This window comes from Suncus etruscus, chromosome 8, assembly GCF_024139225.1.
Source record: "Suncus etruscus isolate mSunEtr1 chromosome 8, mSunEtr1.pri.cur, whole genome shotgun sequence".
Classification (NCBI taxonomy): Eukaryota; Metazoa; Chordata; class Mammalia; order Eulipotyphla; family Soricidae; genus Suncus; species Suncus etruscus.
In genome coordinates, this window is record NC_064855.1 from 42,415,910 (window position 1) to 42,476,857 (window position 60,948).

At 42.4% G+C, this 60,948-nt stretch overlaps 2 protein-coding genes and 1 non-coding gene across 3 annotated transcripts; 2 read left to right on the plus strand and 1 right to left on the minus strand.

The window, feature by feature from the left end:
- The first annotated feature begins 15,310 nt into the window (after nucleotides 1-15,310).
- On the plus strand, nucleotides 15,311-15,443 carry LOC126016473 (small nucleolar RNA SNORA22). The gene has a single exon (XR_007498271.1). It is a non-coding gene; the product is annotated as a small nucleolar RNA SNORA22 (small nucleolar RNA).
- A 25,287-nt stretch (nucleotides 15,444-40,730) lies between these two features.
- GTF3A (general transcription factor IIIA) lies at nucleotides 40,731-50,549 on the plus strand. Its single transcript, XM_049778457.1, has 9 exons — nucleotides 40,731-41,168; nucleotides 43,106-43,206; nucleotides 44,758-44,854; nucleotides 47,162-47,250; nucleotides 47,671-47,744; nucleotides 48,789-48,869; nucleotides 49,307-49,536; nucleotides 50,017-50,076; nucleotides 50,284-50,549. The coding sequence occupies exons 1-9, from the start codon at nucleotides 40,731-40,733 to the stop codon at nucleotides 50,449-50,451; spliced, it is 1,338 nt and encodes a 445-aa protein (XP_049634414.1). The 3' UTR covers nucleotides 50,452-50,549.
- Nucleotides 50,496-59,937, minus strand: MTIF3 (mitochondrial translational initiation factor 3). The gene is made up of 4 exons (XM_049778309.1): nucleotides 59,905-59,937; nucleotides 54,728-55,191; nucleotides 52,252-52,409; nucleotides 50,496-50,752 (listed from the first exon to the last, which is right to left on the minus strand). The coding sequence occupies exons 2-4, from the start codon at nucleotides 55,188-55,190 to the stop codon at nucleotides 50,534-50,536; spliced, it is 840 nt and encodes a 279-aa protein (XP_049634266.1). The 5' UTR covers nucleotide 55,191; nucleotides 59,905-59,937; the 3' UTR covers nucleotides 50,496-50,533.
- Nucleotides 59,938-60,948: the final 1,011 nt, after the last annotated feature.

Consider the following 60,948-nt stretch of genomic DNA (forward strand, 5'->3'; position numbering starts at 1 on the left):
ATAGTGACCATACAGGTTTTTCATAAAGTTCCTTCCTGCGCTTTGCTAATTCTTCTTGATGGTTTCTTATCCTCTCTCTCACTATTCCTGACTTATTGGTGTAAAAACAGCATTCTTCTTGCAGGGCTATACAGAGTTCTTTCTTTTCGGCTACAATAAGGTCAATCCTCTTCTATTTTGTAGGACAACTCAGGCTAGAGAGTCGTGCATATCTTGTAGGTCCCGTATGGATTTATATATCTGTTCTATATCTGAAATACGCTTTTCGGATAACTTGTTATAGTGATCCAATGGAATCCCTAACCCTGATGCTCCCATTCCCAACCCCCCAACTGCACCCAGGCCTACCAAGAGCGGTAGGAACATGACAGCTCTGCGAGTTCAGTGCCCTCCTAAGAAGTCCATGCTTGGGAGAGGGATGGACTCTGTCCCTGGGACAATATCAATGTTGGGTAAAAGGAGAGCAGGTGCACAAATGCCTGTTCCATTTTATGATAATACAGAATAGGCCAGATTTCCTCCACACACCCATACCTGCCATGGAGGAAGGCACCCTAAGTTTGAGGGTACTCCCGACACATTTGAACATTTTGTTGCTTCTATTTGTCCCAAATCTACTTTTAGTGAATTATTTCGAGCATAACAAACAGAGGAATTAAAGCCATATGGAATTACTTTAAAAGGTTTAACATAAGTACAATTCTGGAGGTCACTCACGTTAACTTTTAATACTGGTATGGCTAGCGGTCAATTGTTGCTCATTTTCATATACAACCAACAGTCTGCTGCCAAGAACGGGTTAGTTTGGTTTAAAAGTTTATGGGTGGTTTCTAAGATACCTTGTATGTTTGGGTCCAATTCTTCAGCCGGCACCCTAGCCCGAAGGGACAGATGTTTGGACCATTTGGGCATTAGGGCTTGGATCTCTTTTTCAGCCCATTTGATGGCCTCCCTTTTCCTTTCCTGGTCTGTGGGTCCTCCTCCATAGGAAACGTGTAGTGGGGCTTTGAGGGGCCAGATACCATATCCCCAATGTTAGCTTGACAGTTCGCAGCCCCATATGGGGTTTTGAAAACTTCAGGTCCCCAGTCCCCTCCTGTGCTTCCGCTGTAAGTGGCAGTTAGTTTGGCTACTAAGTAGGTTCGGTCATTTTTGATACACTCTTGGTAAGATGTATAACATCTTGCGTGCACCTGAGTCAGTTCCACGCACCCAGTGGGACAAGTTCCTCCAGAAGAAAGAGGTAGAATTTGGGGTTTTTGCTTACATATCCATCATTGTTTTACTTCTCTAGTGGAGGAGGAAGAACGAAGTTGGAGGTAGGCGGTCTTTGCTCCACAATTGACTGCCTGTATGGAGCGGTGCCCAGGCTCAAGCTGATATCCACCTTGACAGTCACATGGATTTCCATGCAGAGCTTTCAGTAACCTTTGCTGGTCTATCGGTTAGTTGAATCCTCCCAGGGTCAGGGGTGGCCAGAAAGCAACAGCAGCAGAAGGCTGCAGGCGCTTGAGTCAGATTTTGAGGGGATTTTCTGTTCGCTCCACCTTCCAATCATCGTCATGGGCTAGTTCTGCAGGGGCTGGTTTTAGGTGTGAGGCGTGTATCCACGATTCGGTGTCTTGCCAGGACTAGGTCCCTAGGCTTATAGGGATGTGGTACCGCCAGTTCCCCTGGTTTTTATGCTTTTTGGAGATCCTTACATATATATTTTTGCAGCATCGTAACAGCGACCAAGCGGGCAGCCCGTGGGGAGGAGGAAAAAGAAAATGAATCATGAGTTTCAGCAATAGTTCCAACCAGGGGTGGGGCCCCATAGAATATTTCAAAAGGAGTTAAATTACATAGAGCGGGAAGGGGGGTGTTTCTGGCTCGAGAAAGGGCTGAAGGCAGAAGGGAAATCCAGTCACCCACGCCAGTCTCTAGAGATAATTTAGTTAAAGTCTCCTTAATTGTTCTATTCATATGCTCTACCTGCCCTGAACTTTGGGGATGATATGCACAATGCAATTTCCAATGGATCCCCAGGGCCCTGGCCAATCCCTGACTTACCTGGGCCACAAAAGTGGGTCCATTATCGGACCCAATTATCTGAGGAAGCCCTAACCTGGGAAAAATGTCATCCAAGATTTTCTTAGCCACTACCTGCGCAGTTTCAGTCTTACATTTTCATCCTGAAAATGTGTCTACAAAAACTAAAAAATATTTCAGTCCATACTTAGCAGGTTTGACTTCTGTGAAGTCTATTTCCCAGTGCTGTCCAGGTCAGGTTCCTCGTAGCCTTTTTTCTGCCTCTATTTTGCTGGGGTAGGCTTTACCATTTGACATGGCCGGCAAGATTTTAAAAATTTCTCTGCCATTTCCCACATTCTTCTGAGCACGTGACTTTCGGCCAATGGTCTCACTCATCTATGGGTTTTAAGAAAAATGAAAGACATTCTTGCAATAATAAGTCGGTGGAGGACCTTTACGTACTCTAACATTGCTGAGTCCGAAGTTTCATTATCCTCCTCCACTTCCTTGAGCGCTAGTAACTTTTCTTCTTTGGTGTCAGTGGTTGTTCCTTTTTCCAATCTCCACTCCAGACAGGGTGAGGGTGGCCTATAATCATCGAAGACCCTTTCCAGCGTTCTGTAGTCACTGAGTGGTTTTGGGTAGCCATCCTCAAGTGACTGTACAGGCAAGAGGTTGGGTAAGGGCTCTTCTGGGTGGCTGGTGGCACCCTTTGGTTCCCCGCTGCCACTGCTCCCTCTCCTGTTTGATGTCCTGGGTAGTAAATGATTGCAGTTCTTTTGGCAGATGGAGGGTGGATAGCAACTGCAAAATTTCTTCTTTATTCTTAATCTCTTTACCTGCTGAGGTTAACAACCCTCGCCTTTGAGAAATGGCACCGTGAACATGGGCGGTTCCAAAGGCGTATCTGCTGTCCTATAAATAGTGGCTTTCTTTTCTTTTGCCCCTTCCAAAGCCTTTGCCAGGGCAATTAACTCTGCTAACTGGGCGGAGGTGCCCTGCTAAAGTCATTGGGACCAGATTATTCCATGGTCGCTTACCACGGCCACTCCGTCCCTTCTTTCCCCATCTTTTAGGAACCTACTGCCACCCGTGTACCAGACCACATTGGAATATTTTAATGGCTGGTCCTGGAGGTCCTTTCTTAGACCACTTTCTTCCGCCAGTATATCTTGGCATTGTGTGACACATGTTCAGCAGATTCTTCTGGCAGCAGAGTTGCCAGGTTAAGAGTGGAAGGCAGTCCAATAGTGATTCTTTATTGGTCCAGTAAAATGCTTTGATAATGGGTGACATGGTCATTTGAGAGCCACTGGTCTGGGGGCTGCCATATGATGCTTTCTAGTCTATGTGGGGCCATGATAGTCAGTTTTTCCCCCAAAGAAATTTTGACCACGTCCTTGACCAGCAGAGCTGCAGCGGCTATTGCCCTAAGGCATTAAGGCCAGCTGCTGGCCACCGAGTCCAATTTCTTTTTTTTCCCATGACTTTAATGGTATTATCTTTTATATTTTATATAAACACATTGATTACATACATGATTGTGTTTGGGTTTCAGTCATGTAAAGAACACCACCCATCACCAGTGCAACGTTCCCATCACCAATGTCCCAAATCTCCCTCCTCCACACCCAACCCCTTCCTGTACTCTAGACAGGTTTTCCATTTCCCTCATACATTCTCATTATTAGGACAGTTCAAAATGTAGTTATTTCTCTAACTAAACTTATCACTATTTGTACTGAGCTTCCTGAGGTGAGCTGTAACTTCCAGCTCTTTTCTCTTCTGTGCCTGAAAATTATTATTGCAAGAATGTCTTTCATTTTTCTTAAAACCCATAGATGAGTGAGACCATTCTGCGTTTTTCTCTCTCTCTGACTTACTTTACTCAGCATAACAGATTCTGTGTACATACATGTATTGGAAAATTCATGACTTCATCTCTCCTGACAGCTGCATAATATTCTACTTTGTATAAGTACCACAGCTTCTTTAGCCATTCGTCTGTTGAAGGGCATCTTGGTTGTTTCCAGAGTCTTGCTATGGTAAATAGTGCTGCAATGAATATAGGTGTAAGGAAGGGGTTTTGTATTGTATTTTTGTGTTCCTAGGGTATATTCCTAGGACTTGTATAGCTGGATCATATGGGAGTTCGATTTCCAGTTTTTGGAGGAAATCCATATCGCTTTCCATAAAGGTTGAACTAGGCGGCATTCCCACCAGCAGTGGATAAGAGTTCCTTTCTCCCACATCCCCACCAACACTGTTTATTCTCATTCTTTGTGATGTGTGCCATTCTCTGTGGTGTGAGATGTTAACTCATAGTTGTTTTGATTTCCATCTCCCTGATGATTAGTAATGTGGAGCATTTTTTCATGTGTCTTTTGGTCATTTGCATTTCTTCTTTGTCAAAGTGTCTGTCCATTTCTTCTCCCCATTTTTTGATGGGATTAGATGTTTTTTCTTGTAAATTTCTGTCAGTGCCTTGTATATTTTGGAGATTAGCCCCTTGTCTGATGGGTATTGGGTGAATAGTTTCTCCCACTCAGTGGGTGGCTCTTGTATCCTGGGCGCTATTTCCTTTGAGGCGCAGAAGCTTCTCAGCTTAATATATTCCCATCTGTTAATCTATGTTTTCACTTGCTTGGAGAGTGCAGTTTCCTCCTTAAAGATGCCTGTAGTCTCAATGTCCTGGAGTGTTTTGCCCATGTGTTGTTCTATATATCTTATGGTTTCGGTCTGATATCAAGGTCTTTCATTCATTTGGATTTTACCTTCATATATGATGTTAGTTGGGGGTCTAAGTTCAATTTTTTGTGAGTGGCTAGCCAGTTGTGCCAACACCACTTGTTGAAGAGGCTTTCTTTGCTCCATTTAGAATTTCTTGCTCCTTTATCAAAAATTAGGTAATTGTATGCCTGGGGAACATTTACTGAGTATTCAAGCCTATTCCACTGCTCTGAGGGCCTATCTTTATTCCAATACCATGCTTTTTTGATAACTATTGCTTTGTACTAAAGTTTAAAGTTGGGGAAAGTAATTCCTCCCATATTCTTTTTTCCAATGATTGCTTTAGCTATTCTAGGGTGTTTATTGTTCCAAACGAATTTCAAAAGTGCCTGATCCACTTCTTTGAAGAATGTCATGGGTATCTTTAGAGGGATCGCATTAAATCTGTATAATGCCTTGGGGAGTAATGCCATTTTGATTATGTTAATCCTGCCAACTCATGAGGAGGGTATGTGTTTCCATTTCCGGGTGTCCTCTCTTATTTCTTGGAGCAGAGTTTTATAGTTTTCTTTGTATAGGTCCTTCACATTCTTAGTCAAGTTGATTCCAAGATATTTGAGTTTGTGTGGCACTATTGTGAATGGGGTTGTTTTCTTAATGTCCATTTCTCCTTATTACTATTGGTGTATAGAAAAGCCATTAATTTTTGTGTGTTAATTTTGTAGCCTGCCACCTTGCTATATGAGTCTATTGTTTCTAGAAGCTTTTTGGTAGAGTCTTTAGGGTTTTCTAAGTAGAGTATCATTTCATCTGCAAACAGTGAGAGCTTGACTTCTTCCTTTCCTATCTGGATTCCCTTGATATATTTTTCTTGCTTAATCGCTATAGCAAGTACTTCCTGTGCTATGTTGAATAGGAGTGGTGAGAGAGGACAGCCTCGTCTTGTGCCAGAATTTAGATGAAGGTTTTTAGTTTTTCTCCATTGAGGATAATATTTGCCACTGCCTTGTGGTAGATGGCCTTAACTATATTGAGAAAAGTTCCTTCCATTCCCATCTTGCTGAGAGTTTTGATCAAGAATGGGTGTTGGACCTTATCAAATGCTTTCTCTGCATCTATTGATATGATCATGTGATTTTTATTTTTCTAGTTGTTGATGTTGTGTATTATGTTGATAGATTTATGGATGTTAAACCATCCTTGCATTTCTGGGATGAAACCTACTTGATCATAGTGGATAATCTTCTTAATGAGGCATTGAATCCTATTTGCCATGATTTTGTTGAGAATCTTTGCATCTGCATTCATAAGCGATATTGGTCTGTAATTTTCTTTTTTCATAGCATCTCTGTCTGGTTTAGGTATCAAGATGATGTTGGCTTCATAAAAGCTATTTGGAAGTGTTTCCATTTGTTCAATTTCATGAAAGAGCCTTGCCAGGATTGGTAGTAGTTCCTCTTGAAAAGTTTGAAAGAATTCATTAGTGTATCCATCTGGGCCTGGGCTCTTGTTTTTGGTCAGACATTTGATGACCGTTTTAATTTCAACAATAGTGATGGGGGTGTTTATATATGTTACATCCTCTTCCCTCAACCGTGGAAGATTATAAGAGTCCAAGAATTTATCCATTTCTTCCAGGTTCTCATTTTTAGTGGCGTAGAGTTTCTCAAAGTAGTTTCTGATTACCCTTTGAATCTCTGCCATATCAGTAGTGATCTCTCCTTTTTCATTCCTAATACGAGTTATCAAGTTTCTCTCTCTCTTTCTTTGTTAATTTTGCCAGTGGTCTATCAATCTTGTTTATTTTTTCAAAGAACCAACTTCTGCTTTCGTTGATCTTTCGGATTTTTTGGGGGGGAGGGGGTTTCCACTTTGTTGATTTCTGCTCTCAGCTTTGTTATTTCCTTCTGTCTTCCTATTTTTGGGTCCTTTTGTTGAGCACTTCTAGTTCTATTAGCTGTGTCATTAAGCTACTCAGGTAAGCCCCTTCTTCCTTCCTGATGTGTGCTTGCAAAGCTATAAATTTTCCTCTCAGTACTGCTTTTGCTGTGTCCGATAAGTTCTGATAGTTTGTGTCTTTATTGTCATTTGTTTCCAGGAACTTTTTGATTTTCTCCTTGATTTCATCTTGGACCCACTGTTTATTCAGTATAAGGCTGTTTAACTTCCAGGTGTTAAAGTTTTTCTTCTAGAGAGGTCTTACTGAAAATGGCCACTGAAAAGCCACGTCGTGCTATAGATGATACTGTGTGGAAAACAGTCAGAATTACAAGACTGTCTCCTCAACCCAAGAAACAAAAGAGTCTCAAGCCTTCACCCCTGGTGGCCTTGCAGAGACTTTGGGGATCCAGATTCAGTCAGTCACTGAAGCATGCTCAGAAGATAGGACCAAGACGACTTCACTTTTCTCCTCACTAAATCACCACACACACTAGTTCCCATACATTCAGCTGCATGATTAGAGGCAATGTGACAGGTACGAGAAAGTGTGCAGTCCTGACACATATGTGCAGCTCTGGCAACCACAATCATGCTGCTTGTGCAATCCCTTCTCGGTCTCTTCTTATACAGATGCTCCTTATTTAATGACCTACCCATTTAGCGACCACTCGCACTTACGACCATCTCTTTTCCATTATTTTATTTTATTTTAAATATTCTTATTCCATATTGTCCACTCTACAGTACAGTACTGTGGTTTTGGGTGCTTGAATGTACCTACTTTATTAACTTTATGTCCTGTAATCCATTGCAGGACTGCGTGTAAATGACACAACCTATGCAAATTAAAACAAGTGGAAGTTTTTTTTAAAAAAAAAGTTTTTCTTCTGTGTTCCTTTGGAATTCACAAATAATTTCAGAGCTTTGTGGTCAGCCAAGGTAGCCTGCAAAATTTCTATTCTCTTGATATTATGGAGGTATGTTTTATGTGCCAGCATGTAGTCTATCCTGGAGAATGTCCCATGTACATTGGAGAAGAATGTGTATCCAGGTTTCTGGGGGATGGAGTGTCCTATATATATCCTCTTCCTCAGGTCTAGTATATTCTTGTTGGATTTCAGTCTGGTTGACCTATCTAGTGTTGACAAATCCATGTTGAGGTCCCCCACAATTATTGAGTTGTTATTGATATTATTTTTCAGATTTGTCAATAATTGTATTCAATATTTTGCTGGACCCTCATTTGGTGCATATATGTTTAGGAGAGTGATTTCTTCCTGCTCTACATACCCCTTGATTAATATAAAATGTCCATCTTTGTCCCTTACAACCTTCCTGAGTATAAAGTTTGCATTATATGATATTAGTATGGCCACTCCAGCTTTTTTTATGGGTGTTGTTTACTTGGATACTTTTTCTCCAGCCTTTTATTTGAGTCTATGTTTGTTCTGACTATTCAGGTGTGTTTCTTGTAGGCAGCAGAAGGTTGGATTGAGTTTTTTGATCCATTTATCTACTCTGTGTCTCTTAACTGGTGCATTTAGTCCATTGACATTGAGAGAAAGAATTGTCCTGGGATTTAATGCTATTTTTATATCAAAATTTGGTTTGTCTTTTGGTTAGTCTTGTCTTAAATTAGGTCTTTCAGTTTTTCTCTTAAGACTGCTTTTGAGTCTGTAACGTTTCTGAGCTGTTTTTTGTCTGTGAAATCATGTATTCTTCCATCAAACCGGAAAGTGAGTTTTGCTGGGTACAGTATTCTAGGTGAAGCATTCATTTTATTCAGTCTTGTCACAATATCCCACCACTGCTTTATGGCCTTGAGTGACAGGTCTGCTGCAAATCTCAAGGATGCTCCCTTGAATGTAATTTCCCTTTTTGATCTTGCTGTTTTCAGAATTCTATCTCTATCTGTGGGATTCATCATTGTGACTAGGATTTGTCTTAGTGTATTTTTTCTGAGGTCTCTTTTGGTTGGTACTCTTCGAGCATGCTGGATTTGATCACATATATTCTTTAGCTCTGGAAGTTTCTCTTTAATGATGTTCTTGACAGTTGATTCTTCCTGGAAATTTTCTTCCTGGGTCTCTGGGACTCCAATGATTCTTAAATTGTTTCTGTTGAGCTTCTCATAGACTTCTCTTTTCATCTGTTCCCATTCTTTGACTAATTTTTCCATTGTCTGTTCATTTGCTTTAAGTTTTTTTCTATCTCTCCCGCTGTATGGAATTGTTATTTATCTCATCTTCCACAGCACCAAGTCTATTCTCAGCTTCTGATACCCTGTCCCAGAGCGTATCCATTTTGTCATTCACTTCATTTACTGAGTTTTTCAGGCCTGTTAGTTGACATGTTATTTCAGTTTGGAGTTTTGTGATTTCTGTCTTCATATTTTCTTGGTTCTTATTAGTGTTCTGTTCAACTCGATCCAATGTTTCTTTGAGTTCTTTGAGCATCTTCCATATTGCTTGTCTAAATTCCTTATATGAGAGGTTGATTAGTTAGTTGGTCATTATCTGGTCATCAGAATTGTCATCTTCATTCTCTATGTCTGATGCTGGCCTGCGTTGTTTCCTCATTGTCACACTTATATTGTGGGTCTTTCTACGTGTTGTGGTGGTATTCATTGGCTAAATAATGTAGGCAGCCACACTCCTCTGGCTCCACCCTTTTTGGATGGGTCGACTTGCCTCCAAGGGAAGGGAGTCCTCCGTGGATGAAACCTCACACAGGATCAAATCTTAGGCCCGAGCACGCAGCAGAGAAGACAGTCGGAAGAGAAATGCTGGGCTTCAGTGATCCAGCACAGTTCTTAGTGTGACTTTTTTCTTCTTGTTGCGATGGTGTTCTTTCCTTAAAAAGAGCCCACGGCCACGTAGTGAAGCGGAGCTCCAGTTTTCACATTATGGAGCAGTTCCTTAGCTTTCCCGCCCTAGAATGGGTCTCTGGGAGAGCGAGTTTTCTGGAGCGCCTCTTATCGGCTCACTCCCAAGAAGGTTCATGTGACAGGACAGTAGACAGACACACACAGGTACCCACACATCCACATTTTTCACAGTTGAGCCCTACTGGGGCAGGTCCTGAGTCCAATTTCTTTGACAGGTAGGCAACGGGTCTTTTCCATGGCCCCAAGGTTTAGGTCAAAACGCCTCTTGCCACCCCACCTCTTTCTTCCAAGTAGAGAGTAAAAGGCTTACTTGTGTCTGGTAGGTTTAGCGCTGGGACAGACAACAGAGCGGTTTTGATTGAATCAAAGGCCTGCTGGCATTCAGGAGTCCATTTGAACTTCACATCCCCTTTGGTGCGCAGTTGGCGCTGTGTTGTGGGTGGTGGGATTGTGCGACCACCTTCATCACCTTCCATCAGCCACCATTTGTCATCTCGTAGAGTGTATCCTAGGAAAGTCACCTTTCGTTTGCACAGCTGAGCCTTTTTAGCTGATGCCTGGTACCCTAGCCTGGCCAGTTTCTTCAGCAAGTCCTGGGTAGCCTGTTTACAGTCACTATTAGTTTTCCCTGCGATGATGAGTTCATTGACATACTGCAACAACAACGTGACCTGTGGATGCTGTTCCCGGAAAGCACCTAAATCCTGGTGTAGGGCTTCATCGAAGATGGTGGGCAAGTTTTTGAATCCTTGTGGGAGGCCGTGTACCAGGTTAATTGACCCGATATGCCTGCTTCCGGGTCTGTCCATTCTAAAGTGAATAGGGTCTGGCTGGCCGGGTGCAGAGGCAAACAGAAAAAAGCATCTTTTAAGTCTAACACCATATTCCATACCCTATCCGGGCTGAGGGTGCTCACGTGGTTGTAGGGATTTGGCACTGTGGGGTGGATATCCTCTACCCAAGCATTCACCACCCTTAAATCCTGTACTGGCCAATAGTCCCCTGGGCCAGGTTTCTTAACAGGAAGGAGAGGGGTGTTCCACGGTGACCGGCACTTTACCAGAACTCCTTGTTCAAAAAGCTTTTGTATGTGGGGAGCAATTCCGCATCTGGCTTCTTGGCTCATGGGGTACTGTCTTACTCTGACAGGAATGGCGGTAGCTTTTAGTTCGACTACCATGGGAGCTTGCAGCACTGCCAATCCCAGCCCCGCAGTTTCAGCCCATGCTCCTGGTTCTAGTTTTAACCACCAATACAAATTTGCTTCAGCTTGTTTTGACTTTTGTTAAATAATCTGTATTCATCCTCAGCTTTTATTGTTAGGATGGTGGTCCCTAGTGGTTGAACGTTAAGGTTAAGGAAAGTTATTTCCCGACCGGTTTCTTCAAAGGTGAATCGGACCCTAAGTTTGGTTAATAAGGGGGATGGGGCAGTTTGGGATGACCAGGAAGGAATGTTTAATCTCTCCCCTTCCCAGGTCCATTGTTCAGGCGGTAGTTCTGGTCCTGTAACTGCTTCCATTTGCTCCCTGTACTAACGATCGCTTGTTTGACAATGGCTCTAGTGGTTTCTTCAGGACTGAATATATGGCTCCTGTATCAAGCTCAAAGTCCACAGGATTCCCCTCCACCTTAAACTTAGCTCTGAGCTCCCGAAGAGGTTTGGAGCCCCAACCCCCCTATTCAGAATCTAATGCCAGAGTCTTTGCGGCCTGTGGTGATCTAGAAGGCTGAGGGCACTCTTGTGCCCAGTATCATCTCTGTTTGCGTCAGGCGCACTGGTCCTTGTCCAGCAGCTGGTGTTTTCGTGGCCCCAGGTTTCTACCTCCAGATCCTGCTTTCTCCCTATTTACTGCTACAGCCAGGACTCTTGCTAACTACTTGTTCCTCCTTCTATTCCTATGTTCTTCTTTTCTGTCCCTTTCCTCTCTCTCCTTATCTTCTGCTATTTTCCTTTTTTTTTCTCTATTCCTCTTTCCATTCTCTTCTTTCCTTTTCTAGTCTTTCCTCTCTCTCTTCCTTTGTCTCTCTCTTTCCAAATATCTTTTCTGCTTCTTTTAATAAATCTTGCAAAGTTTTTCCCTGAATGTCTTCCAACCTTTGGAGCTTCTTTCTAATATCTGCCACTGACTGTCCTACAAAAACCATAATAACTGAGGCCTGACGGGTCTCAGAAGTAAGATCTTTTTGTTTTGTTTTTGTTTTTGGGCTACACCTGGTGGTGCTCAGGGGTTACTCCTGGCTGTCTGCTCAGAAATAGCTCCTGGCAGGCACAGGGCATCATATGGGACACCGGGATTCGAACCAACCACCTTTGGTCCTGGATCGGCTGCTTGCAAGGCAAACGCCGCTGTGCTATCTCTTCGGGCCCAGGAGTGTACCTTCTGTAAGCTTCCATTAGCCTTTCTTAAAAAAAACAGCTGGCAGTTCTTCTGGTCCCTGAATTATTTCCTTTACCTTGGCCAAATTGGTGGACTTTCTAGCCACCTCTCGGAGACCTCTCATCAGAGTCTGGCAATAGGTGGACAGAACACCCTTACCTTCATAGGTGTTTGGGTCCCAGTCCGGCCTTCAAAGGGGAAAGGTGTTGGGGACTGACTTGTTTGAGGCCATTTTGCTATTCTTTCTGCCATAATCCAGCCTTTCACCTAAAGGCTAAATGCAGTCTTGCTGTAAGTTCTTGGGCCAAAGAGAAAGGAAAATGCAGCTGCAAAGTATAATTAATCTTTTAGCCCGGAGGAGAGCAACACAGCCCAGTACCATTCCCAGAAAAGAGGCCTTACTCCCTTAACCATATCCCTGAGTTTACAAGACATTCATTATTGTGTATATGCTACATTGTCTGTTCAAGATCACTGAGGCAAGCACATCTTGCACCACCTCCTGATAGTCAAGCAATTAGGAATGCAGCTAGAAGGTCACAAGATGTTTCCATGGATACTGCAAGAAGTATTGCCCACTTGCCTTATTTGGAATAATGAAGTAATTTTCATGCCAAAAGTGTGATTGACATCACCCTTGTACTGCCCCCCTTCTCCTTCTCTATATAAGAAGGAGCTGTAGCCAAATAAAGTTGCCCTTGAGCAGTGAGACATTGCCTTGGGTCTTTATTATTAACCTCTCTCAGATTTTTACAGGTGTGGTTGTTCTTCTACCTAGCAAAATAGGAGTGCGGTTGTCTGAGAAGTCTTCCCAGCTAATTCCTGCTGGCCGTGCCCCCCTGGGGGGCTTCAGGACCCCGCATTTTGGCGCCCAACGCTGGGCTCGAAGACCACCGCCACACTCCGAACGACTACGGGTCGGCGAGTCCGGAGCTGTTTCGTAAATCGCAGGATATACCCCATCCGGGTAGGCGTTGAAACGAGTTAGCCTTAATCAAATATTTAAACTGCAGTTTTTTCAGTCGTTCTGATCACCGCCCCTGATTGGCTCTTGGGGCTTCGCCCGTTGGCTTCACTTCCATGGGTGTTTCATTGAGTACTGAACTTAAATTCATTATTGATATTCAGTCTGAGTTGAAAGCCAGACATGTAGAGGTTACCAAAAAGAATATTTGTAATTTTCTTATGTTTATTCATAATGTATGTCATTGGTTTATTATTACCTGTCCAGAAATTGTTGCGTCCACTTGGGACAAAGTAGGACATGAAATGAGTGATTATTTTGTAAATAATGATGATTCACAGAAGGAAAAAATTATGTTCCAATATTGGAGCCTGTTAAGAGATATCATTGTAACTAAAAATGCCGGAACCGCCAAAGACATCATCCATGCCGTTGAATCTCATGTACAACCAGTCTCCCGTGAGTGTTCCAGGACTCCCTCTCGTTCTAATTCTGTCTCTCATCTCCCTTCTCCCTCTGAGACCCCTACAGAAGAGGCCGCTGCACCCTCTGTGCAAAATCCTAAACAGCCCTTCACTTCCCTAGCCTCAGCTCCGTCCCTGTTCCACCAAAACCTTTACTCCCCTCACCACCCTCCCCTCCTTAGCCAGCAATTGCAACAATACAAAGCCTTTAATTGGAAAAGCCTCAAAGAGCCATTTCAAGCCGTAACCTCCTATGGCCCCCAAGCCCCTTACACGCTCTCCTGCTTAGAATCTAAAAGCTGAACTCTTTGTCTCTTGAGAAGTTAACTTTTTTTTTTCATTGCAAAGCCCCTGCAAATAGACAGGAATCCTAATCTCTAAGCTCTTATAGCTGGCCTCGCCTCTTTTCATACCTTAAAGGTACAGCACACACTTTCCAGGTCCCAGCTTGCCAACATGGCTCTTGCTGCCCTCCGTGCCTGGAAGTCGCTCCCCAAAGCCAGCATTCCAGCAGCTCCCCCACACCGGCAACAAACTGTTGCTGCTTTCTCCCTCCCCCCCCCCCTTTTTCTGACTTGAGTTCCCAACTCACCACAATTACATCCATGGTCTCTCACCTCTCTAACAAACTTGATAATGCTCTTGGCTCAAAAACCAGCGCTACCTTTCCTGTCTTTCTCCCTAATGGAGAAAGTCTTCCCACCCCCCCCCTCCCCGCCTGCTCAGCAGCCTCCGCCGCCCCAGGAGAAAAAATTCTAAATGCCCTGAACGCTCAGTCCCTAACCATGGCAATTTCCCTCCTCTCACCGCTCCCCCTCTTAAAGCTATAGAAATGAAATTACTTGGCCAAATTAAAAATCTTAAACAAATCTTAAGCCTTCAAAAACAGGCTGCTTCTCTTAATTCACAGGTTTCTGCCTTTCAGGCGTTCCCCCCCCCTCCTAAATCTATAGTTGTCTGTCCTCTGCCCACTGAATTCCACGGCCAGGCCCCCCCCTCTTGAGAATTCAAAGGAACAAACTAATAAAAGTCAGGCTAAGTGCCATAAAACAGAAACTGCTGCAGTGCCTACAAAAAATTCTAAGGGCACAGTAAGCAGGATAATTACAAAGTATCATCTGCTAAGCCATAAAACCTTGTGATATCTACACTTTGCTGTTAAAACTTCTGAGCCTAATGTACCCTTTACTTTGCTCAAACCAATCCTCAGCCTCCTTCAGCCTCTTTCCTGCCAGCCTTGGAAAATAGCCAGCTCAAACCCTGCCACTCCCACTTTAAGCCTTCCAATTCACCTTGAAATACCCAATCTTTGTTATTCAAAATAAATCTGAAAAGTGGCATCTCTTGCATATTCTCAAATCAATTAATAAAACCATGATCCCCATAGTGCTTTTGCAACCCAGACTCCCCTCTTCGGTTGCCATTCCCTCTAATTCCAATAAATTAGTAATTAATCTTAAAAGATTGCTTTTTTTTCCCTATATATCATTACACCCTGCTAACTGTAAATAATTTGCCTCTAACCTTCCTGCTGTTAACTGTGCTAGCCCCTCCCCAAGTTATCAGTGAAAAACTCTGCTTCACCTTGTCAGCCCTACACTTCGTCAAATATGTGTTATTAGGTTTAGTGCATTAAGTAGTGTAAAGTAATTATTAAAACATTAAAAAGCAACAGAAAGATAAAGGCAATAAATTTTTTTTTCATGCCTCTCAGAAAATTTTAAAGCAAGGTCATAATTCTGTCACTTTACAGATAACAAAATATTGGTAAAAAAAAAAAACTTCTTTGTGTTTTAAAATCCAAACGAACACAAAAGTGTTAAATTTAAGTCTTATATTTCTATTAAAAGTTTTATTTTAATTTTTAAAGTATTTACCAAATTATGTGAAAAATAATGTAGTTAGCCTTTTTAAACAATATAGTTAATTTAATGCACAGTAAACACCTAAGTGTGCTTTATAATACCCTTAGTTTTAACTTTGTGCTACAGCAATGGTTGTTCTTTATTTCTGCATTAAAAAAAAAACTATTATTTTAAGTGCATTCAAAATATCAGCACATTATAAAAATCTGTATATTTGTGTCGCAGTGAAAAAATAATATAAATCAAAAAATATATTATATATAATTTTATAAGAATATATAAAAGTAACTAAACTTTATAAGCAAATTAACTAGTATTAAATACAATTTTGGTCTTAAGTTCTAGGTGTGTAAATGCATCAAATGTCTTTAACTATATTTTGTAATAATCTAAGCATTTAGTTAATTTAGTATATAATATTTTTTACAAATTATTCACTTAAAGTCTTCAAAGTAAAAAACAGTTGTTTGTATTTTTAAAATCAGTTTTTTTATACCTTTAATAATCATAGTTCATGCTATTGTGTTTAATCATAAAAATTTTAACACTTTATTGCAGCTGTCTTACTGTTCTACTGCAAAACCAATTTAAAGAAAACCTATTCATTTACAGCAAATGATTTCATACTTCAGAGTGAAGACTCCTTCTACAGTGCTCATTAACCATTTTACTTAAAAAATTTTTACTGCTTATTAACCATTTTACTTAATGTTTTAAACTTCAAATTAAAATTGTTTTAAAAATGTTTTGTGTTAAATCTAAACCTTAAAATTTATTTTCAGCAAAGTTCCACTCCATCTACATTAAGTACTTCTCAAAACTAAAAGTTTTTCTACAAAAATTTTTTTTTCTTCTCACAAACATGCTAGCTAAATATTTAAAAGTGCTTGTCAATTTTTTATAAATAAGTCTTAAATCAATCCTTTTGTCTGTTTATGTGTCTGTTGTGATGAATGAAAGTGGCCACAAGTGTAAAATGTTGTGTTTAGTGTTGTTTTGTTTTGTCTGTTTATTTGTTATCTCTACATTTTATAATAATACAATTTTTAAAGCCTTATCCATTTTTCAAATTTCAATTAATTTTTTAAACCTGGTTCAGTCTGGTCAGTTCACAAACTGGCATCTTGCAACTAAAAATCATGTGTTAAAAATTATGTATTAAGCTAGCTTTGTCCTTCTAAGAACATGGCGGAAAGTGTGAGGGATGGCAAACCCCAAATTTCTCAATGGCCATCGGGGATAACTTTTCCCTGGAGAATTTCTGGACTTTGCAGTCACCCGGCTTTCCTGTTATGTGTAAGTTCAGGCCTATAGAATATGTATTTATAGCTAAAAAATAGCATCTAGCTTTAAAATAATAACTAAAAAGTTTAACAAAAATCATTTATGTTCAGTTTAAAAGTTTTTGATAAATTGGCGATTGTTAATTATAAAAATTTTTTAAATGCTGAAGTCTAACAAAAAATTTCCGCAGCCTTCCACAGTCCTGTCTTCATCCACTTCAAAAAAGCCTGTCACCCCTCCTGCCAGCCGCCTTTCCTGCAAACCTGTTTCTGACGAACTCCACCTTTAACAATGCTGAATTAAGCACTCTGCCTAGCTGCCTTAAATGCCCACCATTGCAACCAACAACCTCCATTGCAAACAAGTCACGGTCGTAAAACTTTGCTTACTCGAACCATATATGTGCCCGCCTGTTCAACAATCACACATTTGCAATCAAACCTTTATTGTTAACAACTCTTCCATCTTCATTGAAGCCCCCAACTCCACTTATTTTGTTTGTTCCACTGGATTTTCTCCCCATATTGTTACTGAAATGTTTCTTGCTTATCATGATTATTATGTTTTAGCTTTGTTAATGCCTAAAATAACCATCAAACCTGTTGGTCCGGTTTCCACCTTGAACCTCATCCTGCAAATGGTCAATGCCTCTGCCCGAGCGCCCTCCAACACCAGCTATGAACACTGTTGAATCTGCAATTCACCGGTTTCGCCGTTTTATGAAAGCATCACAACGTTTGAACCTCCTATCTACACCACTGACTCTGAACTTCTTCTCTGGAAAGTTCAGCCTCAGCGTCATTAACTCACTGTTGTGCAGGTTGTGAGCTACGAACTCTGCCTTCTGGCCCATCCTCCTCCTCTCAAGTTATTTTAAATCTTATAAATGCCTCTGCTCTAGCCCTCACAAACCCATATTATGAACACTGTTAGCTTAGCTTCTCTCCTCAACCCCTATGATACTGTTAGTTCCCTTGCTGATGTAGTTCTTCAAAATCGTCGTACTTTATATTTTGCCCTTATGTAAGAGGGGGGAGTCTGTGTAGCCCTTAAGGAACAATGTTGTATTTTCAAAGATAAACCTGGATTAGTTAGGAATAGCGTTCAACACATTGGTGACGGTATAAATGACTTCCAAAAACATTTCGATGAAAAACAAGGTTGGTAACAGGGTTGGTTTTTCTCTTCTCCTTGGATACATACATTACTGTCCACTATTTTGGGCCCTCTTATTAGCCTCATGCTGCTCCTTTCCTTTGACCCATGGGCTTTCCGCAAACTTACTGCCCTTGTTAAAAACCAGGTAGATGAGATGGCAAAAACCTCTGTTCAAGTTCACTACCAACGTCTAACCCCACGTGACTCCTGTGAAAACTTGGCTTTAGTCACCAAGCCGCCTTTCCAGCCACTAAGTTTCCAGGAGATAAAGCGCATAGCTAACAAACGGAGCTCGCTCCGGTACTTGTGCTCTCGGCTGTGGAGATACCTACGACGGGATTAGCAAGGTCCCAGTTAGGACACGGCCCTAAAAGGCTACAACACATAATTCGGATCTCTGTGCACACCCACGGCGCTTGTAGCCACCTTTTAAATGCGGCTTTGGCCGTGTCCGACCTGGTCAAACCTTGTAGCCTAAGACACGGTTCTTCCACCCGCTCACGACTTTCCTTCTTTTATTAGAAGAGAAAGGGGGAGATGTTGGGGACTGACTTGTTTGAGGCCATTTTGCTATTCTTTCTGCCATAATCCAGCCTTTCACCTAAAGGCTAAATGCAGTCTTGCTGTAAGTTCTTGGGCCAAAGAGAAAGGAAAATGCAGCTGCAAAGTATAATTAATCTTTTAGCCCGGAGGAGAGCAACACAGCCCAGTACCATTCCCAGAAAAGAGGCCTTACTCCCTTAACCATATCCCTGAGTTTACAAGACATTCATTATTGTGTATATGCTACATTGTCTGTTCAAGATCACTGAGGCAAGCACATCTTGCACCACCTCCTGATAGTCAAGCAATTAGGAATGCAGCTAGAAGGTCACAAGATGTTTCCATGGATACTGCAAGAAGTATTGCCCACTTGCCTTATTTGGAATAATGAAGTAATTTTCATGCCAAAAGTGTGATTGACATCACCCTTGTACTGCCCCCTTCTCCTTCTCTATATAAGAAGGAGCTGTAGCCAAATAAAGTTGCCCTTGAGCAGTGAGACATTGCCTTGGGTCTTTATTATTAACCTCTCTCAGATTTTTACAGGTGTGGTTGTTCTTCTACCTAGCAAAATAGGAGTGCGGTTGTCTGAGAAGTCTTCCCAGCTAATTCCTGCTGGCCGTGCCCCCCTGGGGGGCTTCAGGACCCCGCAGAAAGGCATTGTCAATGACGTCAGGGCTGGTGGTGATGAGGCCATCTCTGCCGATCATGTTCTTTTGTGCCGCTGCTAGGATTCTATCCTGCTCCTCAGTTGTAAAGAGTGTCCTCAACAAATGTTGGCAGTTGTCCCATGTCAGCTGGTGGGTGTTCATCAGAGAATCTAAAAGGTTAACCAGCCTAGTGGGGTCTTTAGAGAAAGAAGGGTGGTTTAACTTTCAATTATACAACTCAGAAGATGAAAAAGGCCAATACTGTAAAGTGTGCATATTTCCCCCCTTCCGTCCTCTATCTGTGGACCTACTGGCCTTAATGGCATAATAGATACAGCCTGGAGATCAGGGATCTGATCCCTTTGCTGGCTCTGAGTTCCTGCAGCCAGCCGTTTGTCCCTCCCCCAAGTAGGAATCTGGAGGTGAAGTCGGCATAGGAGGCAAAGAAGGCCTGGACCCAATGGGGTAGGGCGGTGGGGCAGGGGGAGCCACAGAAGGAGCAACAGGGGGGGCCACTGGAGCTGGAGAAGCAGGGGGGGGCAGTTGGGGTACGGGCAGGGGGCCTGTAGGGGGAAGGTCAAAGAGAAAGAGATCAGTCATATCTGGATAAATGCGAGATGACTTCGGTTGTGCCTTTGGGGCATTTTCTTCTTTCGTCTTCATAGGGAATATACTGGGTTCCAGAGGCAGCAGTAAAGAGAGTAATTCAGGATTAGCAGTGGGGCCAGAGTCCATGAGGGGCAGAAACGGTCGAACCCAGTCAGGAGGATTTTCACAGAGTTCCTCCCAAGTAAGAATATTAGGTTCTTGATTGGGATGCCCCTGGGGCTCAGTACGATAAACAACACTTTTGACCTTTCGCACCAGGGCAAGATGAAAAGATCCCGCTGGTTGCCAGCCCACCTGGAACGAAGGCCATTCAGATGAACAAAAAGTTTGCCATTTGCCCTTCTTGATCACAAAAGATCACTTTTTAGCTTTATTTTTTGATTTCCGTCCAATGCTCTAGGGTCAAGTTAAGCTGATTCTGACCCATGTTATCTAGGGGTTTGGAATTCCCTACCACAATGGCTGATACAGCAAATCACCAAAAGAAAAAGTATTCCAAGACCAAAAGCAATATGTAGGATAAGAAGACCAACAAAAGTATCAAACACTTCTTCTATTAGAGAGGTGCAGTTAGATGTACAGCTCAAGCTAACCATGGAAGAAAAAGAAGTAGGTTAAAAGGAGAATGTCTGACAAAAGATAAGGAGTCTTTCCGTGCTTGCTTAAACCAAGGTGTTCCTATTAGATGCTCAGTTTTTCTCCTGCGGGGGATTTTTGAGAGAAGGGTTAATAGAATCAAAAGCACAAAAATTTGCAACTTAGTATACCAACAATAAATCCAAGACAATTATAACAGCAACACAACCAATTGTACTCCACGAATCACAGGCAAACAAAGTTTCCCAGCAATCCAGGAACGTCTTCTTTTGCTTCCAACCATCTCCTGGGGTGCCTCCAGGGTCGTGACCTTATAGCTATTGAGCCCGTCAGCTCGCTCTACTCAGAACCTCATCAAACCCTTAAACCCTTAAACTTAAATCCTCAGTCACAGAGTTTGCTTTTCACTCATAAAAATACCACAGCACAAAATTAAAGTTAGACTACGCAGGCACAAAGAGAAATAGAGAAACATCCATCCACCTTAGAACTCACCAGCCTGCCTGTTCACGGCTCTGCTCCTGGCAGGATGAGGACTCCTGGCTGGCTCACCAGAATGAAAGGTCCAGACGTCCTAATCTAGCTGCCCGATGCAGAGAAATGAAAAGACTGACGCCCCAGCAAATGCTCTAGCAAGTTCTGTATTTCTGGCCGGTCAGGGTCTAGTGCATGCCCATAACAAGACAGAGACAAAAGACCCAGAACCTTTGTCCAGTCTGTTTATATACTTTTCAGGCAAAAGCAAAATCACTCTTAGTCAGTGATTGTTAAAAGTCAAGGCAAGCTTTGAAGAGAAACAGGCAGTAAAGGGGGGAAATACAGTCCACACCAGGGGCTGTAAGATAAGAAAAATGCATGATTTAAACATACCTGTGACATTTAGATAAAGGGGATTGCCGTGCAGGGGCTGTGAAACATACCTGCGCAGGGGTCCCGCCGAGATAAAGGGAATTGCACACGCAGGGGCTGTAAAACTTACCTGCCCAGGGGTTCCCGCCGAGATAAAGGGAATTGCCTGCGCAGGAGCTGTAAAATGCGGGAAGTTAAAAACTACATCTGGGCCCTAGCTCATCAAAAAAAGACAACTTAAGTAAATCCTTAAAAGAATAAAAAGGGCCCAGAGAGATAGCACAGAGGCGTTTGCCTTGCAAGCAGCCGATTCAGGACCAAAGGTGGTTAGTTCGAATCCCAGTGTCCCATATGGTCCCCCGTGCCTGCCAGGAGCTATTTCTGAGCAGACAGCCAGGAGTAACCCTTGAGCACCGCTGGGTGTGGCCCAAAAACAAACAAAAAAAAAAGAATTAAAAAAAAACAACTTCGTTCATCATTAACTCATACTAGGTTTCATCCATTTTAATTTTTCAAGACCTCTGTACCTAGAGGTCTCGGTATCTGCACGAGTCAAGGAGTTGAACTTATTATTATGTCTTTCTTTGTGGATCTAGAAGTTCTGTTCCCTCAGTGTCATTTTAATCCATCTTCTGTGGTTGGCTGTCCTGGTCTTTGCGCTGATCCTAAGAAGGGGCCTGGGATAGCGTCTTCCGTTAATTTTCCAGAGGTCTTCTTCCATTGCAATAGTCTCAGACAGACCTCTGGGACTAGGGATCATAGTTGTTATGCAGGTCAACAGCTACATATTTTATAAAAGAGACTTTGAGTCCAACAACCAATATTCTATTTTACACCAAGTATAGAGAAAATCAGAGAATGGATAAAAATAGTGGCATATTTCAGATAAGACATCGTATCACAACCTTGCCTTTCCTGGATTGAAACCTCCAGTATCCTTATCAAACCTGAACATGACTTAGTGGGAGAAGACCCTGGAAAAAATATGAGGGATATGAGTGAGCCCCTGGGAGAGGTGGACTAACCATAACACCAAGATTCTTTCCATGGCCTACACAACAGGAGCAAAAGGGAGAGTTTGATCAGCAAAAAGGTGGCATTAAAACCTCATCAATTAAGGCCAACAAGGAAGGCTTTCTCTTTCAAGAATTAAAACACATCTGTCATCTAACAACCTTTTCATTATAGCAGTTTTGGCAATAAGCCAAAGAGTCTTTTGACAAGAAGCTGCTTGGAAAACAAGCAAAGAGTTTATTTGAATATACGCAAATACTCTTAGTGTTAAAGCTATGTAGCCTGTAGGTGACTGCTTCAGCTAGAGGCCCTGTGTTCTTGCTTCTTTGAACCCTCTGGGAAAATGAATATCGTATGTGAATGCAAACACAGTAACTGATGAAAAGATGTACAGAAGGATTTGTAGAGGTCTGGAGCCCACTTTAAATTTTTTAAGGCCTCTTAGACCAAAAAGAATTGATCTTGGGTGGGGGTAGGAGATGGGAGTTGATGAAGTATGAGAGCACTGGTAGAAGGAGTTGATACTGTATTTCAATCAAAAAAAAAAAAAAAGAAGAAGGAGTTGATACTGGTGGTGGGGTTGGTGTTGAAATATGATATGCCTGAAACTCAACTATCTATAACTTTGTACATCACAGTTTGTTAATTAAATAAAAATTATTTTTAAAAAACACCCAACAACATAAAAATTAATCTTGTGATGTTCAATCTGTTCTTAAATAGCAATTATGAACAGAGTGTACTTATTTCACTGAATTTTTCCTGTGTAGTGTCTTTAGAAGAACACACTTTAGTGTTTGGAATTCCAGGATGGCTTCTAAATACATCATTAAGTTTTAAAATTTTTCTTTTTTCCCCAAGCAGCTCTCAAGGAAGGTTTCTTCTAAGTATAGTCTCTAGTCTGTGAGACTTCCTCACAACAGCTTATAGTGGGGCTGGGGCAGGTCTTTTTAGAGTATTCTCAGGTGGAAGGACTATAAGCACCCTGCTTAACTGTGTCATTCCCTCTTACATTCATAAAAGTGTGGAAGTGAGAGAAACTTTTTTTTTTGTTGCTTTTGTGACACATCAGCAATGTTAAGGGCTTAGTCCTGGAACTGTACTCAGGAATTACTTCTTGTAGGCTCAGGAGAACATAGGGGATGCAAGACAAATGCTTTATCCATTATTTTATCTCTCCAACCCTGAGAAACAAAACATTTTTATATATAACACGATGTCACATATAAAATGTCAAAAATATATATACACACTGAGTTTGAGGCCACATCCAACTATATTCAGGGCTTAGTCCTGAGCCCGAACTCAGAGATCATGCCTTGTGTTGCTCAGAGTTGAGATCAAACCCAAGTTGACTGCATGAGAAACAAGTGCCTTACCTGCTGTACTATCTGTCCAATCTCAGGTCTTGCTATATTTTTAAGTAAAATATGAAGACCTGCTATTGAGAGTGAAATACTATGAAAAAGATAAAAGAAAGAATGAAAAAAGAAAGCAAAATTCATATTTGACTAATTCATATTTGAACTAACATAGTTACACAGAATTAAATAGAACTTTTATCATCTGGTATATACTATAAATAATTTGTTCCAATCCTTGCACATTTTTTGATATTGGAATGTGTCTTTTATAATCTTCTGCAATTAACATTTTTGGTTGAGTTTTTGAGGGAAAGAAAATGGAGCACAATTAAAGCTAACACTGTTTCCCAAGATAACCCAGGGCAGATTTTTATGACTGCTCTAGGCCTTTAGTCAGTGGCTGGCACTCTCTTCCTAATTCTCAAACAGCTTCCAGCATTTCCTCTTTATGGCAGGGGCTGGGCTTCTGGTGGGGCCACAAGCTTGGACCTGCTAGGCCCATCCTGTGGCCTCAGTACTATCCCCCAGAGGGGTAGGGGGTCAAGGGGCCAACCAGCAGCTGTGACAGAGGTGAGGGGCTGACATCGAAGGGGTGATTCCATGTTTAGATGCTGGTCAGGTTATAAATGGAGTGAAGTTGCAATAGGAAACATAGTCATGGATCTAAGAAAGTAACTCTCCTGAGTCCGGAGTGATAGTGCAGTGGTAGGGCGTTTGACTTTCACGCAGCTGATCCAGGATGAACCTCAGTTTGATCCCCGGCGTCCAATATGGTCCCCCAAGACAGGAGCGATTTCTGAGTTCATAGCCAGGAGTAACTCCTGAGCATCACTGGGTGTGACCCAAAAACAACAACAACAAAAAAAAAAAAAAAAAAACAAAAAAAAAGAAAGAATGAAACTCTCCTTTCTTAATTTACAGTTGCCTGCACTGAAGTATATCCTGAGACTGCTGGTTCAGACTCAAGAATTTACAAAAGCTTCTAAGTCAGTTATACAGTAGAGTCATTATTGGGACAGGAGAGATGATGGTAAAGGAAGGGGCAAGCTGCTTGCCTTACGTGAGGACAACCTGATTTGAGCCTGGGTACCACATGGTAACCCCCTTCCCAGAAGTACCAGGAGTGATCTCCAAGTGTAACTCCACCCTGCTTTGCTGTGTGTGGCCCAAATTCCCCCAAATTAAACAGTCATTATTGACAATTAAATTGTATCTAAGGCAATCATACTAAAAAGAACACTTCATAAAATTTTTTGTTACTAGTTTGCTCTTTCATGTGCTCTTGAGATTGTTTCTTACTGTATATCATTATGTGTACTGTATCTACATATTATGTAATACTATACAGGTATATTAGTAGGAAGCTCCATGTTCAGTTGAAGGTACTTCAATAGGCTGCAATTGGCTATGGTGAGAGTACTTTCACCAACCAGGGTCCTCAAACTTTTTAAACAGGGGGCCACTTCACTGTTCTTCAGACTGTTGGAGGGCCAGATTATAGTAAAAACAAAAATGATGAACAAATTTCTATGCACACTGCATATATCTTATTTAGAAGTGAAGAAACAAAATGGGAATAAATACAATATGTGGCCCGCGGGCCGTAGTTTTAGGACCATTGGCAAAAGCTACAACTTGGGACTTATTTGATTGTTTTATGGATTGTCTAGACTTAAAGTGATAGAAAAATGTTAATGAAAATTAAATGTGTATTGTTTATACTGTTGTTTAACTATACATAGTGGAAATTTTGAAAAAACAGTCTCCTGATATTTGAAAATACTGTCTTATTTAGTATAAAATCCACATGCAGCTCTAAAAATGGCCGCAGTTTTTATGTAGTCTTTGTTGCTGAACTCTAACTCTTTAGCACATGTGCCTGTTAATTGCAACTACAGTTTGGCCATGGATATAAGGTTCTCTTAACTAAGGGCAAATGTGAGTAAACTGTAAGAATCCACTGGTTGCATGTGACATATAGTCTAAACACTTAATATTTTTGTTTGTATATTGTATCTTATCTAAAATTCACGATAAAGATATATATGAAGCATATATGCACACGCTTGGCCAACTGATGTTCACCAAAAATTCATCAGTAAGGCTCCAACTATCCACTGGTGTACTGCAAAGTTATATTTTGGAGTTAGAGACTTGCAAAAATTTATATCAGCCCACTCTGACAAGAAGAGAAACTTAACATCTACCAACCTCAATCAGTTTCCAAATGGCAATGGTAAGCAGCTCCTCAAATGAGTAAACACTGCACACAATTTTGTTAATTTGTTTGTTTTGGGGCCACACCAAGTTTGGGGGAACATATATGGTATGACGGATCAAACCCTGATTAGCACTCTACCCAAGGCACTATGCTCTTGCCTCTCCTGTACACATTTTAGATTTAGCAGGAGGGCCGGGGCACCCATTGTGTGAATCTTGGTATAATTGTGGGTTAATGTGTAATCACTTGGAGAACTGAAGCAGGTACCAGAATATCACACACTGTGGACTTGATCAAACAGCTCACAAGGAACCTAAACAGACAGATGAAGAAGGAATGCTTGACATTAAGTTTAATTTATTTTGTTTGTTTGCTTGTTTGGAGGCCACACCCAGACATCTCTCTTGGTGGTACTCAGAGGCCTTTTGCAGTGCTGCTGGGGATGGAACTGGCAGTGGGCAAAGCAAACATCTTAACTCCTATTTCCCTGGACTTAAATGATAACTTATAAGTAAAAAAAAGTGGTGGTTGTAAAGGATGTGCCCTTCAGGGAAAACAAAGTGTCAGGATTATGAAAGCCCAATCTTGCTGCCTACCCAGGCTGCTTGCAAGGACCTGAATTGGAACTATGTGTAGTCTAGCCCCCTGTTTATTTCAGTTTATGAATAAGAACCCCTTCTAAGTCCTAATGACTCACTTCTAAGTCACAAGCAATGAGGCATTAGTCATCTATTGAAGTGAAAGTGTCTGCCTGCAGCTGCCTGTTATTGGCATTCGAGGAGGGGAGCAGGCATTGACATTTACTCAGGCCTTTGGTCAGTGCAGCTCAGTGCAGCTCAGCGCAGAGCTACCCCGTGTCAGAATTCTCTAGGCTTGAGTTCTCACAGCTATTTCTTAGGAAATGTTCTTTCCACCCAATCTGACACAGGCTTTAGTTTCCATGTTGATTAAGATTCTGGTTGTTTGTTTCTGGCAGTCCCAGTGACTTCTCTGTAGAACATTCGGTCCTTCAGATCCTACATTAGTCAGAACTGAGGACACAGTGGCTACAGGATTTCAGTCACTTTCAAGGCCATTTCACTGGGTTGTCTGAGCAGAGGCAGCAGCAGGTCTGTCAGCCAGTGCAGAACCATGTCTGCTCCATGCCCTGCACACTTTAAAACATCTTTCTGTTGACTTCTCCCAATGGAGACAGTGCTGGCCCATGAGAGACCCAGTACCAGAACTGGTTCAGCTGTGAGTCTTCCTCAGTATAGAGTTGATATGGAGGTTAAAGGTCACCTACTTGGAGAACAGTAGTAAAACATTAATGATGGTAAAGTTCTTTCTCTCCTGCCCTGTAAGTTAACTGGGTGATCTTGTTTGTGCTCACAAGTGAATTGTTTGCCAAAGGTCACTTGGAGTCAGCCTTGTCAATGGCCTCCCTGGTTTCCTCCTGCCACATGGCACAACTGCCAGAGTAAGATCAGCACTGGGAGACCTCAGTGGGCAGCTGGAAAGACCATGTGGCATGAAATGCCTCAGGGAATCAAGTCCCCTGGTAAAGCCTCAAAGATGGGATACTGGGATACTAGCCACTTCTCAGCCCTGCTCCTTGGCCATGATCTAACAGGAACATCAAGGAGCAGACACACACATTTCCTGGGGATTGCATCAGCCTTACAGACTGGGGAGTTCCATCAACTTCCATGGCCAAGATTGATTTTATTCTATTCTCTAGCCCTTAAACTCTAGGGTGATTTTGGATGATGCTCCAAATTCTAACCCTAAAATATAATGTGTTCCTTTGCTTAATGTCTGCTTTCTAGAGTAGAAGGACCACATGGGGAGCAATGCCTGGCATGTAATAGGCACTTGGTCAAATTTTGTGAAACAGGGTGACAGATCCACCCTGTGTCAACTTTGTGGCTTGTGGGGAGTTGTGACTATTTCAGAAGCGCTGGGGCAGTCACAACTCCCCAGTTCCAGCAGAGCTGGAATAACACAAAGGCAAGGAAGACCTATTCTGGCAGATCATCAATGAGTTCAGGGACATTTCTAGGTCAACAACTGAGGCTGGGCAGAGACCTCTTTGGCTGATGGGCACATATCAAGTTAGTTTGGAAAGACAGATGGAGGTGGAAACTTAGCCAACTTAGAGGATCAGGAAACTCATTCTAGATTGTTCTAAAGAAAAAATTATTTTATTTTTAAATAAAGCAGGAAGAGTGACTTCCTGTCTACTTCAAGGGTGTTGCCAAGTCATAAATTAGATGCCAGGTGAGATGATCCTTAATGTAGTTTTGGGCATCACTTTATGTCTGGAAATTTTTTTTTTTAATTTTTTTTTTATTTAAACACCTTGATTACATACATGATTGTGTTTGGGTTTCAGTCATAAAAGGAACACCACCCATCACCAGTGCAACATTCCCATCACCCAAGTCCCAAATCACCCTCCTCCCCACCCAACCCCCGCCTGTACCCTAAACAGGCTCTACATTTCCCTCATACATTCTCAATATTAGGACAGTTCAAAATGTAGTTATTTCTCTAACTAAACTCATCACGCTTTGTGGTGAGCTTCCTGAGGTGAGCTGGAACTTCCAGCTCTTTTCTCTTTTGTGTCTGAAAATTATTATTACAAGGGTGTCTTTCATTTTTTTTAAAACCCATAGATGAGTGAGACCATTCTGCGTTTTTCTCTCTCTCTCTGACTTATTTCACTCAGCATAATAGATTCCATGTACATCCATGTATAGGAAAATTTCATGACTTCATCTCTCCTGACAGCTGCATAATATTCCATTGTGTATATGTACCACAGTTTCTTTAGCCATTCATCTGTTGAAGGGCATCTTGGTTGTTTCCAGAGTCTTGCTATGGTAAATAGAGCTGCAATGAATATAGGTGTAAGGAAGGGGTTTTTGTATTGTATTTTTGTGTTCCTAGGGTATATTCCTAGGAGTGGTATAGCTGGATCGTATGGGAGCTCGATTTCCAGTTTTTGGAGGAATCTCCATATCGCTTTCCATAAAGGTTGAACTAGACAGCATTCCCACCAGCAGTGGATAAGAGTTCCTTTCTCTCCACATCCCCGCCAACACTGTTTATTCTCATTCTTTGTGATGTGTGCCATTCTCTGGGGTGTGAGGTGGTATCTCATCGTTGTTTTGATTTGCATCTCCCTGATGATTAGTGATGTGGAACATTTTTTCATGTGTCTTTTGGCCATGCGTATTTCTTCTTTGTCAAAGTGTCTGTTCATTTCTTCTCCCCATTTTTTGATGGGGTTAGATGTTTTTTTCTTGTAAAGTTCTGTCAGTGCCTTGTATATTTTGGAGATTAGCCCCTTATCTGATGGGTATTGGGTGAATAGTTTCTCCCACTCAGTGGGGGGCTCTTGTATCCTGGGCACTATTTCCTTTGAGGTGCAGAAGCTTCTCAGCTTAATATATTCCCATCTGTTAATCTCTGCTTTCACTTGCTTGGAGAGTGCAGTTTCCTCCTTGAAGATGCCTGTAATGTCCTGGAGTGTTTTGCCTATGTGCTGTTCTATATATCTTATGGTTTTGGGGCTGATATCGAGGTCTTTAATCCATTTGGATTTTACCTTTGTACATGATGTTAGCTGGGGGTCTAAGTTTAATTTTTTGCAAGTGGCTATCCAATTGTGCCAACACCACTTGTTGAAGAGGCTTTCCCTGCTCCATTTAGGATTTCCTGCTCCTTTATCAAAAATTAGATGGTTGTATCTCTGGGGAACATTTTCTGAGTATTCAAGCCTATTCCACTGATCTGAGGACCTATCCTTATTCCAATACCATGCTGTTTTGATAACTGTTGCTTTGTAGTACAGTTTAAAGTTGGGAAAAGTAATTCCTCCCATATTCTTTTTCCCAATGATTGCTTTAGCTATTCGAGGGTGTTTATTGTTCCAAATGAATTTCAAAAGTGTCTGATCCACTTCTTTGAAGAATGTCATGGGTATCTTTAGAGGGATGGCATTAAATCTGTATAATGCCTTGGGGAGTATTGACATTTTGATGATGTTAATCCTGCCAATCCATGAGCAGGGTATGTGTTTCCATTTCCGTGTGTCCTCTCTTATTTCTTGGAGCAGAGTTTTATAGTTTTCTTTGTATAGGTCCTTCACATATTTAGTCAAGTTGATTCCAAGATATTTGAGTTTGTGTGGTACTATTGTGAATGGGGTTGTTTTCTTAATGTCCATTTCTTCTTTATTACTGTTGGTGTATAGAAAGGCCATTGATTTTTGTGTGTTAATTTTGTAGCCTGCCACCTTGCTATATGAGTCTATTGTTTCTAGAAGCTTTTTGATAGAGTCTTTAGGGTTTTCTAAGTAGAGTATCATGTCATCTGCAAACAGTGAGAGCTTGACTTCTTCCTTTCCTATCTGGATTCCCTTGATATCCTTTTCTTGCCTAATCGCTATAGCAAGTACTTCCAGTGCTATGTTGAATAGGAGTGGTGAGAGAGGACAGCCTTGTCTTGTGCCAGAATTTAGAGGGAAGGCTTTCAGTTTTTCTCCATTGAGGATAATATTTGCCACTGGCTTGTGGTAGATGGCCTTCACTATATTGAGAAAGGTTCCCTCCATTCCCATCTTGCTGAGAGTTTTGATCAAGAATGGGTGTTGGACCTTATCAAATGCTTTCTCTGCATCTATTGATATGATCATGTGGTTTTTATTTTTCTTGTTATTGATGTTGTGTATTATGTTGATAGATTTACGGATGTTAAACCAGCCTTGCATTCCTGGGATGAAACCTACTTGATCGTAGTGGATGATCTTCTTAATGAGGCATTGAATCCTATTTGCCAGGATTTTGTTGAGGATCTTTGCATCTGCATTCATCAGTGATATTGGTCTGTAATTTTCTTTTTTGGTAGCGTCTCTGTCTGGTTTAGGTATCAAGGTGATGTTGGCTTCATAAAAGCTATTTGGGAGTGTTTCTGTTTGTTCAATTTCATGAAAGAGTCTTGCCAAGATTGGCAGTAGTTCCTCTTGGAAAGTTTGATAGAATTCATTAGTGAATCCATCTGGACCTGGGCTTTTGTTTTTCGGCAGACATTTGATTACTGTTTTAATTTCATCAATGGTGATGGGGGTGTTTAGATATGCTACATCCTCTTCCTTCAACCGTGGAAGATTATAAGAGTCCAAGAATTTATCCATTTCTTCCAGGTTCTCATTTTTAGTGGCGTAGAGTTTTTCAAAGTAGTTTCTGATTACCCTTTGAATCTCTGTCATATCAGTAGTGATCTCTCCTTTTTCATTCCTGATACGAGTTATCAAGTTTCTCTCTCTCTCTTTCTTTGTTAGGTTTGCCAGTGGTCTATCAATCTTGTTTATTTTTTCAAAGAACCAACTTCTGCTTTCGTTGATCTTTCGGATTGTTTTTTGAGTTTCCACTTCGTTGATTTCTGCTCTCAGCTTTGTTATTTCCTTCTGTCTTCCTGTTCTTGGGTCCTTTTGTTGAGCATTTTCTAGTTCTATTAGCTGTGTCATTAAGCTACTCAGGTAAGCTCCTTCTTCCTTCCTGATGTGTGCTTGCAAAGCTATAAATTTTCCTCTCAGTACTGCTTTTGCTGTGTCCCATAAGTTCTGAGAGTTTGTGTCTTTATTGTCATTTGTTTCCAGGAACCTTTTTATTTCCTCCTTGATTTCATCTCGGACCCACTGGTTATTGAGCATGAGGCTGTTTAACTTCCAGGTGTTAAAGTGTTTCTTCTGAGTCCCTTTGGAGTTCACAAATAATTTCAGAGCCTTGTGGTCAGCGAAGGTAGTCTGCAAAATTTCTATCCTCTTGATCTTATGGAGGTATGTTTTATGTGCCAGCATGTAGTCTATCCTGGAGAATGTCCCATGTACATTGGAGAAGAATGTGTATCCAGGTTTCTGGGGATGGAGTGTCCTATATATATCCACTAGGCCTTTTTCTTCCATTTCTCTCCTCAGGTCTAGTATATTCTTGTTGGGTTTCAGTCTGGTTGACCTGTCCAGTGTTGACAAAGCCATGTTAAGGTCCCCCACAATTATTGTGTTGTTGTTGATATTATTTTTCAGATTTGTCAACAGTTGTATTAAATATTTTGCTGGCCCCTCATTCGGTGCATATATGTTTAGGAGAGTGAATTCTTCCTGCTCTACGTACCCCTTGATTAATATAAAATGTCCGTCTTTGTCCCTTACAACCTTCCTGAGTATAAAGTTTGCATTATCTGATATTAGTATGGCCACTCCAGCTTTTTTATGGGTGTTGTTTGCTTGGATAACTTTTCTCCAGCCTTTTATTTTGAGTCTATGTTTGTTCTGACTATTCAGGTGCGTTTCTTGTAGGCAGCAGAAGGTTGGATTGAGTTTTTTGATCCATTTAGCCACTCTGTGTCTCTTAACTGGTGCATTTAGTCCATTGACGTTGAGAGAAAGAATTGTCCTGGGATTTAACGCCATCTTTATTTCAAAATTTGGTGTGTCTTTTGGGTAGTCTTGTCTTAGATTAGGTCTTTCAGTTTTTCTCTTAAGACTGGTTTTGTGTCTATGAAGTTTCTGAGCTGTTTTTTGTCTGTGAAACCATGTATTCTTCCATCAAACCGGAAAGTGAGTTTTGCTGGGTATAGTATTCTGGGTGAAGCATTCATTTCATTCAGTCTTGTCACAATATCCCACCACTGCTTTCTGGCATTGAGCGTTTCAAGTGACAGGTCTGCTGTAAATCTCAGGGAAGCTTGCTTGAACATGATTTCCCCTTTTGATCTTGCTGTTTTCAGAATTCTGTCTCTATCTGTGGGATTTGTCATTGTGACTAGGATGTGTCTTGGGGTGGTTTTTCTGGGGTCTCTTTTGGTTGGTACTCTTCGGGCATGCAGGATTTGATCACATATATTCTTTAGCTCTGGAAGTTTCTCTTTAATGATGTTCTTGACCATTGATTCTTCCTGGAAATTTTCTTCCTGGGTCTCTGGGACTCCAATGATTCTTAAGTTGTTTCTGTTGATCTTATCATAAACTTCTATTTTCGTCTGTTCCCATTCTTTGACTAATTTTTCCATTGTCTGCTCATTTGCTTTAAGTTTTTTGTCCAATCTCTCCTGCTGTATGGAATTGTTATGTATCTCATCTTCCACAGCACCAAGTCTATTCTCAGCTTCTGATACCCTGTCCCAGAGCTTATCCATTTTGTCATTCACTTCGTTTACTGAGTTTTTCAGGCCTGTTAGTTGACATGTTATTTCAGTTTGGAGTTTTGTCATTTCTGCCTTCATATTTTCTTGGTTCTTATTAGTGTTCTGTTCAACTCGATCCATGGTTTCTTGGAGTCTGTTGAGCACCTTCCATATTGCTAGTCTAAAGTCCTTATCTGAGAGGTTGATTAGTTGTTCAGTCATTATCTGGTCCTCAGAATTGTCATCTTCATTCTCTATGTCTGATGCTGGCCTGCGCTGTTTCCCCATTGTCACATTTGTATTGTGGGTTTTTCTACGTGTTGTAGTGGTATTCATTGTCTATATGATGTAGGCAGCACACTCCTCTGGCTCCTCCCTTTCTGGATGGGCTGACTTGCCTCTAAGGGAGGGGAGTCCTCCGTGGATGAAGCCTCACACTGGGTCAAATCTTAGGCCCGAGCATGCAACAGAGAAGACAGTCCAGAGAGAAATGTTTGCTTCTGTGATATAGCGCCGTTCTTAGTGTGATTTTTCCTTCTTGTTGCAATGGAGTTCTTTCCTTAGAAAGAGTGCACGGCCGCGTAGCGAAGCGGAGCGGCCGTGCTCCTCTGAGCCTCTTTTTGCCCCACTCGCAAGAGTTTCACGCAAGAGGACAGTAGACAGACATAGACAGGTCACACTCACAGTCTTTCACAGCTGAGCCCCACTGGGCCGGTGTACTTTCGCGGATTTTCCCCGCCTGGTGTCACACACAGGGAGCCATGTCTGGAAATTTTTGTACTGCACAGAATGCTTAAAGGCCTATTGTTTGTGTTCTGGAATAAGGTAAGGCTTTCCTGAGGCAGCTAGAAGGCCTCATGCTCCCAAGGCTGCTAAGAAGTTGCCCTGATTAATAAAAGCATCTAAAGTATCCAGGCCACTCTCTGCAGAGAGAGAGAGAGAGAGAGAGAGAGAGAGAGAGAGAGAGAGAGAGAGAGAATGCTGTGCTTTGATTATTTATTGTCTGGTTTTGGTTAGGGAGCCATATTGGTGATGTTCAAAACTGGCACTACACTCAGAGATCATTCCTGGCAGAGCTTAGGGGACCATATGAAGTGCTGGAGAAAAAAAACCTGGTTCAGCTACATGCAAAACAATACAGAAAGATAATAGAGCCTTATCTGCTATATTATCTCCAGCTCTGTATGTTGGCCAGCTCAATTGGACCAACTCATTGCAGGAGAGGCAGTATGAGTGTACTCCATACCTCAGGACATCTCTGACAGACTTACTCATCTCCCTGGACAACAATGCTGTCCAGCATCTGGTGACATGGACTGTACTTCAATAGATTTCTTATTATCTAACAACAAAAATTTCCAACCACCTACTGGAAGCAAATAATAGCTCTTTCAAGATAGTGACTACTCAATTTGACTGTTGACTTTAATCAAATCATTAATGATCAAATTTGGATTTGATTAGGTGCTTATAAAGATAACCAAGGAGACAAAGTGTCAGTGAAAGCCTTTTCAGACAATAGCTGACATTACAACACGCCAATTACATTTTTATCAGGCAGTTAGGTTAATTACCTGTGGTAAATGTGTTAGAAGGACAAGAATAGATCGCTGTAAACATTTGCTGCTGACTCCTTTAAAATGCTGCCTAACCGTATGGGAGAAATCCAGGTTACAATTTATACCTGCTGATGTCATAAAATCTCATAAAATTTTCAGGCTGAACCTGCAAGTCTTAGTTTTCACCACAAGATGGCTCTGCAGGTTTCCTCTCAGGCTTGGACTTCATAACTTTTAGGGCTTCTGAAATTGCCATGCTGGGTGATGATGGTCCTCCAAGAATGGTCAGTTTGAAACAGACTGTCTCCCTTTATTGACCAGTTAAGCTCAGGGGCCCTTCTATGTTTTGGCCTCTCATTGAGCTGTAATGCCACTGGCTTTCCAGACTAAGGTAGCTTCTGGAGCCTAGCAGAACTTAGCCTCTGCAGTGTTCAAGTACACTGTGCTTTGAAATTCTCTATGTCTTCTTGGGACTAGAGTGGTGGCATAGAGAGTAACGTACTTGCCTTGCATGCAGCCTACACATGCTCAATCCCTGGCACCTCATATTGTCCCCCAAGCTCACTAGGAGAGATCCCTGAGCACAGCCAAATATGACCTTAAAACAAAAGCAAAACAAAACCTAAAAAACCAACCAACAAACAAAAACAAAGTAATTCTATATCTCTTCTCTCTCTGTATATATACATACCAGTTCAGATAGAAATAAAAATTTTTGTGGGTTTTGATCCATATGACAGTGCTCAGGACTTATTCCTGGTTCTGTGTTCAGGAAACACTCCTTAGGGGACTCAGGAGAACATAAATAGTTCCAGGATCAAACTCAGGCCATCACATACAAAACAACCACCTTACATACTGTACTATTTCTCTGGCTATCAAACTTAGATTTTTTTTCCCCTTATGCTGCCTGTAGCGCCTCATAGATACGAAGAATGTGACCTACTACTGAGATATTTCCCTAGTTCAGTGCTTGGAAATTCTAAGCCCATTTCATGACATGTAAGGTAAGTGGCCAAAGCCCAGCATGTTTTGGAAATCATTTGTTGAGTTGACAATCAGTATGAGTAGCAATGATGAGATGGTAACAGTATAAATGCCACTGTTGGGTCTAAGAGCATGGTACCACATGGTTACAATGTGAGGAGGTGACACTTAGCACTTTCTTTTTTTTTTTTTTTTTGGTTTTTGGGCCACACCCAGCGGTGCTCAGGGGTGACTATTTGCATATGAATGACTAAAATTTCTCATTTATAAAGTAGAAATCATAACAAAACTGATTGAAGAGGGTTTTCAGGAGTATTATGTGAACTATACATGTGAAATGATTAAATGTATATACTGCTGTTTCATAGCTCTTTAGAAGACAGGAAAGAGAAGTAAATGTTAGTTAGATTCATAATATATAAAAGGGAAGGCATTTTCCTTGAATGTAGCTGACTCAGGTTTGGACCCTAGTACAAGGAGACCCAGACATATAAGCCCTGAGCAGAACTGGGAGTGCCCTTGCACACACACACCCCCAATAAAACCTATGTTTCCTGGCAAAAGGGAAGTAAATGAATGAATATTAATCTTCATATTCCACTGGAAGAAATAGGAAAAAAGTGTCTAAGGAAAGAATGAAAATGTGTTCTTGACGAGTCCTGGGCATGAATCACCACGCCTTTCCAAGGTTCTAGATAGAGGACCAGGGCCACTATGGGAATCCATAGCCTCTGAGGAAGATTCCTTAGCAAGAGTACAGAGAAAAGATTAAAAAGGGCAGGTGAAGTAAGTACAGTAAGCCACTTGTTTTATATGTAACTGACCCAAGTTTGATCTTCAGCACCCTATATGATCCCCCAAGCAAGCCAGAAGTGATCCCTTAGTGCAGAGCCAGGAACTAGCCTTTATCACTGCTGGGTATGACCCAAGAATAAAAGTGAAGGGGCCGGAGAGATAGCATGGAGGTAGGGCATTTGCCTTGCATGCAGGAGGATGGTGGTTCGAATCCCGGCATAGGAGCGATTTTTGAGCATAGAGCCAGGAGTAATCCCTGAGCACTGCCAGGTGTAAACCCCCACCCCCCAAAAAAGAAAAATATAAAAATAAAAGAAGAGGAAGGAGGAAGAGAAAAAGGAGAAGGGGAAGGAGATAGAATAGGAGGAGGAGCAACAGGAAGAGGAGGAGGGAGATGAGGAGGAGGAGAAAAGTGAGGAAGAGGAGAAGAAAGAAGAGGTGGACCTGGAAGCTGAACACATATAGGGAACAGGTGGCAAGATAGTGAACTAAACTGAGATGGTAGTGATGGAGATGAGAGGCAGATGGAGTCTACCCTAAAGTAAATGAGAACCTGTATAGGTGTCTGCTTATCTTTGCTCAAGGTGTTTTCGGTGGTTCAGTGAAAAGTATTGGCCAGAGAAAATACCCAACACAAAAATCATATGGCTGGAGACTACACATTCAAACGCCTGACCTGACGGATAATCAGGGAGCAGTCAGGTCCTGTTCACTAGATGGAATCTGCCTACTCCAGACTAAAATGGTTTTGAAGTGGGTTGGAGTGATTAAGCACAGACTTGCACTGGAAATCTAGCAGGCAATTACAGCTGTGGAGAAAATGGGGATGAGAGGAAGGCTAATTAGAGGAACTGGCTTGGAACTGTGGGATGTAGAAGAACCAAGAAGGCAAAATGGCAGCTGCCTAAACACTGTCCACTGATTAATGAGAGAGAGAGAGAGAGAGAGAGAGAGAGAGAGAGAGAGTGAGAGAGAGAGAGAAGAGAGAGAAGAAGAGAGAGAAGAGAGAGAGAAGGAGAGAGAGAAGAGAGAGAAGAAGAGAGAGAGAAGAGAGAGGGGGGGGGGGGGAGAGATCTGAGGATGGGATATAGCCAGAAACAAAGATGCAGGGGAACTGGAGAGACCAGCAGAGAGGGCATTTGCCTTGTACTCAGTCAACTCAGGGTCAATCTACCCCACCTCATATGTTCCTCTGAGCCCACCAAGAGTGATCTCTGAGTACATCCCAGGTGTCTCGAAAAAAAAAAAAAGATTTAAAAAGTCTCAATAAATGATTTAAAAAAAAAAAGGCTCAAGAGGGGCTGGAGAGATAGCACAGCAGGTAGGACTTTTTCTTGTAAGCATCTGACCAAGGTTTGATCCCTAGCATTCCCTACGGTCCCCCGAGCATACCAGAAGACTTTCTGAGAGTAGAACCAGGAGTATCCTCTGACCACCCCTAGGTGTGGCCCCAAATCCAAAACAAAGTCTCAAGATACAGCTGCCGGGCTGACCTAAAAACCAAAATAAAAAAAATAAATAAATAAAACCTGGTTCCTTCCAACTCCCCACTCTGACTCCTCCACAGATATTGTTTTGTTGTTTTCTGTTTCAGCCACACCTGATGGCACTTGGGAATCATTCCTGGCTCTGGTGTTTGTGGATTTGTCGGGGAACCAACATAGATGGTCCTATTCACTGTACCAGTGCTTTGGCTCCTTGACAGACATATCTTTAAGATTAATGTCAATAGTTTGAGTCCCATACTTTCAGTCATATTGGGTCCAGTCGTTTGGTAATATACAAGAAGCTGCTTCAACCCACAGAGGCACCTAAGATCCATGAGCTTTAACCCCATGTAACCTCCAGACCTGCTCTTCTTACTTCCTCACTTCTCTCCTTCTTGGGCATTATTATCCTAAGCTGAAGCCAGGGCTATGGAGAGATGAAGGTGTGTTTGGAGGCAGGAATACTGTATGTCTGGGAACTTATTCTAAACATGTAAATTACGATACCAAAATTAAAAATAACAAATCAGGGGCCGGAGAGATAGCATGGAGGTAGGATGTTTGCCTTTCATGCAGAAGGACGGTGGTTCGAATCCCGGCATCCCATATGGTCCCCAAAGCCTGCCAGGAGCAATTTCTGAGCCAGGAGTGACCTCTGAGCACTGCCAGGTGTGACACACACACACACACATTAAAAATAACAAATGAAAGAATGCTGCTAAGTCAGTGCTCTAAAAAGTGAGCAGGTGACACTTTAGATGAAAGTATGTCTCTCTACTCTTAAAATTTGTTATTGTTTAAAAGATTTTCAAATGCTGTTTTGTGATTACATGCTAGTGTATTTCTCATTACTCTGCTATAGATATACATGTGTCTAGAATCGCTGTGTCTGCACCCAGTCAGCTCCATAGAATCACTCTGTTCTCAAAAGAGATATAAGCCAAGCCATGAAAAATGGGTACACTGGCCTAAAAGCTACAATCCTAAAAGCTGACAATGTCAGAAGAGGGCAAGCCACGCACCCACTCTGCTGAAGCCATGCCTGCTGCACCCATCATGTAGAATCACCACTTTGTCTATAGCCCTGTTTCACCACTCCTCTACAACTCTCTGCAGTCTGACCAAACTCCAGCTATGCTGGTATCTGGGTTGATAGCGCTCTTCAAAAAGATCTAGCAGCCAAAAACATGCCACATAAAAACAATATCTGTAATAGTGCTTTGAATTTCTGGACCTCGTGGCCACCAGGTCAGTGACTAGAATCCTGACCTATTTTACTATTTTCCTCTTTAAGCCCAAAATACATGTTAAAGGGCCTTTGGCTGCACAAATAGATGCTAATCAGACATGTAATTTTTAAACAAGTGTGTTGTCCTTAGCACTATCCCAATCCAACCTTTCTGCAATTCCCTCCACTTTGTTAGTTCACTCCTTCCAAGCCAAACCCAAACCCTCCAAACCCAGTACCTAATTCTCCTAGGATCACAGAAACCCAGGTATCAGGAATATACTAACTCCTTTATAAATTTCTCTATTTTCTGCATGGCCTTGCCCTTAAATTATTTCTTTGACCAAGAAAAAGTGTGGGGGAGAGTTGTTTGTTTGTTTTGGGGTCACACCCAGAGGCATTCAGGGCTACTCCTGGCTCTGTGCTCAGAAATCATTCGGGGATTGACAACCTCAGGGGACCATTTGGGATGCCAGGAATCGAACCGGTGTCTGTCCTGTGTTGGCCATGTGCAAGGCAAATGCCCTGCCGCTGCGCTATTGCTCCGGCCCCCAGAGTGGTTTTTCTTTAACCTCCTTTTCTCAGTAACATCTCTTTGATTATGTGTTTTGGATTCAAGCTATTTTGTCCAGTTTTCAACATACCTACACTTCTGCAAATGAACTTCTTGTTGGTGGGCAAAATCTTGTACAAATTTGGGTGTTGTGTCAACACTCCTGTTAGTACCCTCTTTATTCAGATGGCCTCTTTCAGACTTGAATTCAGTACTCTCAGATCTAAAGATTTTTTTTTGTAGAAATAAACTTTATTTTTGGTGATACAGGGGATACATACAACCCAAGGACTCACACATGCAAAGTTCATGCTTATCACTGAGTCACGTCCTCAGCCTCAAAAGAATTTATCTAAAGATTTTTGTTGTAATAAAAGACTGAATTTAGGGGCTGGAGTGACAGTATAACACGGCAAGTGTTTGCATTGCATGTAACAGGCCTGAGTTGGACCCCCAGCTCCCTATATGGTCCTCCAAGTGTGCCAGGAGTGAACCCTGAGCACAGAGCCAGGAGTAAGCCCTGGGCATAACCAGTTTAGCCCCCCCAAAAAACAAACAAGCAACAAAACAAGCAAAAATACCCCCAACAAACCCCAAACATTGATTTTTATATATTTGTTATGCTGCATTTAAAAATTAACCCCAAGTGCAGTATCCACAGAGTGACTAAAAAGAACATCAGAGCAGAAGGCTTAGTTGTTTTGGGGGTGGGGTGGGGTGGCACACCAGGCAGTGCTCAAGAGATACTCCTAGCAGAATCGGGGGACCCTATGGGTTGCTGGGGTACAATCCCTGGTCAGTCGTTTGCAAGGCAAACACCTCTCAGCTCTGCTATTGCTCCGGCCCCCAAAGGGCTTAGTTTTTGTAAAAGAAACATTTCCCGAGTTCCCTAACTGCCTTGATCACCTACCCCCTTCACAATTCTGGGAACTTGTCGACCCAGTTACAGTTTAACTGCTTTTCTGTTCTGACATGGTTTAAACCTGGTCATGTTAACCCTGTAAGCTTGAGCCTAAATCTTGCAAAAATGTGATGTCATGTACTTCCTAAAGCAAATCAATCTACTGTAACTTTTTATTGTTTGAGATGCTATATACAGCTTGTAAGCTCATGGCTCGGGGCTGGCAGTTTCTGGCTTATGCTGGATTCTAGCGCAGCCCCTGCATATGCTTGTAAGAAAATAACCCCCCTGCTTTTGCATGAGACTGTGGTCTCGGTGTCTTTGAACGGTGCATCGTTCACCTGGACTTAACATTTTGAGGCAAAAGAATATAGAAAGCAGACAAGCATAGGCATGCATAAAAAGGACTGCTCGATTATATAGTAAGAACAAGTGTTGGGTTTGGCATTACTCCTGGAAGGGTTCAGGGGACCAAACCCCCGCCAGCCACGCGCAAGAAAGCATCCAACCGACTGCAATGTCAGTCCAGCCAGAAAAAAACATCCTGACCCCGAGGCTGAGGCTCCCAGGGCTCCTCGGAGCATGCGCAGAAGCGGCGCCTGCGCGGGGCGGGGTCCTTGGCCTGTGCGTCGCGCCAGCCCCGCCCCCGGGCGGCCGCTCCCGGAAGTGCGCCGTGGCGTGGCGGCCCGGGTCGGGCGCGGGGTCCTGGCGCGCTCTTGCGCGTGGTGGTGCCCGGTGCGGATCCGCGGGCGCCCTGGAGCCCCCGGCCTCGGTCGCCGAGGCGGTGTCTTCGCTGACGATCGCCGACGCGTTTGTCGCGGCGGGCGAGAGCCCCGGCCCGGCCCCGTCTCCCCCCACACCCCTGAGCAGGTTCATCTGCTCCTTCCCCGACTGCAGCGCCAGTTACAACAAGGCCTGGAAGCTCGAAGCGCACCTGTGCAAACACACGGGGGAGGTAGGGCTGGGGGCCCGGGTGCGCAGGGCAGAGGCGAGACTGCAAGACGTCTCGGCGGGCGCTCCGTTTGGTTGTTGGAAAATACCGAGCTGAGCTCCACTCAGGACTCCCGCTTTGTTCCACATCCTTCCCTTGGATCTGAGGGTACCCAAGTGAAGAAGGGTGCGCCTGGGTCTATGCCCCTCTCTGCCTGCCAGCAGCCTCTAGTGGCCTCCGACCCGCACCTCCGATGGTTTGCAAGCAAGTCTGCTTGCTTTCTTTGCTAAAACTTGATGCCTGGGTAGCTGAGAGGGAGGAGCCCTGAGCAGAACAGTCATGGTGTCTGTCCACTTTACGCGTGAAAGGTGACGATTGGGAGGACCCACCATGGTCCAGTCTTGCCCACTTTAGTGGGGAGATGAGTGTGGGTGGAGGAGACTGAACCAGGTGGCAGGCAGGCCCTGGGCGAGATGCCTTGAATGGAGTTGCTCTTTCTTTAGAAGGCCTGAGTATGCTGTTACTAATGCTGGCACCGGTGCCTGCTCCCCAACTCCCCACCCCACTGATGAGCTATTGCCTTATGTTTTTCAGAGTAAAACAAAGCAAAACTGGTTTTGCTGCTGGAGCTAGGTAGTGCGTTTTTGACGGTAGAGTTAGAAAACAGGCCCCCCCCCCCCGGTCCGTCCTTCTGGTTCTTTTATTTTTATTTATTTTGTTTTTTCGGGCCACTCCCGTTTGATGCTCAGGGGTTACTCCTGGCTAAGCGCTCAGAAATCGCCCCTGGCTTGAGGCGACCATATGGGACGCCGGGGATCGAACCACGGTCCTTCCTTGGCTAGCGCTTGCAAGGCAGACACCTTACCTCTAGCGCCACGTCGCTGGCCCGTCCTTCTGGTTCTTGAGTCTGCTTGCAGTTAGGCCTGCAAGTAGTGTTGGGGAGGGAAGATAAGGGGATATGTTTGCTGATGCCACGCAGTATGAGTTTTTAAAATTATTTTTTCTTGTGAAACCATGACTTATCAAGTCTGTAGTACAGTTTCTTCAGACATTACATGTCACAACACCCAACTCACCAACAGTGTACTCTATCTTCTACCAATGTCCCCAGCCTGCTCCCTTAGTAGACACAAACAGATTTACTTAATTTTGTTTTTGCTACAAAAGGCAAGTGGAACTATAAAAAAAAAATAGATCAATAAAAGTCAATGTATGATAATTGTTATATCTCACAATGGTGTTACTGAATCAACTGAGGATTTACGAAGCCAATTGTGTTAATTGAGTTTGGTGGTCTTCTATACAACTTACCCATCAGATTTGCTCTGATTGTACTGGGCTGACAATACTATGAAATTTGGAGGTTTCTTGAGGCTGCATGTGCAGCCACATAGTCCAGGAGCAATAGAACTGAAATGATTTGGAGGTTTGGCAGTTTGATGAGGTTCAGTTGTAGAGCTAGGCTGTTTCTATGTTGGAGGGTGTGCTCACAACACTTGGTTGTGAGCTACTATGTTGTCGGGAGGAAAGGGAATCTCAGTAAATCCCAGAAAACGGCTTCAGTAACACCAAATGTGAGATATATGTTATAACCAAGAAATATAAAGTGTGCCTGCCAAGGAGGCAAGCCTGGGGTATGGGTAAAAAACAGAACTTTGGTGAAGGGAGGGCACACTGGTGTTGGGATAGATGTTGGAATATTGAATACCTTAAAAGAATTTGTGGTAGGACCATTGCGGATTTTTATTGTGTAAAGGGTGTGTGTGTGTGTGTGTGTGTGTGTGTGTGTGTGTGTGTGTGTGTGTGTGTGTGTGTGTAAAACCTTGTGACTGAGTATATCAGGCACTCCGCACAGGGAAAACCATCTTAACACTTAACTATGCTAGTCACTTTTTGAAATATCTGAGGGGATATTACTAGCTCACACAGGTTTGATGTGGTTTTCTCTCTCCTTTCCACAGAGACCATTTGTTTGTGATCATGAAGGGTGCGGCAAGGCCTTTGTCAGGGATTACCACCTGAGCCGCCACAGGCTGACTCACACTGGAGAAAAGCCCTTTGCGTAAGTCAAGGCAGGGTTGGGATTTTTATTTATGTACTTATTTTGGCTTGGGGAGCCACATCTAGCATTTCTCCGGGCTTACTCCTGGCTCTGTGCTTAGGGGATGTTGGGTTACTGATCCTACCCTAATTAATAATTGTGGTCCACCCTACGGTGTGATCTGGTGATAGTATATTAGATTATTCCTTACTTGGTATTCTGCTCCCACCCTAGGGTGGGACCTGATTCTGGTTAATAAAAGCAAGGATCTCAGGAAGGCAGGGGATCATTCTTCTACTGATCATTCTTCTACTCAGTCTTCTACTGAGCTGCATTCCATCTTAGGAGCAGAAAGCTTTTGTGGTTTGAATTCCTTGCTTGAGTACTGGATTTCCCAAACCCATTTTTGTACCTTTTCACTGTGTGAATTATTTCCTGCAGATCTCTACAACTGGAACTGTTCCCCCTGTCCTAATTAGATGGGGAATGAGAATTGCCTTTCCTGTCTGGGAGCTCGATGGGAATCAAACCTCAACCAATTTTCTAGAGAACATGACACTTCAAGGACCACATGGGGTTACCAGGGGTGAAAACTGGACCTGTTTCATGGAAAGCAAAGTGCCCTACCAGCTGTACTATCCCTGTGGCTTTTTCCAGTAGGCACAGAAAAGTCACCTGGGAAGCATGTGTGAAAAAAGAATCATCTGCAGAGAGAATTGATAACTCAGTTCTAAGTGATAAACTCTTGCTATTAAGTGCTATTAAGGGGTTTGAGCTAGAGTGGTTTATGGCTCTGCTCTAAATATCTGTCTGACTTTTCTAAATAAACATAAATCAGTTCTCTATTTTTTTTTATTTGAGGTCCTTTGGCAAATGACCCCAACTCCACATTGGCTGGCTGGCCTCAAGGTCCTTGTCTGGTCTGGCCAGTCATTTTCCAAAGATACCCTAATGCCTTCAAAGGAGAGCCCAACCTCCAAAACCCCTTTCCGCCCAGTGGCTTAGCACTACTTCTACCTCCTCACACTGACTTGACTTGCCTTCCACTGCACTCACAATCCTATCTACATACACTGATCTCCCTGCAAACAACTACCTTCCCATTTAGGTTAAGAGGGTTCTTTCTGACCATGATCCTCAAGTCCCAAATTCTAGTTTGTAATGCACAGAAGCCTCAAATAAATATGCATCTCATGACAAGCTAATCACAGCAGCAGGGAGAGGCCTACATGGTACAGCATGATATTTGGGGATCTGTTACACTATTAATACAATAGTTCAGAATAACTAGCTTTTTTTTGTTTTGTTTTGTTTTTTGGGCCACACTCGTTTGATGCTCAGGGGTTACTCCTGGCTAAGCGCTCAGAAATCGTCCCTGGCTTGGGGGGACCATATGGGATGCCGGGGGATCGAACCTTGGTCCTTCCTTGGCTAGCGCTTGCAAGGCAGACACCTTACCTCAAGCGCCACCTCGCCAGCCCCATAGAATAACTAGCTTTTATAAAATAAAAGATATACACATCTAAAACATCCCTGGGTTTGTTAAATTTGGGTTTATACAATTTCTTGCAGGTGTATAGCTAGTGGCTGTGATCAAAAATTCAACACAAAATCAAACTTGAAGAAACATGTTGAACGTAAGCATGAAAATCAGCAAAAACAATATGTAGTAAGTATGAATGATTCTATATTCTCTGGACAGTTTTATAATTCTTGCCCAATTCTTTCATTTTCATCAACCAGAGTTTGTCAGGCCTGAATTTAATCTGGCTAGCTTTTCTTTTTTTTTTATATATATTTTATTTAAACACCTTGATTACATACATGATTGTGTTTGGGTTTCAGTCATGTAAAGAACACCACCAGTGCAATATTCCCATCACCAATGTCCCAAATCTTCCTCCTCCCCACCCAACCCCCTCCTGTACTCTAGACAGGCTTTCTACTCCCCTCATACATTCTCAGTATTAGGATAGTTCAAAATGTAGTTATTTCTCTAACTAAACTCATCCCTATTTGTGGTGAGCTTCATGAGGTGAGCTGTAACTTCCAGCCTTTTCTCTTTTTGTGTCTGAAAATTATTATTGCAAGAATGTCTTTCATTTTTCTTAAAACCCATAGATGATGAGTGAGACCATTCTGCGTTTTTCTCTCTCTCTGACTTATTTCACTCAGCATGATAGATTCCATGTATAGGAAAATTTCATGACTTCATCTCTCCTGACAGATGCATAATATTCCATTGTGTATATGTACCACAGTTTCTTTTGGCTAGCTTTTCTAATAGTTTTATCTTGATGGTGACCAGAATATAAAGATTGCTCCTAGATGGGGAGAAACTATTCCTCCAATACCCATCTGATAAGGGGGTTAATATCAGACATTAATATCTAATTATCTAAGATAGCACTTAAGAAAATATATCTAACCCCTTTAAAAAATGTGGAGAACAGAAACTTCCTCAAAAAAGAAATACAGATGGACAAAGGCACAAAAAATAATGTTTCACATCAGTAATCATTGGGGAGATGCAAATTAAAACAACACTGAGATAACATCTCACACATTAGAGGCTGGCACACATCTAAAAGAATAATAACAATCAGTGCTGGCGCAGGTGTGGGAAGAAAGGGACTCTCATTTACTGCTGGTGAATGTCGACTGGTCCAGCCTTTTTGAAAGATAAAGGGACATTGCTCGAAGTACTAAAAATTAAGCTCTCATATGACCCATCAAGACTGGTCCTGGGAATATACCCTAGGAGCCCAAAAATACAATGCTTCTGTATTCCCAAGTTCATTGCAGTACTATTCACAGTAACCAAATCTGGAAACATCTCAAAAGCCCAAGAACAGATGAGTGAGTAAAGAAACTGGCATATCTACACAGTGGAACACTACACAGCTGTAAGGAAAAATGAAGTCATGACATTTCTTATTAATGGACGGATATGGAAAGTATATGCTGATAAAAATGAGTCAGAAGGAGAGGAATAGACATAGAATAATGGCACTTATTTGTGGGATATAAAATAGATAATATGGTATTAACACCCAAAGACAATATAGAGACAAGAGCCAAAAGGACCAGTCTATGGTAGGAAATTTGCCACAAATGGGAGAGTGGCAGGTAGGGCAGATAAGGGACCATTATGGCAATGTTAGAAATGATTACTCTAGGGGCCAGAGTGATAGCACAGCATGAGGCGGACCTGGGACAGACCCAGGTTTGATCCCTGGCATCCAATATGGTTCCCCGAGCCTTCCAGGAGCAATTTCTGAGCCAGGAGTAACCCCTGAGCACTGCCGAGTGTGCCCCCCTCCCCCAAAAAAGGATTACTTTGGACCAGAATTAGGTGCTAAAAAGAGATAAAGTAATTTGCATAATAGCATGGAGGTAGGACGTTTGCCTTGCCTGCAGAAGGATGGTGGTTCGAATCCTGGCATCCCATATGATCCCGAGCCTGCTAGGAGCGATTTCTGAGTGTAGAGAAGTAACCCCTGAGCGCTGCCGGGTTGACCCAAAAACAAAAACAAAAAAAAAAAAACAATGGAGAGGGAGAAGGAGAAAGGGGGAGAGAAAGAAAGAGAGAGAGGTCTGCCACTGTAGCAGTTAGGAGGGAAACTGGAGATACTGGTGGCAGGAAAGGTGTACTTGTGAAGGGTATGGAACACTGTATGACTGAAACTCAGTCATGAACAACTTTGTAACTATCTCATGGTGATTGAATTAAATAATTTAATTCAAAAAATAATAGTCCTATTTTGAAAGCAAACTTGCACTAAATATACTAGGTTAAATGTTAACTGTAGCCAATGAAAATTATTGGTAGATTATCCAAATGAAATAATCAGATGTGTTACTTTTTAAATCTTCTTGAGATAAAATTTATAGTAACTTCATAGTATTTATCTTGAGAGACTTGTTATGAATTGTTTTTTATTTTTCTGAAGACTAACAAATCTTCTCTAAATAGTGTAGTTTTGAAACTTGTAAAAAGACCTTTAAGAAACATCAGCAACTGAAAATCCACCAATGCCAACATACCAATGAACCAGTATTCAGGTTGGTACTTTATTTATATGGTGAAAATCTCTTAAATTTCCTGTGGCAAAAGATAGAAGTATAAAATGCGAGAAAGGGTTGGGGACAGAAGTGGTGCTCAGGGAACCAAATGTGATGCTGGGCAAGTACTTGAACTTTGTTCCCTCTTTATCCCTCCCTACCCTCCAATTTAGTTTTTATTTTTGTGCCACACCCACCCTTGCTCAGGGAACTATGTGCAGTGCTGAGGACTGAACCCAATTCAACTGCATGCAAGTCACGCTCCTTAATCAACTGTACTATCTCCAGCCCCTAAATCTCCTTTTTATGAGTGGTGGATTGTGGGATGAGGCTATTTAAACAGGAGAAAAGGACATGGGTGACCCTGTGTGGATTTCCTGTGCAACCAGACTGGCTGACAGCGCATGTGTTCTCACCCAGGTGTACCCAGGAAGGATGTGGGAAACACTTTTCCTCCCCCAGCAGTTTGAAACGCCACGGGAAGGTGCATGAAGGTAGGTGGGGATGGGATCTTGAAGCACATGGGTTGAGTTTTCCCACCTTATCTTGTAGGGCCTGGTCCTGGTAGGAGCTTGAGATAGAAAGGCAGGAGCACCATTCTTTTATTCAGGCTTTGAACCCTTGACCAGAGGCAAGGGACTGATTGACACTGTTGTGCAAAGCTCTGGTCTATGAACTGCTCTGCCATTGGCTCTAATGTTTTACATTTGGTGAGACACAAAGGACTTGGATTTTACATTGAAATTTAGAGCTTACAAGATTCTTTTTCCTAAAAGATATGAATAAGTAAGTCCCTTGTATCTATCATGTTTTTATAAGGGATTTTTAATTTTTATATTTCAATTCTTCAAGCCCTTGAATTGATCATATTAAAAAGCAAGCAAACCAAACCAACTTGATTTGTAGCTGAGAGATGCAGACTTTTTTCATTTTCATGTGGTGATTAGCTTGGGTTGCTTCGTTTGTATAGTTACTAGTTAATCCAGTGCTAGTGCTTTACGCAACTGTTTCTGTTGTACTCTGGGGCCATCAAGTAGATTTTCTTTCTCTGTCCTGCTTCCTTTTTGCTGTATGCAACTCACAAAATGGTTGGGTATGAGGAAGACAAGGGTTGTATCTATCATGAATAAGACCTAGTATTAGTGGTTTTCTGGAAACAGGGACTACCCAAGTTAAGTTGCTTGCTGGTAGGGATCAGGAAGAGCAAGTGTGATGTAGGGAGGAAAAGTGACTGTAAGCCTTGGTGAAGTGAGGAAGGGACAGGGTTTGTTTATCCCTGGCTTTGTGTGCAGTATCCCCAACTGACTGAGGACTGGATGAACCAGTCCTTTGGGATATCTGAGCAAAAATTCTCTGTGAGATAGCCTGTTTCTAATTGTCTAGTTTTGTTGTAAAAATAAATTGTTCTTAGTTTTTATTTCCATCTCTTGAGGCAGGACAAACTATTGGGGTATATAGATGCATTTAAGTTTCCTTTCTCATTATGACTAATTTTAAATAGAATAATCATAGAAGTAAAGCGCCAATTTTTTTAATAGGTTATGCATGTCGAAAAGGATGTTCCTTTGTAGCAAAAACGTGGACAGAACTTATGAAACATGTGAGAGAAACCCATAAAGGTAAGGCTAGTATGAATGGCCTAGTGTAAAATTGAAATACTCTGTAGTCCCTCTCAAAGTGCTTTTAAGAGTGAAACATTAAAATATGTACTTTAAGATAAATTTCTCGGGGCCGGGCGGTGGCGCTAGAGGTAAGATGTCTGCCTTGCCTGCGCTAGCCTAGGACGGACCACGGTTCGATCCCCCAGCGTCCCATATGTTCCCCCAAGCCTGGAGCAACTTCTGAGCGCAAAGCCAGGAGTAACCCCTGAGCGTCACCGGATGTGGCCCCCCCAAAAAAAGATAAATTTCTCTATTGTTTTTAGGTGGACCACTTTTAAATACAATTAATTGTATGTATGTGGTCTCAAAGTATGGGAATTAAATATCCAGTGTTAATTTTTCTGTCTATTCATAACTGGAAAATTGGTTATATTTGTTTTATCTGCTCCCCTCAGAGAAAATAATCTGTGAAGTGTGCCAAAAAACATTTAAACGCAAAGATTATCTTAAGCAGCATATGAAAACTCATGCCCCAGAAACAGCTGTCTATCGATGTCCAAGAGAAGGCTGTGAACGTACCTACACCACAGTGTTCAACCTTCAGAGCCACATTCTCTCCTTCCATGAGGAAAGTCGCCCGTTCATGTGTGAGCATGCCAACTGTGGCAAAACCTTTGCCATGAAGGTGAGTGTCCCAACTTTCAGACACAGTCCTTCAAGTATGCTGCTTTCTGTTTGGGTGCCCAGGAAGACCAGTGAGACTAGGATTGGGCCTGCAGAGGGGGAAGGTGGGAGAGCAGAGCTCAAGACACCTCTGTAGCCTTGGCCAGAGATATTCCTCCTCGAGACCACCAAAGGGGTCTTGTCAGTGATTCTCAAAGGAATATTAATATTCTCTGGGATCTTTTGGCCCCATGGAATCAGAAATTCTGGCAATGAGAGCAAGTAATCTCTATTTTAACCAACCTCAAGGAAATCCTCAGGTGGGTTGAATTTGTGGAGTCTATGACCTTGTGTTTAAAAGTGGATAGTGACCAGAGTTCTCTCTGAGATGGGACATCTTTGAGGTAGAGGTCAAGAGCCTTTGATAGACCATAAAAAAAATTGACAGTTAAGGACCATTTGGAATAATCACATGCCATTTGTCTTTCTCCCTTCATTGCAGCAAAGTCTCACCAGACATGCAGTTGTGCATGACCCTGACAAGAAGAAAATGAAACTCCAAGTAAGTTGAGTTCAGCTGCCTATTAAGATGGCATTGTTTCAGCCAGATGTGCTCTATTTTGAATGCTTTGATTACTTTGTATCATGTGAGTTGTTGAAAAGTAATTCCATTGAGTTCACATATGCCTGTCAGGGTATGCAATAATTGTAAAATTAAGTCAGAGTTTTAGTTCTGAATTCTAATGATCTGTTCTCTATATCTCCTAAGGTTAGAAAACCCTCTCGTGAAAAGCGGAGTCTGGCCTCTCACCTCAGTGGCTATATCCCTCCTAAAAGGAAACAGAAACAAGGCTCACCTTTACCTACAAGTAGTGAGTCTCTGAATTGTATTGAAGACAAGGTGCTCTCAACAGTCAGTGTACTTGCCCTCAACTAACCATCAGGTTTCTTTGCTTAAGGGACACTAATCAGTCAGGTCAGTTATTTTTTTTTTCTCAGAACATTTGTTTTTATTAAAATCACTGATGCAGAACATCTGCTTTGTGATCACTTTCATGCTCCTTGTTCAATGGGTCTCCAGTCTGGATGTCTTGTGTTTCTTTGTAGGCCTTTTCTTCTTTCTTGCTCAAAGGACGAAGAACACACATGACTGCACTTCCTCCTCGAACAGGCTGGGGCCGGGAGGAGAAAGTAGCTATACCAGGCATAGCCTGGAGGAGCTGATTACAGATCTCCTCCTGGAAAGAGAAGCCAGCCAAAGATTATTTTAAAACCAGTATCTTGGGGCCAGAGCAATAGCACATCGGTAGGATGTCTGCCTTGCATGCATTCAACATGGATTCAACACTCGATTCCCAGCATCCCATATGGTCCCCTGAGTTTGCCAGGGGAGCAACAGCACAGAGCCAGGAGTAACCCCTGAGCACTGCTGGGTGTGACCCTACCCCCTGGAAAAAAAAACCCAAAACCCAGTATCTTGGCCCAGATTTGATCTCCAGCACCACAGTTATCCTCTCCCCTTCTCCCCCAAGCATCTTTAGAAGTGATCCCTGAACACGGCTGGCTATAGGCCAAAAAAACAAACCAAAACAACACAAAGTACCATCATCCAATATCTTTCTTACCCAGGTCAATGCTCAAATAATCATAAAACCTAGTAGTATTCCTGAATCGTTATTCAAGTAGTAGTTAAATCAATTTATACAATTTTGATTAAACAACTGAAACCAGGAAGTTTTACAAACTATGTAACTACACTAAAGTATGATAAAATTAATGGTTTTAAATCCACTCAGCAAGGCACCGAGAGACTACCTTTGACCCTAGACAATCCCTAATCAAAAAAAAAAAAAAAGTACCTGCCCCGACCCCTGGCAATGGGTCCTTGCATGGAAAGAGAACCCCAATCCCAAAAATTGTTAGCTCAGTGCAGATCCTTACAGTCCATGACGTGAAACCACTTGGGGGTAATCAGAAACCTAGAGACACCCAGTTATGGAGATACAAAATCATTTGGGCAGGGACCTCATGATTCTTGTGTGGAGTGAAAGCAGAACCCCAATAAAATAACGTTTCCTTTTAGTTGCTGAGAACTTAGCAAGCTTTAGAAGTATATAACTACTTTAGACTTATCCCAAAATTGTAAACTGGTACACACTTTTCTAGAAGACAGTTATATATTATATACAATTTTCTTACAGACATTAAGACATTAAAAATAAAAATTTCAAATAATATTAGTCTCTCATTTTCCCTTTTAATATTTGATATTATAAAAGGAAAATATACAGCTGTAAACTGTGAAGAAGAATGTTTCTATAGGGTAAAATGCTCAAATTACGATGAAAAAATCAACAATTGGGGCCGGGCGGTGGCGCTAGAGGTAAGGTGCCTGCCTTGCCTGCGCTATCCTTGGACGGACCGCGGTTCGATCCCCCGGCGTCCCATATGGTCCCCCAAACCAGGAGCGACTTCTGAGCGCATAGCCAGGAGTAACCCCTGAGTGTCACCGGGTGTGGCCCAAAAACAAAAAAAAACAAAAAAAAAAAGAAAAAATCAACAATTACATGTATCATATGTTCTCTCATTCTGGAAAAACAAGTTGACAAGTTAGTATCATCACTAACTTGAATAGATTTATCATTTTTGCTATGGTCACATTTCCCAGATTTCCTATAATTGTATTTGTAGGTCAGAAAAAAACAACTGAGCAGTTACTCATATCTATTTCACTTACCATTTTATTTTCTGGCTCTTCTGCCTTCTTTGCTTTCTTTATAGTAATTTGAACTTTATTTTTTTTTTCTATCCACTGCTGAATCTGCTTAGTCTTTGTGTTCAAATCATGTTTTCCAATATTTGAAGAGAAAGTTAGTTCCTTTGTTAGTGTAGGTCCTAGTTTGAAAAACTGAGAGTTGGTGCTAAGACTAGTCATCTGTTATATTTATGACATAAACTTTATCACATTCAATTCACAAAATCTTATGTACACTTAATAAAAATCATAAGAGCCAAATTCTCAGGCAACTTTAGTTTTACAATCAGCATAAATATTTTTGAACAGAGGAAACAAACATGAAGGTATGGAACTCTTCCTAAGTGGAATATACACAAATACACATCCTCATTCAAAAAACTGGGACAGAATCAGTTTCCTTGGACATGGACTCACAAAGCTATGTATAAATTATTCTTTTGGGAGAAAGGAGGTTTGGTTTATACCTGGCTGGGCTTATGGGGACAATATGTGGATAAAACTGGAGTCCTCCCAATTCCAGGCAAGTCCCTTAACCCTCTTGTACAATGGATATTTTTTGGTTTTGTTTCACAGCCAGCAGTGCTCAGGGGTTATTTTTGGTAAGCTCGGACAACTACATGGGATAATAGGAATTGAACCTGGGTGGGTTGTTTGTAAGGCAAATGCTCTACCTGCTGTACGATAGCTCTGGTCCTTACTTTGGTATATTTTTTTTTTTTTTTTTTTTTTTTTTTTTAGTTTTTGGGCCACACCCGGTGACGCTCAGGGGTTACTCCTGGCTATGCGCTCAGAAGTCGCTCCTGGCTTGGGGGACCATATGGGACGCCGGGGGATCGAACCGCGGTCCGTCCTAGGCTAGCGCAGGCAAGGCAGGCACCTTACCTCTAGCGCCACCGCCCGGCCCCTATATATTCTTAAAGCTAAAAGGCATCTGGTACTAATACTAAATGAGCTATAGATATTATTAACACAGATTTTGAAAACAGCATGCCACTTCTAACATTTTCCTGAGGTACTGAACCAATAGCCTCACACATGTAAGGCAAGTGCTCTCTACTGAGCTGCATCCCATCCTCCATTTTAAATTTTAATATGTAAAAATCATTTGGTTCTATTTATGCAAATATTTGCATAATATTGGAGTTGGTGGACATGAACTTAGGCTGAGTCCATGGAGTGAATGGGTACCTCAAGGGAGAGGGCAGGTCCAGAGAAGGGGCAAAGAGGACAATGACCTTTGTGTCAGGTTTTAAGGCTGAAAACCAAATCTAGATTTGGTTTCATTCAAATCTATAGCACAATTATGTTGGGGATTGTTCCTCTTAAGACAGTGAGTGCTGAGTGTTTAAACTAGGATATATTAAAAATGAAAATGCCAGGGCCGGAAAGATAGCATGGAGGTAAGGTCTTGCATGCAGAAGGTCAGTGGTTTGAATCCCGGCATCCCATATGGTCCCCTGAGCCTGCCAGGAGCAATTTCTGAGCATAGAGCCAGGAGTAACCCCTGAGCATGCTGGGTGTGACCCAAAAACAAAAACAAAAATATGAAAATGCCTTTTAATTTCCTAAATTAAAGTAATTTTTCTAAATTATGGTCACTTAATAGTAATTATTTATTAGCTTTCTGAAAGGTCAAAGCTATTCATAGTAAATGAGTTATAGATATTATTAACACAGATTTTGAAAATGGCCATTTCTAACTTCCTCAAGTACTGGCGGTACTGAATCCATAGCTCCACACATGTATTTTGACTCTGTTTTGGCTCAATACACTGAGGGGGACAGGGAAAGGAAACTTCTGTCTGACATTAGAAGACAAGCAAAGGACAAATAATATACAGACGCACATACATCTCTCATTTCAGTGGTATTTTTCTTGTTTTTTTTTCCTTCCTTTGATACATAAAGATGTGTGAAGGAAAAAGGAAAGGAGGAAACAAAGAATAAAATAAATGAGGGATGGAGCCAGAGAGATAGCACAGCATGTAGGTGCTTGCTTTGCACACAGCCAACCTGGGTTCAATCCCTGGAACCTCATATGGTCCCACAAACCCCACCAGGAGTGATCCCAAAGCACAAGGCAGGAGCCAGGAGTGATGCCTGAGCATCACCAGGTGTAACCTGCCCAAAATAAATAAAAAATAAATGAGGGATGAAAACCAGACATTAGAATGGTGGCAAAACTGAATTTTCTTTCTTTTCTTTTCTTTTTTTGGTTTTTGGATCACACCGGCAATGGCAACACTCTGCACTCAGAAACTGCTCCTGGCAGGCTTGGGGGACCATATGGGATACCGGGATTCACAGGCAAACGACCTACCTCCATGCCATCTCTCCAGTCCCAAAACTGAGTTTTCAATGCATTGCTAACACAGGCAAACTTGGCAAATGCCAGAATTTCAACTGTGAATTTCTAGTCCTACGGAATTTAGAGCAGAAACAGCAAGATGCCTACCAATTTTTGGTTTCACCTTTTCCAGCTCTCTCAGTCGCAGTCGTTCTTCTTGGATCTGAATTCCTGTCATGAGCTGGTACTCCGGAGGCTGTGTGCTGGTGTTCTTCTTCACCAGCCTTAGGTCTCGTTCATTCAGGAGTCGAATCACATCTGCTCGGTGCATATTCCCCAAATCATTGCCCTTCTCATCAAGCACATGAATAATTCGGTCATGAATTTTTCTGCCAATATTACCAAAGGAAGCTTTCCCCTGTTTTTCTTTGGTTCTTTCATTCTCAGGGTCTTCCACAGTACTAAAAGCTTTGGTATGAATTAAAGTGCATGATCTTGGGATAGAAGCAGTAAGGGGCAACTGTGTGAGTGCTCCATTCTGGATAAGATATTTACCAAAACATCTTCTAATGCAATTATCTTCGGTCTTTATGGTTTGTAATGTTAGCCTCTTTAGAAAAAGACAAGCCATCCTAGAACAAGTAGAAAATTTCATGAAAATTCAGCAATTTATCGATTTTTGATTCTGTGGTACATGAAAGGCATATATATGTACTGTAGAAATGCCATCAGAAATTTGAAACATGGTAGATTCCTAGAAGAACTTGATAATAGGAACTCAAACTATTGTTACAACAAACTATTATTTTCAGTTTTTCTTACCCTCACACATCTCATTTGACTATTTTCCTTTTCTGGGGGGAGGGGCACACCAGGTGGTGCTCAGGGATTACTCCTGGTTCTACACTCAGAAATCACACCTGACGGGCTCAGGAGACCATATGAGATGCTGGGGATAGAACATGGGTCAGTTGTTTGCAAGGCAAATGCCTTACCTGCTGTGCTATCACTCTGGCCCCTGACTATTTTTCAAGGGTTGTAAGAGCATCAGTTCCAGAAGTAAATGACATCTTATGGGTTCCTGAAGAGGATGCAGAACGTAAAATCTTGTTTGGGGCCATACCTGGGGACACTCAGGGATTACTCCTGGTTCTGTGCTCAGGAATTAGTCATGGAGGTACTTAGGGAACCAAGTGTGGTCCCAGGCAGCCCAATCTAGTGTTCATCTCTCCAATTCAGTATCTAAAATACCAATTCATAAACTTGATAGAATTAGCTGCTAACAATTTACCAACATATCTGATGGCAACAGAAAGGTTAAGAGCGGGCCGGGCGGTGGCGCTGGAGGTAAGGTGCCTGCCTTACCTGCGCTAGCCTAGGACGGACCGCGGTTCGATCCCCCGGCGTCCCATATGGTCCCCCAAGAAGCCAGGAGCAACTTCTGAGCGCATAGCCAGGAGTAACCCCTGAGCGTCACAGGGTGTGGCCCAAAAACCAAAAAAAAAAAAAAAAAAAAAAAAAAAAAAAAGAAAGGTTAAGAGCACTATTATGGGAAAGGGACCCTTCATGAAGGTCACTGACTTGCCAGAAGTAACAGTATCAGAAAGGAAGTACCTTGACGTTTATCCATGTATTTATGAGCTCACATGAAAAATTTACATAAGGCGGGGCCGGAACAATAGCACAGTAGAAGGGCGTTTGCCTTACATGTAGCCAACCGGGACAGACCTGGGTTCAATCCCTGGCATCCCATATGGTCCCTTAAGCCTGCCAGGAGAGATTTCTGAGCACAGAGCCAGAAATAACCCCTGAGCACTGTCGGGTGTGGCCCAAAAACCAAACAAAAATTACAGAAGGCAAGAAAAGCTTTATGACTAGTGCACTATACCTATGCACTAGGTATAGGTGTCTGTAGATTCCTGGTTCCACTTATCAAAGGCATACTGAATCATTACTATTATTACTATTTGTTTTGGGATCACATCAGATGATGAGCAGGTCTTACTCCTTATTCTGCATATAGGGATCACTGTTGGCAGAACTCAGGAAACAATATGGGGCCCAGAAATTGAATGGGGTTGGCTGCATGTAAAGCAAGCACTTGGCCCACTGTACGATCATTTTGGCCATAATTGCTTCTTTATTACAAATAAAGAAATGTCTCAAGCTTTCCACTTAAAGGAATAAGATGAATAGAGGAACCCATTCATCCCATCTGGGGCATGCTAAAGTGTCTGTGAACAATCAAGAGCGAAGAATGAGGTGACCTTAACTAATGCTTCTGAGTCTGGTCCCACAACCACCTGCAGAATTATTTGGGGTTTGTTAAATTAGAATTCCCCCTGATCACAAATGATTCCACTGAGTTCTACAACCCATTGATCCTTAATGTTTCTTATGAGCATGTGATGTGGGGAAAAAGGCACAATGAATTGAATAGGACACAAGGGCTATGTATATTTTCATTCCCTCCTAACCAAGCCTGATGACTCCCAAATGTATTGCTCTTATACAAACTCACCTGTAGCCCAAATTTGTTATTGATCTACGTTTAGTATCCCAAATGTCACCATGTCATAAACTGAATTTTCTTCTCAACATTCTTCTAGTTGTTCAAGCCAAAAGTAGTAACATTATCCTTAATCCTTCTTTTCATATTAGTAATTTATCAATATATCCTGCCATTCACCCTTCAAGGTAATGGCACACTGCTCTCTCTGGAAGCAAATAGTTGAGTTGTTCTTTCTATTCCTGCCTCTCCTCTGCCTCCATAATTTATTTATAATTTATTTCCCACCTGCATGCAAATAGGGTCTTTGACAATGTATTTTTTTTTTTTTTTTTGTGGTTTTTGGGTCACACCCGGCAGTGCTCAGGAGTTTTTCCTGGCTCTGTGCTCAGAAATCGCTCCTGGCAGGCACGGGGAACCATATGGGACGCCGGGATTCGAACCGATGACCTTCTGCATGAAAGGTAAACGCCTTACCTCCATGCTATCTCTCCGGCCCCTTGACAATGTATTTAAAAAGTCAAATCACAGCCCTTTTCCTCCCACTGGATCCCATTCACTTATGGTAAAAGTCAAGCTCATACAAAGGCCTTCTTGCCTTCTAGGACCTGAAGCCCCTAGCTCTGCCTGCAGTACCTACTCCATTTCCTTTGTTCACCCTCAACCTTGTGACCACTATTCTGCCCCTCCTCTGAGTATTTTTTTTTTTTTTTGGTTCACACCCAGTAGTGCTAAGGGGTTACTCCTGGCTCCGTGCTCAGAAATTGCTCCTGGCAGGCACGGGGGACCACATGGGACGTCGGGATTCAAACTGATGACCTGTATGAAAGGCAAACGCCTTACCTCCATGCTATCTCTCCAGCACATCCTCTGAGTCTTGTTAACTTCAAGTCTTTTCCCTCTCACACCTGCATTCTTCAAGTAGTTCTGGCCTCTGCTCCTAAGTTATCACTCAGCAAGATCTTTCTTACTTCTGACAATTCCATACCCATTTCACCTGTCTTTAAACACTTGGTGCCTGGAATAGGAATTATTTACTTATATGTACACTCATAATCTTCTATAACTGAAATACACACATCATTAAAAAATGGCAATTTGTCCTTTTGGCTACCAATGTGAGCTAACATAAATAGAGCAAAAACTAACTCAGTGCATACGTGGCAAATAAGTGCAGAAGTAAACTGCAATAGTCAGGAGATTGGCAGAGTCCAGAGCATTTACCTTCTGGTCTTCAGATGCTCTGGTTCCCTTCAACACACAAAAAAAGCCTGTAAGCAGCCCTCTCCATTTCTACTTTTTTTTTTTTAAATCCATATGGCTACTACTTCATGATTAATTGGTTGGAGGGTTGTGAGGCACTTACCCTGCATGTGGCAGTACCCTGCATGTGGCAGTGCCTGGTTAAATCCTTGGCAACACACACACACACACACTCCTCTGTTGGTACAGAAAGTACACACACGTACACACACACACACACACACACACACACACACACACACAGAGCAAAAAGACTAAAAAGTCTGGAGAGTCCAGTAAATTTTTTCCCCACATTTAACATAAAAAAAAAAATAGTAGCAAGATAGCAGCATAAACTCCCCAAGGCTACTATGAATAAGAATAAAACCAGCCGCTGTTCGCTGACTATCAAAACAATATTAATTCAAAATGGGAAACTTGGGGGGTGGGCTGAGAGATAGTACTGTCATCACTCCAAGAAGGAGCCCTCATGTCTCATTCAAATCAAACTCCATCCCCAGTCAGAGGTGTACCTGTTTTGCATTTTTACAACCCTAGTCTGTTCTGAGGTATGATCAAACCACTCATAAGTAAAGGATCTGTGTATATTTTTAAGATTCATTTTCTATGCTGTTCCATACATCATTTGCTCTATTTTATTCCTTGATAATTGTCTCAGTGTATTATTAAATTAACAGTTTTTTGTCAATTTAGCATTTAGGCTGGCCCAGTTTTTTGTTTTGTTTTGTTTTGACTACCAATAAGGCTCCCAAGAGCAGTTTTACCATCAAAAAAGTGACCAGGACTGGAGGGATAGAACAGCGGGTGGTACATTTGCCTCTCAATCCAATGCCTCTCGATCCTAGGCTTCCTACATGGTCCCCCTAAGCCTTGTCAGGGGTGATCCCTAAGTAGCCAGGGGCTGTAAAGACTTTGATCCCGGCCAGCAGAACTTCTAGTATCTATCAGTATTTTTCAACCTTTTTTATGCAAAGGCACACTTTTTTCATGGAAAAAAATAAAAGCCAAGGCACACCACCATTAGAAAATGTAAAATAAAAAATTTAACTCTGTGCCTATAGACTATATAAAATAATTCTCTTGAATAGGAATCAATAAGCACAAAGAAATTATTTCATTACTTTATATAATATATATTATATAATAAATACTTTATATAATAAAGTATTTTGTAATCGTTCATGTTTCTGTTCATTTACTCAGTGCAAAACCTGAGCCTGTTTGGCTGAACACAAAGCTGATATTCTGGAATATCTAATGAATATCTAGAATCTAATGATTGGTCTATTTGTGAGCCGACGGATGAAACTGGAATTTTTCAAAACCATGGCACACCAGACAATTTCTCATGGCACCGTGGTTGAAAAACTAGGAGGGTCTACGAAAGGGGCTGCAGCTCCCCTCCAGTCCCGGACTCTGCGGCAGGGCCTGAGGGCCTGTCCACGCTCAGCCCGGCTGCAGGGTGGCGCCGACCTGGCAGGGACGCAGTCACAACCGCCTCCCATCGGCACCTGCCTCAGAGCATCGCAGAAGACACCCTCACCCACTCGGCGACCTTGGCCATCAGCGTTACCTGCTCAGGGACCAGGACCAGGAAGTGTGCCGGAAGAAGCCGGGGAAGGGCTTCGCGGAGAGGTCCGCGTCGCTCTCCGTAGTGGGCGGGGCTTATCCGGCTCCTCTTAAAGGGAAAGCGCCGTGGGACGGAGCTGGTGCCGCCAATTCGGCGGACGCGAAGCTGCGCGCGGCCCCGGGAAGGCTGGAGGAGGACGCAGGGGCAGACGCGCTTCCTTCCGCTCGGGACTTAGCCCTGCGAGCTTCCTCCTTGCAGCTCCCATGCTACTCGCTGGCAGTCAACCCTCTGACGTGGCCCCCCATTTAGAGTTAGTAGGGAACCTGAGAAAAACTCAGGCATTTCATGCGAAGTAACAGGTGCTGCACAAAGCACTCCGGAGCGACTGTGCAGCCAGTCGGGTGCTTCCCTGGCGAGCGGCCGGCCTGGATTTGGACCCCGGCGCTGCACTGGGTCTCTAGAGCACCGCTGGTAGTAATCCCTGAGTCCACACAGTTAGGAGCAAGCCATGAACCGGCGCCGCCGGGTGTGACCACATCTTCCCCTTCTCACCCACCCCCAAAATGCACAAATGTGTTTTCTTTATTTTTATTTTTGTTTATTTATTTATTTATTTATTTTTGGCTTTTGGACCACACCCGGTGGTACTCAGGGCTTACTCCTGGCTCTGCGCTCAGAAATTGCCCCTGGCAGGACCATATGGGATGCCGGGATTCGAACCGGCGCCTATCCTGGGTCGCCCACTTGCAAGGCAAAGGCCCTGCCGCTGTGCTGTCTCTCCAGCCTCTGGTTTATAACTGTCGCTTGTTAAACGCGCTGCCCCCGACTGGCGCAGACCGAAAAGTCCTCCCTAGATTCCCGGGGAGCGCTGGGGGGCGCTATACACGGGGCGTCTGTTTTACCTACTAGGGGAGGAAGCGGGCCGGGAGTTGTGCTCAGACCGCAGTGATGACCTTGACCTTGGGTCCGAACTTAGGTTGGGTCCTGGTTTCCCACCGATCCATTTGGCACCAGCCCTGAGCACACCCCCTCCACTGTTATTCCCCG

Coding starts and splice junctions, on each gene's coding strand:
- GTF3A (XM_049778457.1), top strand. CDS start 40,731: ATGTCAGTCCAGCCAGAAAAAAACATCCTGACCCCGAGGCTGAGGCTC. Junction 41,169..43,105: donor TGTGCAAACACACGGGGGAG/GTAGGGCTGGGG, acceptor TCCTTTCCACAG/AGACCATTTGTTTGTGATCA. Junction 49,537..50,016: donor GCAAAACCTTTGCCATGAAG/GTGAGTGTCCCA, acceptor CCTTCATTGCAG/CAAAGTCTCACCAGACATGC.
- MTIF3 (XM_049778309.1), bottom strand. CDS start 55,190: ATGGCTTGTCTTTTTCTAAAGAGGCTAACATTACAAACCATAAAGACC. Junction 52,410..54,727: donor AAAGGTGAAACCAAAAATTG/GTAGGCATCTTG, acceptor TTTTCAAACTAG/GACCTACACTAACAAAGGAA. Junction 50,753..52,251: donor AAGAGCCAGAAAATAAAATG/GTAAGTGAAATA, acceptor TTCTCTTTCCAG/GAGGAGATCTGTAATCAGCT.